Source organism: Thalassophryne amazonica, chromosome 18 (genome assembly GCF_902500255.1).
Source record: "Thalassophryne amazonica chromosome 18, fThaAma1.1, whole genome shotgun sequence".
Lineage (NCBI taxonomy): Eukaryota > Metazoa > Chordata > Actinopteri > Batrachoidiformes > Batrachoididae > Thalassophryne > Thalassophryne amazonica.
In genome coordinates, this window is record NC_047120.1 from 16,580,803 (window position 1) to 16,652,891 (window position 72,089).

Genomic DNA, 72,089 nt, shown 5'->3' on the forward strand with positions numbered 1-72,089 from the left:
ATTGAAATTGATCAGTGTGATCATTTTATTTGAATCCATCGCCATACTGTAACTATTTTGCAAACCCATACACTTTGGTTTTCATCCTGGTTCCCAACATTTTCCAGCACTCCATGTCCATTTTTTAATGTTTGCCCCAGGTATGACCTGCACTGTCTGAGTGGTAAAGGTGTACACTGTGACCTCTTTAAGCAACTCAAAGGTGCAGTTTCACAATGTAAAAACTGCTTTTTCCTCTTTTATTCAAGTATGTACTCTGTGAAATTTTAATTGTTCCAATTGTGAATAGTTTTATGTGTCAAACAGCATCTTCAGAGTATTTCTTGAGATTGAAGTCAGAGGATGTGGAAACAGCAAAAGCACAGCAAGTTCTCAACATGTTAAGCTGAACCTGTGGATGCGTCAGAGGCCTCAGCGTCTGCGTGTGACAATAACCAGACGTTTCCTTCTGCGCCCTTCACTGGTGCAAAAGGATTAGCACCTTCTCTTTTCTCTCACTGTCTTGGCAATGTTCGTCTCAGCCATCATCCTGTCTTTACTTCTCTAGCTTTAAATGTATCTCCTTGGTCTTCTACTGTTTCTCATGTTCAGTGCTCAAACTGGCTCACACCTACATAAATGGTGCTTAAAAGTGGTAAAAAATATAGCCAACAAGTAGTCTGCAACAGTTTATTACTGTAGCTGAGTGTGTTTGAGTTGTTGATTTTATGGGATTGAAATGTTAATTTTAACACAAATCTTTATTTCTTAAAAAATAAAATATGAATAAAGTCAGTACACACAGCAGATCTCACTCTGTCACATCAACCCCCCTGCACGTCCTTCCTCAACACATCCACTAACCTCCAGTTTGACTTCGATCTTCTCCATGAGTGTGACAGCTCCATCCTCAGCATCCTTCTCCATATATGCCCTGCATCACTCTTCTGCACAGGCTCAAATCATCCTAATCTCACCTCTGTCATTTGACCCTAAACTGTCCTGCCTGTGCTGTCTATTTAACAGGCACAGTAATCGTCCTGTTCATCACCAATACCCCCACCCCCATTGCCAACAAAAACCTCCAGGTCCATCTTCTGTTTATTTATTCATTTATTTTTTTGTCAGAACAACAACCTTCAAGCCATACAACATTACAACATCCAGTGCATCTGGAAACTATTCACAGCACTTCACTTTTTCCGCATTTTGTTATCTTACAGCCTTATTGCAAAAGGGATTATTTTTGTTCCCTTATAATCCTACACACAATACCCCATAATGACAATGTGATTTGCTTTTTTTTTTATTTTTTTTTTTTAGATTTTTTCAAATTTTGTTAAAAAAATAGCAAATCACATGTACATAAGTGCATCCTGTTTCCACTAATCATCCTTGAGATGTTTTGACTTCTTAACTGGAGTCCACCTGGGGTAAATTCAGTTGAATGGACATAATTTGGAAAGACACACACCTGTCTACATATAAGGTCCCACAGTTGATGATGCATGTCAAAGCACAAACCAAGCATGAAGTCAAATTAATTGTCTGTAGACCTCTGAGACAGGATTGTCTCAAGGCGCAAATGTGGGAAGGAAACATTTCTGCTGCTTTGAAGGTCTCAATGAGCACAGTGGACTCCATCATCCATAAATGGATGAAGTTTGGATCCACCAGCACTCTTCCTAGAGCTGGCTGCCAATCTAAACTGAGTGATCGCAGACAAGGGCTGTAATCAGGGAGGTGACCAAGAATCCAGTGGTCACTCTGTCAGAGCTCCAGCATTCCTCTGTGGAGAGAGGAGAACCTTCCAGAAGGACAATCATCTCTGCAGCAATCCACCAATCAGGCCTGTATGATAGAGTGGCCAGACGGAAGACACTCCTTAGTAAAAGGCACATGGCAGTACACCTGGAGTTTGCCAAAAGACACCTGAAGGACTCTCAGACCATGAGAAACAAAATTCTCTGGTCTGATGAGACAAAGATAGAACTCTTTGGCGTGAATGTCAGGAGTCATGTTTGGAGGAAACCAGGCATCATCCCTACAGTTAAGCATGGTGGTGGCAGCATCATGCTGTGGGGATGTTTTTCAGCAGAAGGAACTGGGAGACGAGTCAGGATTAAGGGAAAGATGAATGCAGCAATGTACAGAGACATCCTGAATGAAAACCTGCTCCAGAGCGCTCTTGACCTCAGACTGGGGCAACGGTTCATCTTTCAGCAGGACAGTGACCCTAAGCACACAGCCAAGATATCAAAGGAGTGGCTTCAGGACAACTCTGTGAATGTCCTTGAGTGGACCAGCCAGATCCCAGAACTGAATCCGACTGAACATCTCTGGAGAGATCTGAAAATGGCTGTGCACGGACGCTCCCCATCCTACCTGATGGAGCTTGAGAGGTGCTGCAAAGAGTAAATTGCCCAAACATAGGTGCACCAAGCTTGCACCAAGACTTGAGGCTGTAATTGCTGCCAAAGTTGCATCAAGAAAGTATTGCGCAAAGGGTGTGAATACTTACGGACATGCAAATTTCTTTTTCATGTTGTCATTACTGGGTATTGTGAGCAGACGTTTGAGGGAAAATTGAATGAATGTAGTCCGTATTGGAATAAGGCTGTAACATAACAAAATGTGGAAAAAGTGAAGCGCTGTGAATACTTTCCAAATGCACAGTACTTGCCTGAACTACTTTGTTAGCCTCTCCATCACACTCTCCATAACGTTGGACAGTGAACCTTAAACTCAGACACATTCTACACATCTTCTCATTATAAATGAAGTATTCTTCATCCCTCTCTGTAATTCTCACATGTACTCTTATCTTGTTCCTACTGGCATTCATTCCCCTTCTCTCCAGAGCACATCTGAAATTGTCCATTGAGACTGCCTAATCATGTCAACCTATCCATCATCGCTGGAAACAAGACAGGGGTCAAAGCCTATCCTAAAATGCTCAAAGAAATTCACCCATGCTCCTTTCTATTCATAATGATGTCCATTTTCTTGAGCCGCTTGGGTGGGTAGGGAGATTTCCCATGGGATAAAAAAGCTTTTCAACCTACCATCCCTGGTTCTCAAGACCAGGCACCTAAGTGGCTTTACTCTACTTTATTCTGCTCTTCTATTCTACTCTTCTTTTTTAAGATATACCTTAGTATACACTACTCGGGTTCTACCTTAGAATTGGAATGTATTATAGAAGACATATCTTACTGAATTTTCATAGATCAGTGACAGAACATCACAGAGACTTTATTCAACCACTTCCTGAAGCTATAGAGTGTTACCTCTAGTTTCAGTCCCTGTTCTAGATGATCTTTGCATCACAGCCAAGCCTAGAGAATGGAGAAGGTATTATTTGTCTGCTTGTCACTTCAACAGGCCCATTCAGACCATGTCATTGCTCTCTTCAGGATTCAGATGAATTCATACTACCACTAAATTCTCATAAATGCTACAAAAAAGTCCTGTCAGCTTGAAAACAGCTTTATTGTTTATTTATGCGTACAGACAAAGCATACCATAATTAAAAAAAAAAAAACATGTGGATAGGCTATTTTGTTTTTAGACCCCCCACCCCCCCACCCCCCAAATGGAACACATGGGCATTTTTTTGTGAGGGGTCTTTATACCCTGTGTCATCCAATGATGTTTTTTGTGTGTGGGTGGGGGGTGGGGGGGGGTGTTAGCCAAGGGTGTCCACAACCTGTATGTCAGAACAGATCTCACAATCTGCTATTAGCAGTTACAAATTCAGAGACTTGTCCAAGTTTACATTTGGTCCCTTAAAAACCTTAAAATTGGGCCGTGACATGCAATCTTATCATAGATGTTTGCATCATTAGTGTAATTACCCCAGAATTTAAAACTTTATTTAATTTCTACTCCAATATGGCTGTAGTAGATAAAAACGTCAAAAATGTTGTGTCCAAATATATATGCGTTCTGGATAACTAGCTACACAATGCATTGTGTACAATGCATTGTCTAGTGGGCACACTGTGCTAAAGGCAGGACTTCCCAGTATTACCAGTTAATTTGTCATTTATTTCTTGGAACTATTCATTGAAAGTTTGGAACAGGAACTGCACAGAACTGGGCCACAGGGCCACAGGCGTGGCACCTGTCGCTGCCAGCACTGAACAACTGCACCGCTCCTATTGTGCTTTACCACTACACTTCCTGTTTATGAAAACAATAATCTCGCCCTTCAGAATGTTCAGCCGAGCTTCTATTATTCTGTATAACATGTGGAATATCAAATATCCACACTGTTTACTTTTTAATCACTATTATTTGAGCTTTATAGATCACGCTCCACATCTGAACATGTTACCTGATTTTTAGAACCACGGCCATAAACTGTAAACAACAACACTGGAGGCAAAAGCTTGAAAGACAAACAGTCTGTGCTGGTAAACCATACCGGAACCCAGGTCTTTTATTGGAGCTTCTGGGAACCTGACTTTCAAAAGACTCGGCTCTTGTCCAGACCTGTGATCCTTGGTGTTTTGTTCTTCACCGACGGGGTCTTCCTGCTTCACACAGACCCCCACTCGGCCAAGACAAAACCTTCGTCCATGAGGTGGACAGCTTGACCTTCTAACGTCAGAGGTCTCCAACTCGAGTGACCTGGAATCCTACATTCATTGATTAATAAGATAGAGGGACAGGTGGAGGACAGAGTGGACACACCCTGGCTTCCTCACAAACCACATACACAGACTTTTTTCAAACCATGAAATTTTACCCCATCATCAATTAGATATTTTCCCACTGCCAGTCCACTTCATTTTTCTGTCTATACTTTAATTTCTGTCTCTGAATGGTCTTTAAGCAGCTCTTACACTTGGCAGAGTTTGGAGCCAAGTCCCACCAAGCAGCGTGTTCCACTGACCATCCGCTCATCAACACACTGCTCAGCAGAAGATGTGAAAAAGTGCAGCTAGTGCGGAAATGAACATGTCACAAATTGTCAGAAGCTCTGCTGGACCCCTATATTCGGGACCCTAATGCATGGTCGACACATCTCGGCATCTAATTTTCGTCCTGCAAATGGAAAAAAATATCCAAAGATATCAAGAACTGAGGTTGGAGTGTGCACCAACTTCTCCTTGGGGATCCACTATTTGGTTGACTGGGAAGGATATGGTCCAGTGGAGTGCTCCTGGATTCCATCTGGTTTTGTTTTGGACACTGACCTCATTAGGGACTTCCACGTCTCACAGCCTGATGCTCCTCGGCCATTGGAGGCCGGCCTTTAAAAAGTGGAGTGTGTTCATGTTTGGTTTTTGTGTTGCTTGTTTTTTGGTTTGCGTTCATGTGCATCATATCCTCTTGTCTTGTGTCTGGGTTTTGGGTCTGGGTAGTTTTTCCTTCTGTTTGCCACACTTCTTTCCTGAATGTTCTCACACACTTTTTCCTCCTCACCACCTGTTATTTAAGCCCTCTGTTTTTCCCTGATATCTTGCAGTTTGTCGTACCTTTGTGTCATTGCTACCAGCCTTCTCTTTGTTCTTGCCTGTTGTTATTGCCATGCCGTGTTTTTTTAACCTTTTGCCTGTTTTTTGACCTCGAGATTGTCGTTTGATTTGGATACTGCTGCTGATTTTGGCCTGCCTTTCTCTGTACCAACCTCTGTCTGTTTTTGAAGTAAACCCCTTTTTTCTTATTCTATGCCTCTGTGTCAATTCAACATTTGTGTTCTGCCTTTTTGGGCCAAAGTTCTGAAAATATTTTATTCTACAGATACCCAAAATTCTTAGCTTGTGGCCATTTCTCAGCTCTTTTTGTTTTTCAAGCTTTTGACAAATATGTAGCATGTTTGCAGTCAGATTTTGACATCTTCTGCTGTTGTAGGGTGGAGCCTCCTCCCAAAATCCAACAATTGAAAGTATATCAGCTATTTTGAAATCTGAACTTTTTTTACTTGTTTGTCCTGTGGTTCCACACAGTTAAGTGAAATGACTGTTGACTGACTCTGTGTGATTTGGCACTATATAAAGGAAAATAAATTGAAATAAATTGAAATACAGATTAATTGCTGACCTCCAAATTATAATTGAAATACTGCGGGTAAAATAAGTTTTGAACATGTCATTTTTCTCGGTAAATATATTTCAAAAAGGTGCTATTGACATGAAGTTTTCAGCAGATGCCAGGAACAACCCAAGTAATCCACACATACAAAGAAATCAAACCACAGATGTCCACAAATTAAGTTATGTGTAATAATGTGAAATGACACAGGAGAAAATATTCAACACATGAAGAAAGAGAGGTGCAAAGAGACATGGAAAGCCAAGACACCAGCTGAAATCTATCAGTATTTAGAAAGAAATCCTGCCCTTTGTCAGTGCAAATTAATATCAAGTAGTTCAGTTCCACCTAATGGGCCTATAAAAGGGGGTCCTCATTACCGAGGTGTCACGCAAGATACATCTCATGATGGGTAAAAGCAAAGAGCTAGCTCAAGATTTTACCAACCTTATTGTTGCAAAACATACTGATGGCATTGGTTACAGAAGGATTTCTAAACTTCTGAATGTTCCATTGAACACTATTGGGGCCACAAACTGGAAGTGGAAAGAACATCATTTCACCATAAACCAGCCATGACCAGGCACTCCTCATACATTTTCTGATGAGGCCCGAAAAAAATTATGAGACTGTCCAAGATCCAGAGACCACTTCAGTAAGACCTGGAATTAGCAGGTACAATTGTTTCAAAGAAAACAATAAGTAATGCACTCAACCATCATGGCCTGTATTCACGCTCACCACGCAATACAGGCATTACTCAAGAAAAAGCATGTTGTAGTTTGTTTAAAGTTTGCTGCACAACATTTAGACAAGCCTGTGAAGTACTGGGAGAATATAGCCTGGTCAGATGAAACCATAATTGAACTCTTTGCATGCCATAATACACACCATAAATGGTACTGCACTTCACCACAAAGCACCACACCAACAGTGAAGTTTGGAGGTTGAACATGATGGTGTAATGCTGTTTTTCAGCCTCCAGCACTGGAGAACCTATTGTGGTTAGAACAATTAATAAGAGTCATGTCCTCAGCAGCTACACAAAATATTCTAGGAATATTAAAATAAAGTTATTTCTTCTGAAAATATCACATGACAAAGCTAATAAACAGTACAGAATATTTTTTATATATATATATATACGAGGTCTGTGATAAAAGTAACGGACCTTATTATTTTTTTCAAAAAACCATATGGATTTGAATCACGTGTGATTACATCAGACATGCTTGAACCCTCGTGGGCATGCGAGAGTTTTTTCACGCCTGTCGGTTACGTCATTCGCCTGTGGGCAGTCTTTGAGTGAGGAGTCGCCCACCCTCTCGTCGTTTATTCATTGTTTAGGAATGGCTCAGAGACTGCTGCATTGTTTGATAAAAATTTGTTCAAAAACTGTAAGGCACAACTGAGTGGACACCATTCGATAAATTCAGCTGGTTTTCGGTAAAATTTTAACGGCTGATGAGAGATTTTGGTCTGTAGTGTTGCTTTAAGGACGGCCCACGGCGCCTGACGGCGATCTGCGCTTCGAGGCGTCAGCGTCTCGCCGTTTCAAGTTGAAAACTTCCACATTTCAGACTCTGTTGACCCAGTAAGTCGTCAGAGAACAGAGAACTTTCAGAAGAAGTCGGCATGAGGAGTTTATTCGGACATTCCATTGTTAACTGACATTTTGTAATGAAAGAACGTGCGGGCAGAGTCGCATGTCGGGTCGGACCCGACCGCGGGGGGTCGCGACAGGAAAAACACTTCCGTTGGAAACCTTAACGGGCAAGTTGGAACATGCCCAAGCTGTTAAACAATTTCTCAGTTACTCACTTGTTGAAAGCCATCAAAAGCCGCCTGAATTTTACAAATGGTTTTCAACACGGAGGTGTTTTTCCTGTCGTGGCACACACAAATTCGTCGAGTCGTCACGGAAACAACTCGGCGAATTTGCGCGCATGTCTTTCATTACAAAATGTCCTTAAACAGTGGCATGTCCGCATAAAGTCCTCATGCCGGCCTCTTCTGAATCTTCTCTGTTCTCTCACGACGTCCTGGGTGAATTAAGCCTTAAATTAGGATGTTTTCAGGTCGAAACAGGCCAACGACGGCGCCTGGAAGCGCTGCGCGACGTCCAGCTCCGTGGGAAGTCCTTACACCGACAGAAACACCCCATAATCTCTCATCAGCCGTTAAACTTTTCACCGAAAACCACCTTAATTTCTCAAATAGTGTCCACTCGGATATTCCTCACAGGTCCAGAAAAAAGGTTGATAAAGCAACGTGCGCCGTCCGTAGCGGCTATTCAGACAAAGAGATTCCGACGGGCGGGGTGGAGCACTCCTCACTCAAGGCCTGCCCACAGGCGAATGACGTCACCGACACACGTGAAAAAACTCACGCATGCGCACGAGGGTTCAAGCATGTCTGACGTAAAAACATATGAATCAAATCCATTTATTTTTTTAAAAAAATAAAAAGGACCACTTTTTTCATCACAGACCTCGTATAGTATATCAATCAATCAATCAACTTTTTTTTTATATAGCGCCAAATCACAACAAACAGTTGCCCCAAGGCGCTTTATATTGTAAGGCAAGGCCATACAATAATTATGAAAAACCCCAACGGTCAAAACGACCCCCTGTGAGCAAGCACTTGGCTACAGTGGGAAGGAAAAACGCCCTTTTAACAGGAAGAAACCTCCAGCAGAACCAGGCTCAGGGAGGGGCAGTCTTCTGCTGAGACTGGTTGGGGCTGAGGGAAAGAACCAGGAAAAAGACATGCTGTGGAGGGGGGCAGAGATCGATCACTAATGATTAAATGTGGAGTGATGCATACAGAGCAAGAAGAGAAAGAAACAGTGCACCATGGGAACCCCCCCACAGTCTACGTCTAAAGCAGCATAACCAAGGGATAGTCCAGGGTCACCTGATCCAGCCCTAACTATAAGCCTTAGCGAAAAGGAAAGTTTAAGCCTAATCTTAAAAGTAGAGAGGGTATCTGTCTCCCTGATCTGAATTGGGAGCTGGTTCCACAGGAGAGGAGCCTGAAAGCTGAAGGCTCTGCCTCCCATTCTACTCTTACAAACCCTAGGAACTACAAGTAAGCCTGCAGTCTGAGAGCGAAGCGCTCTAATGGGGTAATATGGTACTACGAGGTCCCTAAGATAAGATGGGACCTGATTATTCAAAACCTTATAAGTAAGAAGAAGAATTTTAAATTCTATTCTAGAATTAACAGGAAGCCAATGAAGAGAGGCCAACACGGGTGAGATATGCTCTCTCCTGCTAGTCCCCGTCAGTACTCTAGCTGCAGCATTTTGAATTAACTGAAGGCTTTTTAGGGAACTTTTAGGACAACCTGATAATAATGAATTACAATAGTCCAGCCTAGAGGAAATAAATGCATGAATTAGTTTTTTCAGCATCACTCTGAGACAAGACCTTTCTGATTTTAGAGATATTGCGTAAATGCAAAAAGGCAGTCCTACATATTTGTTTAATATGCGCTTTGAATGACATATCCTGATCAAAAATGACTCCAAGATTTCTCACAGTATCACTAGAGGTCAGGGAAATGCCATCCAGAGTAAAGATCTGGTTAGACACCATGCTTCTAAGATTTGTGGGGCCAAGTACAATAACTTCAGTTTTATCTGAGTTTAAAAGCAGGAAATTAGAGGTCATCCATGTCTTATGTCTGTAAGACAATCCTGCAGTTTAGCTAATTGGTGTGTGTCCTCTGGCTTCATGGATAGATAAAGCTGGGTATCATCTGCGTAACAATGAAAATTTAAGCAATACCGTCTAATAATACTGCCTAAGGGAAGCATGTATAAAGTGAATAAAATTGGTCCTAGCACAGAACCTTGTGGAACTCCATAATTAACTTTAGTCTGTGAAGAAGATTCCCCATTTACATGAACAAACTGTAATCTATTAGACAAATATGATTCAAACCACCGCAGCGCAGTGCCTTTAATACCTATGACATGCTCTAATCTCTGTAATAAAATTTTATGGTCAACAGTATCAAAAGCAGCACTGAGGTCCAACAGAACAAGCACAGAGATAAGTCCACTGTCCGAAGCCATAAGAAGATCATTTGTAACCTTCACTAATGCTGTTTCTGTACTATGATGAATTCTAAAACCTGACTGAACCTCTTCAAATAGACCATTCCTCTGCAGGTGATCAGTTAGCTGTTTTACAACTACCCTCTCAAGAATCTTTCAGAGAAAAGGAAGGTTGGAGATTGGCCTATAATTAGCTAAGATAGCTGGGTCAAGTGATGGCTTTTTAAGTAATGGTTTAATTACTGCCACCTTAAAAGCCTGTGGTACATAGCCAACTAACAAAGATAAGTTGATCATATTTAAGATTGAAGCATTAAATAATGGTAGGACTTCCTTGAGCAGCCTGGCAGGAATGGGGTCTAATAAACATGTTGATGGTTTGGATGAAGTAACTAATGAAAATAACTCAGAGAGAACAATCGGAGAGAAAGAGTCTAACCAAATACCGGCATCACTGAAAGCAGCCAAAGATAACGATACATCTTTGGGATGGTTATGAGTAATTTTTTCTCTAATAGTCAAAATTTTGTTAGCAAAGAAAGTCATGAAGTCATTACTAGTTAAAGTTAATGGAATACTCAGCTCAATAGAGCTCTGACTCTTTGTCAGCCTGGCTACAGTGCTGAAAAGAAACCTGGGGTTGTTCTTATTTTCTTCAATTAGTGATGAGTAGAAAGATGTCCTAGCTTTACGGAGGGCTTTTTATAGAGCAACAAACTCTTTTTCCAGGCTAAGTGAAGATCTTCTAAATTAGTGAGACGCCATTTCCTCTCCAACTTACGGGTTATCTGCTTTAAGCTACGAGTTTGTGAGTTATACCACGGAGTCAGACACTTCTGATTTAAAGCTCTCTTTTTCAGAGGAGCTACAGCATCCAAAGTTGTCTTCAATGAGGATGTAAAACTATAGACGAGATACTCTAACTCCCTTACAGAGTTTAGGTAGCTACTCTGCTCTGTGTTGGTATATGACATTAGAGAACATAAAGAAGGAATCATATCCTTAAACCTAGTTACAGCGCTTTCTGAAAGACTTCTAGTGTAATGAAACTTATTCCCCACTGCAGGGTAGTCCATCAGGGTAAATGTAAATGTTATTAAAAAATGATCAGACAGAAGGGAGTTTTCAGGGAGTACTGTTAAGTCTTCTATTTCCATACCATAAGTCAAAACAAGATCTAAGATATGATTAAAGTGGTGGGTGGACTCATTTACTTTTTGAGCAAAGCCAATAGAGTCTAATAATAGATTAAATGCAGTGTTGAGGCTGTCATTCTCAGCATCTGTGTGGATGTTAAAATTGCCCACTATAAGTATCTTATCTGAGCTAAGCACTAAGTCAGACAGAAGGTCTGAAAATTCACAGAGAAACTCACAGTAACGACCAGGTGGACGATAGATAATAACAAATAAAACTGGTTTTGGGACTTCCAATTTGGATGGAAAAGACTAAGAGACAAGCTTTCAAATGAATTGAAGCTCTGTCTAGGTTTTTGATTAATTAATAAGCTGGAATGGAAGATTGCTGCTAATCCTCCGCCCCGGCCCGTACTACGAGCATTCTGACAGTTAGTGTGACTCGGGGGTGTTGACTCATTTAAACTAACATATTCATCCTGCTGTAACCAGGTTTCTCTACAGCTGTAACCAGGTTTCTCTACCGTCTCTACAGGGATGGGGTAATGAGGGGATGGCAGGGGGAGAGAAGCTGCAGAGAGGTGTATAAGACCACAGCTCTGCCTCCTGGTCCCAACGCTAGACAGTCACAGTTTGGAGGATCCAAGAAAATTGGCCAGATTTCTAGAAATGAGAGCTGCTCCATCTAAAGTGGGATGGATGCCGTCTCTCCTAACAAGACCAGGTTTTCCCCAGAAGCTTTGCCAATTATCTATGAAGCCCACCTCATTTTTTGGACACCACTCAGACAGCCAGCAATTCAAGGAGAACATGCGGCTAAACATGTCACTCCCAGTCTGATTTGGGAGGGGCCCAGAGAAAACAACAGAGTCCGACATTGTTTTTGCAGAGTTACACACCGATTTAATGTTAATTTTAGTGACCTCCGATTGGCGTAACCGAGTGTCATTACTGCCGACGTGAATTACAATCTTACCAAATTTACGCTTAGCCTTAGCCAGCAATTTCAAATTTCCTTCAATGTCGCCTGCTCTGGCCCCCGGAAGACAATTGACAATGGTTGCTGGTGTCGCTAACTTCACATTTCTCAAAACAGAGTCGCCAATAACCAGAGTTTGATCCTCGGCGAGTGTATCGTCGAGTGGGGAAAAAACGGTTAGAGATGTGAACGGGTTGACGGTGTACACGGGGCTTCTGTTTAGGGCTACGCTTCCTCCTCACAGTCACCCAGTCAGCCTGCTTTCCCGACTGCCCGGGATCTGCCAGGGGGGAACTAACGGCGGCTAAGCTACCTTGGTCCGCACCGACTACAGGGGCCTGGCTAGCTGTAGAATTTTCCACGGTGCGGAGCCGAGTCTCCAATTCGCCCAGCCTGGCCTCCAAAGCTACGAATAAGCTGCACTTATTACAAGTACCGTTACTGCTAAAGGAGGCCGAGGAATAACTAAACATTTCACAACCAGAGCAGAAAAGTGCGGGAGAGACAGGAGAAGCCGCCATGCTTAAATCGGCTAAGAGCTAGTAGCTACGCAACCTAGCGGATTCCTAAAAACACGCAAAGTGAATAATGTGTAAATAATTTAGAGGTGATTCAGCAGAAGGAGTGCTTTAGTTAAGGCACCAGACAGGCCATGAAGCAGCACAAGTAACGCACGGCAACAGCGAACGCACGACAACGGTGCAAAAATAAAATAAAAATCCACTAGACAGGCTGTGGAGCAGCACAGATAACACACGACAACAGTGGTAAAAAATAAAATAAAAATCCACTGGACAGGCTGTGGAGCAGCACAGGTAACGCACGACAACAGTGCTAAAATAAAATAAAAATCCACTAGACAGGCTGTGGAGCAGCACAGGTAACACACGACAACAGTGCTAAAATAAAATAAAAATCCACTAGACAGGCTGTGGAGCAGCACAGGTAACACACGACAACAGTGCTAAATAAAATAAAAATCCACTAGACAGGCTGTGGAGCAGCACAGGTAACACACGACAACAGTGCTAAAATAAAATAAAAATCCACTGGACAGGCTGTGGAGCAGCACAGGTAACACACGACAACAGTGCTAAAATAAAATAAAAATCCACTAGACAGGCTGTGGAGGCAGCACAGGTAACACACGACAACAGTGCTAAAATAAAATAAAAATCCACTAGACAGGCTGTGGAGCAGCACAGGTAACACACGACAACAGTGCTAAAATAAAATAAAAATCCACTGGACAGGCTGTGGAGCAGCACAGGTAACACACGACAACAGTGCTAAAATAAATAAAAATCCACTAGACAGGCTGTGGAGCAGCACAGGTAACACACGACAACAGTGCTAAAATAAAATAAAAATCCACTAGACAGGCTGTGGAGCAGCACAGGTAACACACGACAACAGTGCTAAAATAAAATAAAAATCCACTAGACAGGCTGTGGAGCAGCACAGGTAACACACGACAACAGTGCTAAAATAAATAAAAATCCACTGGACAGGCTGTGGAGCAGCACAGGTAATGCACGACAACAGTGCTAAAATAAAATAAAAATCCACTAGACAGGCTGTGGAGCAGCACAGGTAACACACGACAACAGTGCTAAAATAAAATAAAAATCCACTGGACAGGCTGTGGAGCAGCACAGGTAACACACGACAACAGTGCTAAAATAAAATAAAAATCCACTGGACAGGCTGTGGAGCAGCACAGGTAATGCACGACAACAGTGCTAAAATAAAATAAAAATCCACTGGACAGGCTGTGGAGCAGCACAGGTAACGCACGACAACAGTGCTAAAATAAAATAAAAATCCACTAGACAGGCTGTGGAGCAGCACAGGTAATGCACGACAACAGTGGTAAAAAATAAAATAAAAATCCACTAGACAGGCTGTGGAGCAGCAGAGGTAACGCACGACAACAGTGGTAAAAAAGAAAATAAAAATCCACTAGACAGGCTGTGGAGCAGCACAGGTAACACACAACAACAGTGCTAAAATAAAATAAAAATCCACTGGACAGGCTGTGGAGCAGCACAGGTAACACACGACAACAGTGGTAAAAATAAAATAAAAATCCACTAGACAGGCTGTGGAGCAGCACAGGTAACACACGACAACAGTGCTAAAATAAAATAAAAATCCACTGGACAGGCTGTGGAGCAGCACAGGTAACGCACGACAACAGTGCTAAAAATAAAATAAAAATCCACTGGACAGGCTGTGGAGCAGCACAGGTAACACACGACAACAGTGGTAAAAAATAAAATAAAAATCCACTAGACAGGCTGTGGAGCAGCACAGGTAACACACGACAACAGTGGTAAAAAATAAAATAAAAAATCCACTGGACAGGCTGTGGAGCAGCACAGGTAACACACGACAACAGTGGTAAAAAATAAAATAAAAATCCACTAGACAGGCTGTGGAGCAGCACAGGTAACGCACGACAACAGTGGTAAAAAATAAAATAAAAATCCACTAGACAGGCTGTGGAGCAGCACAGGTAACGCACGACAACAGTGGTAAAATAAAATAAAAATCCACTGGACAGGCTGTGGAGCAGCACAGGTAACACACGACAACAGTGGTAAAAAATAAAATAAAAATCCACTGGACAGGCTGTGGAGCAGCACAGGTAACACACGACAACAGTGGTAAAAAATAAAATAAAAATCCACTGGACAGGCTGTGGAGCAGCACAGGTAACACACGACAACAGTGGTAAAAATAAAATAAAAATCCACTGGACAGGCTGTGGAGCAGCACAGGTAACACACGACAACAGTGGTAAAATAAAATAAAAATCCACTGGACAGGCTGTGGAGCAGCACAGGTAACACACGACAACAGTGGTAAAATAAAATAAAAATCCACTGGACAGGCTGTGGAGCAGCACAGGTAACACACGACAACAGTGGTAAAAATAAAATAAAAATCCACTGGACAGGCTGTGGAGCAGCACAGGTAACACACGACAACAGTGGTAAAAAATAAAATAAAAATCCACTGGACAGGCTGTGGAGCAGCACAGGTAACACACGACAACAGTGCTAAAATAAAATAAAAATCCACTGGACAGGCTGTGGAGCAGCACAGGTAACACACGACAACAGTGCTAAAATAAAATAAAAATCCACTGGACAGGCTGTGGAGCAGCACAGGTAACACACGACAACAGTGGTAAAATAAAATAAAAATCCACTGGACAGGCTGTGGAGCAGCACAGGTAACGCACGACAACAGTGCTAAAAAATAAAATAAAATCCACTGGACAGGCTGTGGAGCAGCACAGGTAACACACGACAACAGTGGTAAAAAATAAAATAAAAATCCACTAGACAGGCTGTGGAGCAGCACAGGTAACACACGACAACAGTGCTAAAAAATAAAATAAAAATCCACTGGACAGGCTGTGGAGCAGCACAGGTAACACACGACAACAGTGGTAAAAAATAAAATAAAAATCCACTAGACAGGCTGTGGAGCAGCACAGGTAACACACGACAACAGTGCTAAAATAAAATAAAAATCCACTGGACAGGCTGTGGAGCAGCACAGGTAACACACGACAACAGTGCTAAAATAAAATAAAATCCACTGGACAGGCTGTGGAGCAGCACAGGTAACACACGACAACAGTGGTAAAAATAAAATAAAATCCACTAGACAGGCTGTGGAGCAGCACAGGTAACACACGACAACAGTGCTAAAATAAAATAAAAATCCACTGGACAGGCTGTGGAGCAGCACAGGTAACGCACGACAACAGTGCTAAAAATAAAATAAAAATCCACTGGACAGGCTGTGGAGCAGCACAGGTAACGCACGACAACAGTGGTAAAAAATAAAATAAAAATCCACTAGACAGGCTGTGGAGCAGCACAGGTAACACACGACAACAGTGGTAAAAATAAAATAAAAATCCACTAGACAGGCTGTGGAGCAGCACAGGTAACACACGACAACAGTGGTAAAAAATAAAATAAAAATCCACTAGACAGGCTGTGGAGCAGCACAGGTAACACACGACAACAGTGGTAAAAAATAAAATAAAAATCCACTAGACAGGCTGTGGAGCAGCACAGGTAACGCACGACAACAGTGGTAAAAAATAAAATAAAAATCCACTAGACAGGCTGTGGAGCAGCACAGGTAACGCACGACAACAGTGGTAAAAAATAAAATAAAAATCCACTAGACAGGCTGTGGAGCAGCACAGGTAACGCACGACAACAGTGGTAAAATAAAATAAAAATCCACTGGACAGGCTGTGGAGCAGCACAGGTAACACACGACAACAGTGGTAAAATAAAATAAAAATCCACTGGACAGGCTGTGGAGCAGCACAGGTAACACACGACAACAGTGGTAAAATAAAATAAAAATCCACTGGACAGGCTGTGGAGCAGCACAGGTAACGCACGACAACAGTGGTAAAATAAATAAAAATCCACTAGACAGGCTGTGGAGCAGCACAGGTAACACACGACAACAGTGGTAAAATAAAATAAAAATCCACTGGACAGGCTGTGGAGCAGCCACAGGTAACACACGACAACAGTGGTAAAATAAATAAAAATCCACTGGACAGGCTGTGGAGCAGCACAGGTAACACACGACAACAGTGGTAAAATAAAATAAAAATCCACTGGACAGGCTGTGGAGCCGCACAGGTAACACACGACAACAGTGGTAAAATAAAATAAAAATCCACTGGACAGGCTGTGGAGCAGCACAGGTAACACACGACAACAGTGGTAAAATAAAATAAAATCCACTGGACAGGCTGTGGAGCAGCACAGGTAACACACGACAACAGTGGTAAAATAAAATAAAAATCCACTGGACAGGCTGTGGAGCAGCACAGGTAACACACGACAACAGTGGTAAAAAAATAAAATAAAAAATCCACTAGACAGGCTGTGGAGCAGCACAGGTAACGCACGACAACAGTGGTAAAAAATAAAATAAAAATCCACTAGACAGGCTGTGGAGCAGCACAGGTAACGCACGACAACAGTGGTAAAAAAAAAATAAAAACCCACTAGACAGGCTGTGGAGCAGCACAGGTAACGCACGACAACAGTGGTAAAAAATAAAATAAAAATCCACTAGACAGGCTGTGGAGCAGCACAGGTAACGCATGACAACAGTGCTAAAATAAAATAAAAATCCACTGGACAGGCTGTGGAGCAGCACAGGTAACCACGACAACAGTGGTAAAATAAAAAAAAATCCACTAGACAGGCTGTGGAGCAGCACAGGTAACACACGACAACAGTGGTAAAATAAAATAAAAATCCACTAGACAGGCTGTGGAGCAGCACAGGTAACACACGACAACAGTGCTAAAATAAAATAAAAATCCACTGGACAGGCTGTGGAGCAGCACAGGTAACACACGACAACAGTGGTAAAATAAAATAAAAATCCACTGGACAGGCTGTGGAGCAGCACAGGTAACACACGACAACAGTGCTAAAATAAAATAAAAATCCACTGGACAGGCTGTGGAGCAGCACAGGTAACACACGACAACAGTGCTAAAATAAAATAAAAATCCACTGGACAGGCTGTGGAGCAGCACAGGTAACACACGACAACAGTGCTAAAATAAAATAAAAATCCACTGGACAGGCTGTGGAGCAGCACAGGTAACACACGACAACAGTGGTAAAATAAAATAAAAATCCACTGGACAGGCTGTGGAGCAGCACAGGTAACACACGACAACAGTGGTAAAATAAAATAAAAATCCACTGGACAGGCTGTGGAGCAGCACAGGTAACACACGACAACAGTGCTAAAATAAAATAAAAATCCACTGGACAGGCTGTGGAGCAGCACAGGTAACACACGACAACAGTGGTAAAATAAAATAAAAATCCACTGGACAGGCTGTGGAGCAGCACAGGTAACACACGACAACAGTGCTAAAATAAAATAAAAATCCACTGGACAGGCTGTGGAGCAGCACAGGTAACACACGACAACAGTGGTAAAATAAAATAAAAATCCACTGGACAGGCTGTGGAGCAGCACAGGTAACGCACGACAACAGTGCTAAAAAATAAAATAAAAATAAAAACGAAGCGTTAGCAAGCTAGTTAGCTTGCCAACGCTGATGAAAGTTAGCTGATAAAAGTGCTCCGTCGCGATGTTTCGACCGTTAGAGGTCTTCTTTAGGCGTTGGAGCACGGTGAAAAAGTAAAAAAAAAGTAAAAAAGTCTTGAAAAAGACTGTTAGTTCAAAGTCCAAAGCAGCAGGTAGCAGTCTCTCAAAAAACACATTGTCACATTGTATTATTTGATTCATGTCCACTGTAATTTGATAATCATTTCGGATAAAGGATATGTCAAGGTTATGGCTATATTTTGCAACCAGTGCAAGCACTAGACCTGGATGTGACCCAGCACATCTACGTCAATGTCTAACCTTGACTTTTGCTGTTGAGGCAGATGATAACATGGTAGTGGGCGGCTGGGGTGCACTTGAAATAGAACTCGATGTGGTAAGTGAATACCACAGCCAAGGCATTGGGATTAACAACATTATTGCATCTAACATGGAAGCTGCGATCATATTTTTTTCTATATGTTTACTTGTCTGTGAGACTGTTAGAAGGACTACCCAAAGGTCACCAGTTGACTTCCTGTATGATGATAAACTGCATTAGGAACTGTAGGCGGTCCTTAAGTTGCACATATCTTCTTTTGTTTTTTGTTTTTTGTTTTTTTTTTTTGGTGGGGGGGGGTGGTAGTGGTGGGATTGGTGCTGCAGCCACCCATAAACATCTCACCAAGCTCAAGAGAATAGTGATGTGTCTCTGCACTCTGAGAGTAACTCTGCTTGGCAAATGAAATCATTTGAACACATCATACTCACACACCTGAAAGAACTTACCTCCCCCCTCATGGACAGTCACCAGTTTGCTTACCGGACTAATAGATCTGTTGAAGATGCAATAAACCTAGTCATTTATTACATCATGCAACACCTGGAGTCCACCCACACTTACACCCGGCTTTTAACACAATCAACCTGGTCAACTTCTTCAATAAACTCATGGACATGGATATTGGCACTATCTCTCCCACTGGATCCATAACTTCCTGTCACAAAGGACACAGAGAGTCAGGATGGCTAGCCTCTTGTCCCAACCTCTGACCCTCAGCACAGGTGCCCCTCAGGGTTGTGTTCTTTCCCCTTGGCTTTTCTCCATCTACACAAACTACCTCACATCCACCCATAGTACAGTTTCCATTTTTAGATATGCAGATGACACTACAATAATTGGACTCATCACTAACAATAATGAACATTATTACCATGAACAGGTCACCCAAGCAGTCACTTGGTGCCAATACAATAACTTACAGCTTAACAAAACAAAAACCCAGGAGCTCATAGCCAACTTCTCACGCTCACCCTCTCACAAATTCCCATTTCCATTTCTACCCAGCCATCTCTATCACTGAGTCATTCAAATTCCTAGGTACACACACTGGTAACATACTCAAATCGAAACTGCATTTGGACCAAATCTATTAAAAACCTAATAAAAGATTATTTTTTCTTAGACAACTCAAAAAATTCAGAGTTAGGCATAACATCCTGCTTCAGTTTTACACCGCCATCATTCATAGCATTCTCACCTCATCCATAATCGTCTGGTATGGAAATCTGGACTCCTACAGTAGTGTTCAGAATAATAGTAGTGCTATGTGACTAAAAAGATTAATCCAGGTGTTGAGTATATTTCTTATTGTTACATGGGAAACAAGGTATCAGTAGATTCAGTAGATTCTCACAAATCCAACAAGACCAAGCATTCATGATATGCACACTCTTAAGGCTATGAAATTGGGCTATTAGTTAAAAAAAAGTAGAAAAGGGGGTGTTCACAATAATAGTAGCATCTGCTGCTGAGGCTACAAACTCAAAACTATTATGTTCAAACTGCTTTTTTAGCAATCCTGTGAATCACTAAACTAGTATTTAGTTGTATAACCACAGCTTTTCATGATTTCTTCACATCTGCGAGGCATTAATTTTGTTGGTTTGGAACCAAGATTTTGCTCATTTACTAGTGTGCTTGGGGTCATTGTCTTGTTGAAACACCCATTTCAAGGGCATGTCCTCTTCAGCATAAGGCAACATGACCTCTTCAAGTATTTTGACATATCCAAACTGATCATGATACCTGGTATGCGATATATTGGCCCAACACCATAGTAGGAGAAACATGCCCATATCATGATGCTTGCACCACCATGCTTCACTGTCTTCACTGTGAACTGTGGCTTGAATTCAGAGTTTGGGGGTCGTCTCACAAACTGTCTGCGGCCCTTGGACCCAAAAAGAACAATTTTACTCTCATCAGTCCACAAAATATTCCTCCATTTCTCTTTAGGCCAGTTGATGTGTTCTTTGGCAAATTGTAACCTCTTCTGCACGTCTTTTATTTAACAGATGGACTTTGTGGGGGATTCTTGCAAATAAATTAGCTTCACACTGGCGTCTTCTAACTGTCACAGCACTTACAGGTAACTCCAGACTGTCTTTGATCATCCTGGAGCTGATCAATGGGTGAGCCTTTGCCATTCTAGTTATTCTTCGATCCATTTTGATGGTTGTTTTCCATTTTCTTCCACGCGTCTGTTTTTTTTTTTTTTTTTTTTGTCCATTTTAAAGCATTGGAGATCATTGTAGATGAACAGCCTATCATTTTTTGCACCTCCGTATAAGTTTTTCCCTCTCCAATCAACTTTTTAATCAAACTACGCTGTTCTTCTGAACAATGTCTTGAGTGTTCCATTTTCCTCAGGCTTTCAAAGAGAAAAGCATGTTCAACAGGTGCTGGCTTCATCCTTACATAGGGACCACCTGATTCACACCTGTTTGTTCCACAAAATTGACAAACTCACTGACTGAATGCCACACTACTATTAAACTACTAGTAAACGAGCAAAATCTTGGTTCCAAACCAACAAAATTAATGTCTTGCAGATGTGACGAAATCATGAAAAACTGTGGTTGTACAACTAAATACTAGTTTAGTGATTCACAGGATTGCTTAAAAAGCAGTTTGAACATAATAGTTTTGAGTTTGTAGCATCAACAGCAGATGCTACTATTATTGTGAACACCCCCTTTTCTACTTTTTTACTAATAGCCCAATTTCATAGTCTTAAGAGTGTGCATATCATGAATGCTTGGTCTTGTTGGATTTGTGAGAATCTACTGAATCTACTGGTACCTTGTTTCCCATGTAACAATAAGAAATATACTCAACACCTGGATTAATCTTTTTAGTCACATAGCACTACTATTATTCTGAACCCTACTGTATTCATGCAAAAAACTACAACGTATAATAGACAAATCATCTAAAATTACAGGCCTCACCTTCCCTTCCATTGACACACTGTACCATAGACGCATCACACAACGGCAGTAAAAATCACCTCTGACCCCTCACACCCTGCATATCACCTGTTCACGCTGTTGCCTTCTGGAAGACGCTACAGGTCCCTGCCAACGAAATCAGATTCAAAAACAGCTTCTTTCCAACAGCTGTATGGACACTAAAACAAGTCATTAACTGATGTTTCTATGCGTATTTTTCTATTTATTGTTTGTTTGTTTGTTGTGAGCATTTCATGCTGTACTGGGAACAAATTCCACCAACTTGTTGTGTGGTCATTAATAAATGAATCTTGAATCTAGAATCTTGATCTTGAAATAAAACAAGGAACCTACAGACAGCACAGAGGCTTGTTTCTAAAGGGTGGCGATTGGAACAGTGTTGAGGTTTGTGCACACCCACCTCTGGATACAAGATCTTTGTTCTGGTCACTTCAGTGGTGGTGACATCCAGGGAGTGATAGTTACTGTGGCAGACCAGCTCCTTCTGATTGTCTTTGATATCGCCCCTGTCATCAAACATTATGAGGCTCTTTGCATGTCTTGTCTGTTGTCGCAGTACACAATCGACTACGGTAAGTGATATCTCTGTAAGGGCCAGGTTTTTTTTTGTTTTTTTTTTACTTACAGCTTCACTCTGTGATTGAAAACTCCTCCACAGCTGACACTCCTCAGGTGATTTCAATGTAGACATAGCAACTGACAGAACTGGTCACAAAGACTCATAATAAACCCCTGGGGGAGGTGTGTGTGGATCGGGAGGTCTGGGCAGCTTTGCTTGAGCTGCTGCCCCCGCGACCCGACTCCGGATAAAGCGGAAGAAAATGGATGGATGGATGGATAGATATATTTGTGGGTTTATATACTATTTGTTATTTTTTGTTTTCTTTGCTATTTGTTTTGGTATGATGTAATTATTTTACTTAAATGGTCATATTCTTAGTTTGGTATACTTTTACTCTGTTATTTGTCTAAATGTGCATATCGAACTGGGTTGAACTGTTTTTATTATTTAGAACAAAAGAGATTCAAGTTACAATATAAATTATAATGTCTCCCATTATCACCCGGGTTATGGGCAGGGGGCTGGACCTCTCTTGAATGCTCACGGGGACCGACAAGGGAAGAATTTTGCAAAATAAGGTCTGCCTTTGCAGTGGTGGGCACAGTTCAGCTAATCCAATTGCAGTTAATTATCGAAGCTAATGTTTTGCTAGCGGATTAGCTTTTCATATAAGTTTTAAAACCATAATCAGACCAATTATCTTCCGATAAATTTCCGATAAACGGTCAAAAACATTTGTAAACCCTAAAATCAAACACTTTAGTCCATCTGTTATGTGTTTAATTATGGCAGACTGGCTGTCGCTGGCTGATGACATCATCATTAAGCGCAAAACGTGATTGGCTGGTCGACACAGGGAGCATTGTGGGTAGTGTAGTTCAGGTTCACTTTGGACGTCACAGTGTTGTCCCTTGCAAATCTACCACAAAACCCATCACACATCATGCAAAAAGAATTATTTAAATATCTAAAGGACACTGGATTACTTCATCTCATCTAAACAAATGACTATGGCTGCCAAGAGTTAAAGGTTTGTAAAAACTGTAAAAATCATGGCTGGCGATCACTCACAAGCCCGGTAGGTGGCGGTAAATGCACCTTAAGCTGGTGCCATCCACCAATGGATCCGAAAGAAGAAGAAGAAGAAGCGTTATCATCCGCTCGACACAAAAACAACACAGACTAATTATAAAATTATTTTATTTCTTTGTGGCTGACAGTATTGCCAAGACCTGGTGGGAGAGAGTAGCTCTCATGGCACCACTGTGTACAGAGGGACGTTTCTTCACCGTTTAAACTGTTTTGGATCTCAGGATGATTATTTTTTCAGATGAATCCCACTGAAACTAACAGGTAAGAATTTATATTTACTACATGTATTTTACTCTGCCAATCAATGCATTAATGGACATATTTCAGTTTTTTAAGCTGCAGGGTTCAAAGCGTGTGAAAAAAGCAGCAGTTTTTAGCTCGTAAATGATGGTGTATCGAATACCGAGATAAACTGTGACTTGTAATACTGTGTTTTACTGCTTTTGAAAGATGTTGACAGTGTATTTTTTTTTTATTCATTCATTCTTCTTACATTCTTGTGTGTTTGTGAGCCTTGAATTTACCCAGCAGCCCCTGCGGCGCTTAAAGTGAAACTGGTTTATCAGAAGCCGACAGTGTCATCTGATGTGGCCGCATCCGAATCAATACTAATAGTTATCGGTTATCTGTAATGAAGATCAGTTTTATAGCAGTTTATTGCTCAATCGTTATAAAAGATAACTTTTTAGTTATCTGATTAATGGTTATCGAAGCTAAATGTTTGGTTAGCTGTGCCCACCACTGCGTCTTTTGCACACCCTTGTTGTGTTTGATACAAATTGTTTTAGTCCTTGGATCTCCTGCGAGTATTCTTCAGAATTCTACAGAACCCAGGCCTGTTTTTCACTGTGACTTTAAATAAATTTAAATTGAGATATAGTTTGACTTTGTACTTTGTAAGGGACAGTACAGTAAGAACCGGTTGAGACAAACACCTCCACGGATCTGACAACCATGGTGTAAAATACTTCTTGACTTTAAGAAAAGATGAAGTACAAGGTGCTGGATCATACTTCCAGCATCTAGACCAGTACTGCTGGATATGAAACTCCAAAAGTAGTGGTACAGTTAATTGGATGAAGCATGTTCTTGTGGAAAGGCACTGGAAACTCCTGCAGGAGTAAATGATCTATAGAAGTTTCCAGGATGCGGCGTCCTACCACAGACTTGTCTATGGAGTCAGGCGGAATCCTGCAGCCTGCCATCTGCTTGGTGTCCCAGACGAAATCATGCTGGACCTCAACATCAGACTGTTTCACAGGACTTTACACACAATCGTGTGGACACAACAAATGAACTGAAAGGAATGAGGGCATTCTTTCCCCCCAACACCCTGAGAGCTGCCATAGACTGCATTGTGTCTACTGATGACAGAGTCTGATCCTGCTGCCAGAATGTTGGATATTTCCAGTGCTGGTGGTTGATCTGCCAGTCAGCTGCAAACTGTCACAACTCAGTGAGATTGCAAACGTTGTGAAACAGCTGCAGGAATCTGTGTTATTGGGTCATCCCAAAAGACAGGAAGAAATTACTTGTTGTCCCTTTTTGGACAGGAAGTGGAGATTTCCTAGATTGCAACAACTACAGGGGTGTTACACTGCTCTCAGTGCTGTGTATGGGCAAGGGTGATTCTCAATGGGACTATGTGTCAGCTGGTTCCTGGTCAGTGACCAAAGCAGTCTGGTTACAAACTCAACAACTCATCTGACAACCACATCTGAGGTTTTCAAGTACTCAGTTAACACAAGTATGAATACTGGTAGTGCAGCAGATAATTGAAACAATCGTGCAAATGGTGATACAAGCACCAAAGTTGGTACAAATACTCCTTAGACATTACTCTTTTGAAAAAACTGACGGGCCACTTGAATTTTCAATAGGCAGCCAGATAGGGATCAATTGAAGAATTACACAGGGGTCAAAATTAAAAATGCTCAAATCATTTTGGAAACTACACCACATTATTTGTCTGATTGTAAAGATTCCAAAAAGGTATAGTTTGGACTATCTATGACTGAATGATCAGGAGTTATGGAGTAAAAACAGCAAAAATGGTGACAAAGGTCAGTGTCAGTTTGTACAGGGATCACGTTGAAGTTCCTTCAATTTTGGTAAAAAGTGATACAAATTACTGGTTGAGCTAATAGGATTAATAAATGGAATAGTTTTGAGTGTGTTGAATGTTTGGTCTCCAAAGTAAAGGTCAAACAAGGTCAACGTCCATTGGATTCTATGACATGTCACATATGTTACCCTGTAACATGATAACTAAGCATGACACATGGTCCAAACTATTCCTTTTTAAAACCCTGTTACCTCAACTAATAATTTACATCATTTTTTACCAAAATTGGAGCAACTTTAACTTTTGACCCCTATACAAACTGACACTGACCTTTGTCACCATTTTTGCTGTTTTTACCCCATAACTCCTGATCATTCAGTCATAGGTAGTCCAAACTATATATTTTTGTAATCTTGATGCTCAGACAAATAATGTGGTGTAGTTTTCAAAATGATTTGAGCAGTTTTAATTTTGACCCCTGTGTAATTATTCAGTTGACCCCTACCTGGACGCCTATTGAAAATTCAAGTGGCCGGTCGGTTTGTTCAAAAGAGTAATGTCTAAGTAGTATTTGTGCCAACTTTGGTGCTTGTATCACCATTTGCATGATTTTGCTCTAAATATTCTCTTCGCCGCTGCACTATGGCAACACTATGCTGATTTTTGCAAAGTGATTGATGAGTTTTATCACGCCGTTGTGTGGGACATCCTGAGAATCAGTGGGATCACCTACAAGTTGGTCAACCTCATAGCCAGTCTATAACACAAAGCACTGAGTGTGACTCAGAGTGAATGCAGCGTCTCTGTGTTCATCCCAGTAAAGTCAGGAAAGTGTTCTAGCTCCACCATGGACTGATTACTGGCCTTGAAGTTGAAACAGGTGCTGCAGTCATGGCATCCATTGATTGTACAACGATCCCAGCATCAAAGAATGTAACTGAGGTAGTGGGTTTGCAGTCATGCTGGATCAAGAGTAAGATCCAGGATTTCAGCATATCTGTTCAAGGGAAAATACTGAACTTAGTAAAAGCTTGACTGTTCTTGGCAGTGACAATGTCTCCTGGAGCTCTGCATGTTTAAGAGATGTCTGAGGAAAGCTTATGGATTCATGAAGTCACTAGACAGAGGTGATGCTTACATCTTTCCAGGCGAATGAAGGTCCATATGTTAAGGGTTGTGGTACTTTAATCCTTATTGATGGTCTAAGCGACACGGTCTTCAGTGCACGGTGCATGGTTGGATTTAGGGCATGTTCAAGTCCTTCTTAATACATAAAGAGGGCGTAAACTGAATGCAAATTTCAATTTTCAAAATTCAGATCTACCTTTTTAGTCAATCTTCAGCAACATACTCCATCACAAGTCTCTTCACTTCTCTGGGTTTTAGTGGCACGCTGGACTGAGACTGCTGCTTTGTCTTATCCACACCCGCTAAAGCATTAGCTTGGCACTGCTTGAGATGTGTCTTTAAATTACAAGCGCTATTTCACAATGTAGAGAGTTATCTCTGTTTTGGTCATAGATTGTAGTTGACTCTTCTGTCCATGTCCTTGTCTCTGACGACCTGAAAATAATGGGAGTATGTCCATGTTGTAAATGTAGTGTCCTTTGCCAAATTCAACACCCGCTCCAACAACAGGAAATGACTCTATTACTCGTGGAATTTTTTTCTTTTGCAGCATTGATTTTAAAAATCTAAACACCACTAAATTTTGGGTTAAAGGTGTGCTGTAACACAACTACTAAAATATGTAACATGTATAATGTTACTGAAAATGTATTAGTGCCTTACATTACTGTGTTACAGCAAAACGGACCAAACCTAGCTGACCTAATTAAACCTTACGTACCGGCCCGGGCTTTGTGTTCTAAGGGTGCAGGACTACTTTGTGTCCCAAGGGTGAATAAGAAGTCTGTGGCTCAGAGAGCTTTCTCTTATTGTGCCCCTGTTCTATGGAATGATCTCTCTGCATCAATAAAACAGTCAGATTCTGTGGAGACTTTCAAGTCCAGACTTAAGACACACTTATTTTCCCTTTCGTATTGCTAGCATACTGGTACAGTTTTGTTTTATGCTTTTTACTCTTTTAATTCATTTTATTAGTAATTGGAGTGGGCCGCGGCCTCAACTTTACCTAAATTCTGGGTCTTTTAGTGAAGCTTAGGACTAGTGACTGGCGATCACCTTAGTATTTCCTGTTTTTCTTGTTGTTTAATGCTGATAAATTATACTGTATTTCTTGTCTTTCTGATGCCTGATTCTGTTTTTTCCTGTATATTCGTTTTGTGAATTGTTCTGTAATTTATGTTTGTATCATGGCCCAAGCAGAGGGTTACCCCTTTGCGTCTGGTCTGCTTGAGGTTTCTTCCTCAGAGGCAGTTTTTCCTTACCACTGTTGCTCTGGGGGTTAGTAAGGTTAGACCTTACTTGTGTGAAGCACCTTGAGGCAACTCTGTTGTGATTTGGCGCTATATAAATGAAAATACAAATGGAATATATTACTGTAATTCACTACTTTTCTAACACGTTACTCCCAACACTGTAACACACACACACACACACACACCCTCAGGGTGCTACAATGGAAGGTACTCAACCTCACACCCGGAGCAACATGGGGTTTAAGGACCTTGATCAAGGTCCCTTAGTAATTATCCAGTCTAATGGATAATAATGGGGGTGGGGTGGGGTGGGGGGGTAATGGTCTAGTGGTTAGAAAGCTGTTGGGCTTGAGACCAGTGGATCCTTGGTTCAAATCCCAGCCTGACCAAAAAGTCATTGAGGGCCCTTGGGCAAGGTCCTTAATCCCCTAGTTGTTCCTTGTGTGGCAGCACCCTGACATTGGGGAAAATGTGAGGCATTATTGTAAAGCGCTTTAGGCATCTGATGTTTATAAAGTCATTCGGTTTTTGTAATGACAAGATGACAAGTTGCCATACAACCGACAAGAGACAAAAGGCCAAAGACAACTTCTGGTCTTGTCACTTTGATTAATGCCAAGTTGTCATAATCAAGACAACCCAAAAAATGTCAGCGTCTCATTATAAAAACCAAATTACACTTAATGACAGCAGTTATAAATGTTTAAGACACTGGCATAATTTTTATGACACAGTCATGACTTTGTCATGTAGCAGCTATGACAGTGTTGTGTCACTATTATAACGAATACCTTTAAGTAAAGTGTTACTGAGTCATTCTGCTAGTTTGTACGATGCCTTGCCGCTGAGCAGCCACCGTAAAACCTGGGGTCCTCCCGGTCTCTGGGACTGACGCAGAGTGACACTCTTGCTACATCATGATGAAGATGGTGTTGTGTGGGCCGCTGAAGAGGAGGTACTGCTGGCCCACCACCACCAGAGGGTGCCCTGCTTGGAGTGCGGGCTCCAAGCACGAGAGGGCACCAGACCCAGAGGAAGTGACAGCTGTCACTCATCACACCAGCTGTCACTCATCTACACCAGTACTTAAGCCGGACTGCAACTCCACCTCCCCGCCGAGAAATCGACTACCGAGAGGTAACTTCTCTGCTGACTCATATCGTTGAGTAATTTCTGAACTTCTGTTGCAGCCGGTATCCTGTGGTGTTCGCCCTTATCTGGGGAATTGGCGTGTGGCGTGACGACGACGACTGCGCTACAGATAAGTGGTTACACAAGGAGCTGCACGAGTGTGTGATTCGGAGGTGGAGGTCCTCCTCCTGACTGTGTACAGACTGTAGACCACTGAGTGTAAGGACTTACACTCATTCATCTTGTCTCTGCTTTTTGCCAGCAGTACCAGGTTCGACAGCCGAAGACAGAGGTCACCTGGGGACTCGGGACTTGGCGGCTCCGGTGTTCTTCAGACCGTTGGTGGTGGAGGCCGTGTGGGACGTGGTCTCTCTCTCGTCGGGGTCTTCTATCTTCGAGCCTGCCCACACGTCACCTGGTGTTAATTGACTTTGCAATTTCTGTATATTTAGTTGTGTATTGTCACAACATTAAATTGTTACCTTTTGGCTTACTCATTGTCCGTTCATTTGCGCCCCCTGTTGTGGGTCCGTGCTACGACACCTTCCCAACAGGATTTCTCGGCCAATCGTCATGGATTCCGAGGGGCGTCAGCTCGAGCGTGAACGGCCAATGGAAGAGCCGGGGGCGCAGGCATCAGCGGGAGGCATGTTGAGTGAGCTGCAGCAGATCTTAACCGCCTTCACGGCTCGGTTGGATTTAGTGACCGAGCAGAATGTCCTCCTTAATCGGAGAGTGGAGGCTCTCGCCGCCAGGGTGGAAGCGCACGATCAGGGCGCTGCTGCAGCTCCTCCTCTGGCTGGTCCTGGGCCTGAATCAGACGTACCACTGGTCGTTCAACGAACCCCCCCACCATCCCCTGAAGCATACATAAGCCCTCCGGAACCGTACGGGGGCTGTGTCGAGACGTGCGCGGACTTCCTCATGCAGTGTTCGCTCGTCTTTTCACAGCGCCCTGTCATGTACGCATCAGACGCTAGCCGGGTAGCTTATGTTATTAATCTGCTTCGAGGAGAGGCACGCGCATGGGCTACGGCACTTTGGGAGCAGAACTCACGGCTCCTAACGTCTTATACTGGGTTTGTACGGGAGTTCAAACAAGTGTTTGATCATCCCAACAGAGGCGAGACCGCTTCAAACGTGCTGCTGTCGATGAGACAGGGGCGCCGTAGCGCAGCCGAGTATGCAGTCGACTTCCGCATCACGGCAGCAAGGTCCGGCTGGAATAACGTTGCGCTCCGCGCCGCCTTTGTAAATGGACTGTCACCGGTCCTCAAGGAGCACCTACTGGCCAAGGAGGAACCGCGGGATTTTGACGGGCTTGTCGATTTGGTTATACGCTTAGACAACCGTTTGAATGAGCATCGTCGGGAGCAGGCCGGGGGGCGTGACCGGGCACGAGCCGTCCCTCCCCCTTCCGGTTCCGACAAGGTGACGTCGTCCCCACGCTTCACTGCCAGAGAGCCCCGTGTGGCTACAGCTCCCCCTGCTGAGGAGGCTATGGACACGAGCAGGGCCAAAGTAAGATTAAATGTCAGACAAAGGAGACTGGCCCGCGGGGAGTGTTTTGTCTGCGGCTCTTGTGAGCACATGCAGAGGGACTGCCCTGAACGGTCAAACTACAACGCCCGTCCTTAGAAACTGGGCTAAGGGTGGGCCATAACACACACGCGGAAAGACCCCGCAGATCGGCACGAATCCCAGTAACAATCCTTTGTGAGGAGTTAACCCTTCACGCCCCAGCACTGATAGACACGGGGTCAGAAGGGAATCTGCTGGACAGCAGATGGGCAAAGGAAGTAGGGCTCCCTCTGGTGGCTCTGCCGGCACCAGTGCAGGTGCGAGCACTAGATGGCACCCTGCTTCCATTAATCACACATCAGACACAACCAGTGACCTTGGTTGTGTCTGGGAATCACAGGGAGGAGATAGTGTTCCATGTAACACCATCTACCTCCCGAGTGATCCTGGGTTTTCCATGGATGGTGAAGCACAATCCCCGGGTCGATTGGCCGTCCGGGGTTGTGACGCAGTGGAGCGAAACCTGCCACCGGGAGTGTTTAGGATCCTCGGTTCCCCCCGGCACTACAGCTAATGAGGAGGTCAAAGTCCCCCCCAATCTATCGGCGGTGCCAGAGGAGTACCATGATCTTGCTGACGTTTTCAGCAAAGATCTGGCACTCACTCTTCCTCCGCACCGACCGTATGATTGTGCCATCGATTTAGTCCCGGGCGTTGAGTACCCGTCCAGTAGGTTGTACAACCTCTCACGTCCGGAACGCGAATCAATGGAGACCTACATCCGGGACTCCTTAGCTGCCGGGCTGATCCGGAACTCCACCTCCCCGATGGGTGCTGGTTTCTTTTTTGTGGGCAAGAAGGACGGCGGACTCCGTCCATGCATTGATTACAGAGGGCTGAACGAGATCACGGTTCGCAACCGATACCCGTTACCTCTGTTGGATTCAGTGTTCACGCCCCTGCATGGAGCCCAAATCTTTACGAAATTGGATCTTAGAAATGCGTACCACCTGGTTCGGATCCGGAAGGGAGACGAATGGAAGACGGCATTCAACACCCCGTTAGGTCATTTCGAGTACCTGGTCATGCCGTTCGGCCTCACTAATGCCCCCGCGACGTTCCAAGCTTTGGTAAATGACGTCTTGCGGGACTTCCTGCATCGGTTCGTCTTCGTATATCTGGACGATATACTCATCTTTTCCCCGGACCCTGAGACCCATGTCCAGCATGTACGTCAGGTCCTACAGCGGTTGTTGGAGAACCGGCTGTTTGTGAAGGGCGAGAAGTGCGAGTTCCACCACACTTCTTTGTCCTTCCTGGGGTTCATCATCTCCTCCAACTCCGTCGCCCCTAAGGTTGCGGCGGTGAGAGATTGGCCCCAACCAACAAGCCGCAGGAAACTACAGCAGTTCCTCGGCTTTGCAAATTTTTACAGGAGGTTCATCAAAGGTTACAGTCAGGTAGTTAGCCCCCTGACTGCCCTGACCTCCACCAAGGTCCCCTTCACCTGGTCGGATCGGTGCAAAGCCGCGTTCCAGGAGTTGAAACGCCGGTTCTCGACTGCACCAGTTCTGGTGCAGCCTGATCCTGATCGCCAGTACGTAGTAGAAGTGGACGCCTCTGACTCAGGGATAGGAGCCGTGCTGTCCCAGAGCGTGGAGGCTGATAAAGTTCTCCATCCTTGTGCCTTTTATTCCCGCAGGTTGACCCCAGCTGAACGGAACTATGACGTTGGCAACCGGGAACTTCTTGCGGTGAAGGAGGCTCTTGAAGAGTGGAGACATCTGCTGGAGGGGGCGTCGTTGCCCTTCACGGTTTTCACTGACCATCGGAACCTGGAGTACATCCGGACCGCCAAGCGGCTGAACCCCAGGCAAGCCCGCTGGTCTCTGTTCTTCGGGCGCTTTGACTTCCGGATTACATATCGCCCCGGGACCAAGAACCAAAAATCAGATGCATTGTCCCGGGTGCACGAAGAAGAAGCCAAAGCGGGGCTGTCGAACCCCACCGAGACCATCATCCCCGAGTCCACTGTCGTGGCCACCCTTACCTGGGACGTGGAGAAGACCGTCCGGGAGGCCCTGACCAGGAGCCCGGATCCGGGGACTGGCCCCAAGGACAGACTGTACGTCCCACCAGAGGCAAGAGCTGCCGTATTGGACTTCTGTCACGGGTCCAAGCTCTCCTGTCATCCCGGAGTGCGTAGGACCGTGGCAGTAGTCCAGCAGCGCTTCTGGTGGGCGTCCCTGGAAACCGACGTCCGGGACTACATCCAGGCCTGTACCATCTGCGCCAGGGGCAAGGCAGACCATCGGAGGACGACGGGCCTCCTCCAACCCCTGCCAGTGCCTCATCGCCCCTGGTCTCACATCGGCCTGGATTTCATCACGGGCCTCCCGCCGTCCCAGGGCAACACCGTAATCCTCACGATAGTGGACCGGTTCTCCAAGGCGGCCCACTTCGTGGCCCTCCCGAAGCTCCCGACGGCCCAGGAGACAGCAGACCTCCTGGTTCACCACGTCTTGCGGCTGCATGGGATACCTTCGGACATCGTCTCAGATCGTGGTCCCCAGTTCTCTTCACAGGTGTGGAAGAGTTTCTGCAAGGAGCTGGGGGCCACCGTGAGTCTCTCGTCCGGGTACCACCCCCAGACCAACGGCCAGGCAGAGCGGGCCAACCAGGAGTTGGAGCAGGCCCTTCGGTGTGTCACCTCCGCACATCCGGCGGCCTGGAGTCACCATCTGGCCTGGATCGAGTATGCCCACAACAGCCAAGTTTCGTCTGCTACCGGCCTCTCCCCTTTTGAGGTGTGTTTGGGGTACCAGCCCCCATTGTTCCCGCTGGTGGAGGGAGAGGTCGGTGTGCCCTCGGTCCAGGCCCACCTCAGGAGATGTCGCCGGGTGTGGCGGACCGCCCGCTCTGCCCTGTTGAAGGCCCGGACGAGGGCCAAGTCCCATGCGGACCGCCGACGGTCCCCGGCCCCCACGTACCAGCCCGGGCAGGAGGTGTGGCTGTCGACAAAGGATATCCCCCTCTGTGTGGACTCAACCAAGTTGAAGGACAGATACATCGGCCCATTCCCTATCCTCAAGATCATCAACCCGGCCGCAGTGAAGCTCCGTCTCCCGGCTTCGCTGCGGATCCACCCTGTCTTCCACGTGTCCCGTCTCAAACCGCACCACACCTCGCCCCTCTGTACACCTGGACCCACGCCGCCTCCTGCCCGGCTCATCGACGGGGAACCTGCTTGGACGGTCCGCAGGCTCCTGGACGTCCGTGGTAAGGGCCGGGGGTTCCAATATCTGGTGGACTGGGAGGGGTATGGACCTGAAGAACGCTCCTGGGTGAAGAGGAGCTTCATCCTGGACCCGGCCCTCCTGGCCGATTTCTACAGACGTCACCCGGACAAGCCCGGTCGGGCGCCAGGGGGCGCCCGTTGAGGGGGGGGTCCTGTTGTGTGGGCCGCTGAAGAGGAGGTACTGCTGGCCCACCACCACCAGAGGGCGCCCTGCTTGGAGTGCGGGCTCCAAGCACGAGAGGGCGCCAGACCCAGAGGAAGTGACAGCTGTCACTCATCACACCAGCTGTCACTCATCTACACCAGTACTTAAGCCGGACTGCAACTCCACCTCCCCGCCGAGAAATCGACTACCGAGAGGTAACTTCTCTGCTGACTCATATCGTTGAGTAATTTCTGAACTTCTGTTGCAGCCGGTATCCTGTGGTGTTCGCCCTTATCTGGGGAATTGGCGTGTGGCGTGACGACGACGACTGCGCTACAGATAAGTGGTTACACAAGGAGCTGCACGAGTGTGTGATTCGGAGGTGGAGGTCCTCCTCCTGACTGTGTACAGACTGTAGACCACTGAGTGTAAGGACTTACACTCATTCATCTTGTCTCTGCTTTTTGCCAGCAGTACCAGGTTCGACAGCCGAAGACAGAGGTCACCTGGGGACTCGGGACTTGGCGGCTCCGGTGTTCTTCAGACCGTTGGTGGTGGAGGCCGTGTGGGACGCGGTCTCTCTCTCGTCGGGGTCTTCTATCTTCGAGCCTGCCCACACGTCACCTGGTGTTAATTGACTTTGCAATTTCTGTATATTTAGTTGTGTATTGTCACAACATTAAATTGTTACCTTTTGGCTTACTCATTGTCCGTTCATTTGCACCCCCTGTTGTGGGTCCGTGCTACGACACCTTCCCAACAGATGGGTTCTTCTTTCATGGATGAGACTGTGAAACCCTGGACACGTGTGCGTGACACGAGTTAGTGAAGCACAATCAAGTGAATCCAAACGCGAACCATCCAACGTTTCTGTGAAACATCCCTGAATCAACACAAGCAAAGTCTCTACATATCTTGTTGTCAAGCAGACCGTGTGACAGGGTTTGCCCGTTCCTGGAGCATACAGTGGCTCGATAGCTCGCAGCAGCAGAGTCTGGTTTTAAAAGGTGTGAGCGAAACTGGCTGGAGAATAATTACTGAAATGGAAACCAGCTGCCAGTCAGAACTCTGGTGATGATTCTCTGCAGGAAACGGCCGGACCAGTACAGGGAGCAGGTGGGACAGTAACACTTAACATTTTTTTAGGATTTCATGCAAAAAACAAACAAACAAACAAACAAACAACAACAAAAAATGAAAAAATCAACGAGAGGGTGGGCGACTCCTCACTCAAAGACTGCCCACAGGCGAATGACGTAACCGACAGGCGTGAAAAAACTCTTGCATGCCCACGAGGGTTCAAGCATGTCTGATGTAATCACACGTGATTCAAATCCATATGGTTTTTGAAAAAAATAATAAGGTCCATTACTTTTATCACAGACCTCGTATATATATATATATATATATATATATATATATATATATATATATATATATATATATATATATATATATATATATATATAAAATTTCTACTTCATTTTCTTATTTTATTGTATTGTTACAAGTATTATTATTATTGCTTATCCTTGCACATGCTGTTTGATGCATATTTTTTTCTACTCGCACTCATCTTGTGTGTTTATTAAGAGCTGACGTAACATGTGAATTTCTCCATAATGAGATCAATAAAGTCTTATCTAATCTTAGAAAATGCCGTCCTTTTAACCTTAACATGACTATGATTTTTGAATTATTAATGTGTCTATTTACAGAGAGCTTTTTTTTTTTTTTTCAAATAAAGGTTTCTGTTCCAGAACATGAAGAAATGTGAAGTTTCTATTTTGGTTTTTGGTCATTGAACAGTTTCAAAGACTTGTTAAATCATCCCAGTGCCATCAAACACTCATTAATAATCTCCTAACTCATTAAATATCATTTAATTTGGGTGAATCCTGAGAAACACGAACAGTTTCCCAGTGAAACCATCTCAGTTTGTTCAACAAATTCCAGTTCTGATCCTCCCAGTATTTACCAGATGAAATGATTTGTAGAATGTAGCATGTGAGTGATGTCACTGTAATGTACGTGTAACGAGATTTTTGTGCTTTTGTTGTGACGTACATCAGGGTGTCCGTGCTTCTTTCTTTGGGTCAGTACAAACAGACCTCTGCTGCTTCTTCCCACAGAAAAACAGCGCGTTAGGAAGCCTTTCCAGTGTCATCATCATTACCAGGTTAAATTGTTTTGTTAATTCAATTTGGCTTCACTTGTTCTTTTTATAGAACATGACACACACGCCACAAACAACAACAGTCGAGTAATGTTCCGCAAATTGAATCAGAATCGAGACTTTCCCACACAGCTCGAATGTGGAGAAAAAAACATGTAAGGTCGAGCGTACGGACTCAGTGTCAGGTCCACTGCAGCATGACAATTACATGTTCACATTATTCTGCCTGTTTGATCAGATTGGCTTGATTTAACATGTTCAGTGCGTTACAGTCTGCGGACACCAAAGGGAACCACTGTGTCTGGTTTGATCAGGTGGTTTGTATAAATAGGATTGTGTGCAAAGACACAAGGTTGTCAGAATCTGCATTTGAGTTACTATGTGTTCTGTTTTATTTATTTTTATTGTATTCTGTTTGCTTGTTTTTCTGCTTGGGTTTTCTCTGTCCTGCTCTTTCTTGTGTCTCTCTTGGCTCTTGGTGGTGGGCGATCTTCCCTGTCTGGCCACACCTGGATTCTGGGAGCTTCTCCACACACCTGTTCTTGATTTGCAGTTAACCCTCTGGGGTCCAAGGCCATTTTTTTTTTTTTTTTTTGGACAGTTCACTCGCCTGGCATAAATGTTTCATTATTGCTGTAACAGCCTACCTGCATCCCACAATCAAGTTTTATGTCTCTCTTCTTTTTTTTTCAGGACAACCTGTGCTTTCAGAATATATATGCTTTTGTTGTGTTTTATAAGTGTAATAAAGGTTTACAAACAAAAATAAGAAAGAACAAAGTAAAGCAGAAAATAATTTTCCACACACATTTATTCAATACACACAGCAAACTATAATAAACAACTGTTTTCACAATTTATAAAGGTAATTTGAGGTCTTGTGTGAAAGACTGTACACAAAAAAGGTGCAAACAATAAACACAAATGCACATTTTGAACAATATATACAAAATGGTCTATGCCTTTTTTTTGTCTTCATGGTAAAAGCAACAGAGTTATCCAGTAACATTCACATACAAACTAGTGGAGCAATCCTGATAGTTACACACTCTGTGTTTGAGCACGTGAGATTGTCATCAGAGGCTCTCTGTCTGCTTTCAGTGATCGCTGTGTGTAATGGCGCAGGGCGCATTTGGAGCCCAATAGTATATAGTCATTGGAGCACCCAGGGGGCTATTCAAACGGGCCAACTAGTAACATATCACTCCTGAAAACAATCTTTGGCTTTTCATGTGAGGTAAATCTGCCCTACGATTGGATTTTGGAAAACCATGTGACAGTGAACCAATTCCGATTGGACACTCACATTGCGCACATCATCACACAGCTTCTATGAGGAGCACAAAGATGGCTGATGGCTGGCTCAAAAGTCCGCGGAGTTAACTTTACAGCAAAAAAAAAGTAAGTTTCTATCTCATATCATTAAAACGTTATTTATAATTTAGTAAAGCTTGGTCTTAGCCATCGTATATGACGGCGTCAGCCCCAGAGGGTTAATCATCTTGGTGCTTTATAAGACTCACAGTGTGCCTTTATCTCTCACCAGATCGATGCGCCTTGTGCCTTCCTTCCAGCTGTTCTTGATTGCTTTATCATGTTTTTTGATTGCCTGCCTGTGTACCGTGACCATGCCTCAGCCTGATGTTTCGTGTACTGTTGCTCATCTTGGACTTCCTGCCTGTATACCGACTCCCGCTAACGTTTCAAGTAAACGCCTTAAAACTATAGAGCTGTGTTTCTGCGTTCTGCATTTGTGTCCGCCCTGCTTTGCCAGTCATTCCTGATAAAGATGCTTGTTGTAATGTTGGTAAATAGAACAAACTTCATCTTGTACAAGGTCTTTGAAACTTTTAATCGAAAGCATTAAAGGTGGTTAGGATCTGTGAAGAACCCGCGGAGCTCTTGCATATACTAGGTTTCAGAAACCGGCCCCTGGTGGCCAAATTTGGAATTGACATCTGTTGAATTTGCCCAAAGCGTTACTAAGGTAACCGTTTGTACATCTTTCACCTTGAAATACAAACATTATCATACTTACAAGCGTCAGTCCAGAGATACCTGGATGCACAACAGGGAAGCTAGTCTTCTTCAGCGTTAGTCGATACTACAAAAGTCTGTATTGTTAATAAGGAATTTTGTCAGGATATAGTAAGTCCCTTCGGCTGCTCCCTTGTTTTGCACTTGGGGTCGCCACAGCAAATCCAAGGTGGATCTGCATGTTGAATTGGCACAAGTTTTACGCCAGATGCCCTTCCTGACGCAACTCCACATTACATGGAGAAATGTGGCAGGGGTGGGATTTGAACCTGGAACCTTCTGAACTGAAACCAAGCGCATTAACCACTTGGCCACCACCCCTGCTCGAATTTTGTCAGGATATATTGACACCAAAAGAAATAGCCAGAGTGGTGTGTTGAACATTCAGGCACCTCAGTGTTGAGGCATGTGCGCAAGGCACTACAACGCCACACATAAACTGTGTTCCTGCTTGCACGAACCGTTGCAGCAGCATCGTGCACGTCTGCCCGTCGGCACAATGTTTTCGTAGTTCGCTCATACGAACTGTTCCACTGTGAGTCGCCCTGAATTGTACTTACTTGAACTGTGTGTGAAGGGGCCCTTAAAGGCCGAGGACCCAGAGACATAAATGTTACCGTAGAGATACATGAATCTCTCTACACCTTCACCACATACAGACACACATCTTTTGGCCAAGTCCAGGAAATCCATGAAAAACCTGGATCTTACTTAATCCTTATTTACCCAATTTACCCAACAGCCAGTCCATGCAAGCAGTGAACGCAAAACCTCAAGATGTCACAGAGTCTATCAAACGCGCCGCAAAAATCAACACACTCTGAACAGAAGCACTGCCAGTATTCACCCTTACGATGAATATGATTGCAGCAATTGATTAAAAAATATGTATCTACTAGCACGTTGCCCATGAGGATCCACAGGCTCCAGATTTGGTAGTGTTTATAAAATAGGTAGCTGACATTTTTCAAGGGTGGTAATAAATTATGCAAAGTTTCAGTAATGATTTTGAATGGCATGTGAGTCCAGAATGTAATTATCAATGTCCAATGTTCATTGTTTTACGTAATATCTGCAATTTCTCCAAAAATATTAGTCCTATCAACTTTCTGTTTTTGCAGAATTCATCCTTGACCCAAAATGCATAAGCATACGAAACAGCAAATGTAAGCTTTCCCCAGTTTATCTGTGGTCGAAGGCATACACACGCAACACGCACACACACAGAGGCCACTTGGTTATTAATATATAGATGAATGGAAGCAATTGAAGATTTCCTTTCCAGCAACTGATCAGTTATTCTTTATTAAAGAAGAATGGAAATCTTCTTCTTCTTTGTCTTTCGTCTGTTCCCGTTAGGGGTCGCCGCAGCAGATCAATCATTTCCATCTCACCCTGTCCTCTGTATCTTCCTCTCTCACACCAACCACCTGCATGTCCCCCCTCAGCACATCCATGAACCTCCTCTTTGGTCTCCCTCTTCTCCTCCTGCCTGGTGGCTCCATCCTCAGCATCCTTCTCCCTATATACCCTGGGTCCCTCCTCTGCACATGTCCAAACCATCTCAATCTCGCCTCTCTGACTTTGTCTCCAAACGTCCCACCTGAGCTGTCCCTCTGATATGTTCATTCCTAATCTTGAAGAAGAGTCGAAATGACTGTATTAAAGTGCTGCACTAAATAAAATGGCTGTTAATGGCGTTTTCTTTTTAAAAGCATATAAAAATATAGAAATTTGCTTTACTTCTTCTGACATTAATTTGTCATTTACAACAACCGTTAATCTTTGGCTTATGCTAAACTATGTGTACCAAATTATGATCTAAGATCATTTTTAAAATGAGCTGTACAGTAACATCATGATGGCTTTAGTGCCTTTTGCCCAGCAGACTAAGTCAACAGTTAGCAGAGAAAAAAAGAACTCCAGCACTTCACATACAGTACCATCCATTTTTCTTTTGTCCGAGAGCTTGTGGCTTTGTTAACATCGTGATATTATTGCACAGGATGCAAGATACACAAAGGCATTGTCAGTGATTAAATAGACACCACAGAAGCTCAGGATAAGGCTGCGTTACTCTGCGTGCCAACTAGCTACAGAAACACAGAGAGGGATTATCTCTTCAGAGTGAGGGTGGGGTTTGGGGTTATTCACTGGTCAGTGTGGTTAATCACATGGACCAAACCAGAGAGCGAGCAGAAAACAACAGGTGTTGGTGCCAGTGACTGTTTTAGACCGTTAAGTGTGACAACAGAAGAAGGTTCCGTTCAGCTTCCTTTCCTTTGGGATTTGGCATCAAAATTGGAAAATAAAACAATTGACATGAGTCTATCATTTTAAATTTGAATGTGTTTCTAATATTTCTGTGAAACAAATAAAAAATAATTTAGTTTTAGTTTTTGTCACTAAAGCAGGATTCCAGTGTTAGTATTTTGCATTAGACATGGTGATACACTGGACCTCAGTTTACTTGTCATTACAATCATTTTCACACCCAGCGGACACCTTGATCTAAAGTCAAGACCAGAGTGTTCATGTTTTTTTATACGGAGCAATTAAACCAAATTTGCACTATGTGTGAAGGGGCCCATCCATCATATATAGTGCAAATTTGGTCAAATTGCGCATGAAGTGTGCATGAAGTAGGAATCATATGCAAAATGTGTAAAATTAGAGCTGCCTCTAACGCCTCGTACACCTGTTGCTATGCACACCAGCAGCTGAAAGACAGAGTGTTCCCTGTGAGAGCCCATCAAACCCTTTCGTGGCAGGTGTCGGCCAAATTCTAGGTGACACGCACAAACATCTAACACCGCTCGCTTGGCACTTATAAAATGTGTGCCCATTCGCACTGTTAACACGACAACAGTCAGCAGACAATAACTGTCGAGCTGGATGTGAAATTTGTTTAAGTACCCCATGAGTGTGGCTTTGCACAAAGATACCATGACACGTTGGTGTGTGCACTGAACTGACAGGAGGTGTGGCCGCCGACAGGACCAGCTGTGGAGATTTGTGGTTCTGGACGTCACGGCTGGGGAACACGTACTGTATTTGGATGGACATGAACTAACAACTGTCCACTGTGATGCGCATGTGTCTGCTTGCTGTCATCACGTGGATATACATAAAAATGTATATCGCTGTTGCAATTGGCTGCAGTGCACACACGACGCGCACATTGACAGGCAACCCCAGGTGATACGGACCGCCAGATTATAACACACAGCGGGTGGTCTGAATGTCACGTCACCCACGTGAGCTCTGTTCCACATGACGTGGTGTCTGTCCTGCAATGCGCCGTCCACAAGACATGCGTGTCGAACAGCGCGGGGCCGGCTGGACACACCGGACCAGTAGATGTGGACACTGCTTCATCATTCATGACTGTACATCTGTGACCGTGGGTCATCTACAGAGAATCAGACAGTTCATACTTGTATGGTCCACTTGATGAGAGGGATTCAATAAAATGCGATGTTTTTATATGGTGTGTGGTTTTATTTTTTATTTTTTAAATATGTCAATGTCTTTCTTGATTTCAGGCATTTTCCTGCACCTTTCCCAGGACAGTGATGGTAGCTCAGTGGTAACGTTTCTGACTAGCAATCAGAGGTTTTGGAAAGTGCGAGGTCAAATCCCGTGCGTGACATGTATTTTTTTTTTTTTTTTTAATTTTCACAGCAGCTGAGTGATGTGGTTACACATCACACTGCTGCTTGCACTGTACTCCCGCATGCACAAAACCATCACAGCATGTATTTTTTTTCTTCTGCTCGCACTGTGTTCCCACGTGCATGAACTGTTGCAGCTGCATCTTGCATGCCTGCCCGTCAGCGCAATGTTTTCGTTGTTCGCACATATGAGCTGTTCCGCTGTGAGTTGTACTTATTCGCACTATGTGTGAAAGAGCCCTTAGATACAGCTTTCATAGGTGGGTTCACAACACACACTTTCTTCCTGTAAACAGTCAGTTGATCATCAGTTGTTAAACTGAAACAAAACATGAGTTGAATTTTTTTATATAAAATAAAAGTAAAATTTAATGGAAAAATAGAAAACTTTAATAATGCTGGTTTGTAACAGATTTTTTATATCTGTTTTTTTCATCCATGGGTTTTGTAGGTGGTGTGCATCAAGAGGGGACTGGCTATGGGACAGTCCCAGAACAAGGGGCCTGTCTGCTCTTCATGGGATTTCCAAGAACAACGTGTGGTGTTGCAGGAAGAAGGTGCTCAAGGGCTTCACTGCAGGGAGCCTTGGTGGTTGCTAATTTAAATGTGTATTTGGAAGCAGTGCATACAAATCCATTTCCTGACCAGCAAACCTCTCAGTGAGACCACCAATGAAATATCAGTGTACCGTGGTCAAGTACACACAGTTCGTCAAGGCAATGATAAATGACAAACTGTTTTAATTCATGTTACACCCATAACACACCTGCACAATCCCTTCTTACTTTGTGGGCGGATCACATGCTGTTAAAAGTATAGTAAGACACGCCTTCAATGCACTTGCACTATGCACTTGTGCTATAGGCCCATCAAGATGTTTGTGTACATGTTACCATGCCAGGAAACTCAGCTGCTTCAATAGGAAGTCAAAATATGCAATACTTAGCTGTCATCTGTCAGTGATCACTGAGTGAAAAAACATTAAAAACGGGATCTTAATTAAGGAACAGCTATGGTTAGAATATCACACGACAGTCATCATAGACATGGATGACTGGGATCTCAATGAGTTCTTTTTCTGGAAAATAAGGATTATACAACACTTGTGTGAGAAAAAAACACCCAAAGATTTGATGTACTAATTTGTATAAATGTGGTCTTTTCTGAAATTAACACAGTGTTATCTTTGTCTCTTCCCAACAATACAAACAGTTTATCAGTAGCTCGATTTAGCCACTGGCAGAGGAAGGGGATGGATTTGTAGAAATACTACATTTACTCTCTACCAACTCACTTTTCAAAGTTGATAAAAGTATTTATGAATCCCAGCAGTGCATTACGTGCTCCATCAGCTTTCTTTGTCTCTGCATAACACCACAGACGTGACACTGGACACATAGACTGGAACAGGGGGATGCAAACAACCAACCATGTGAGCTCTGAGCCCAAGGTCTCCTGTGAGGCTAAGATTTGAAAAAAAAAAAAACCTAAACAAGAACAAACTTCAGTAGATACTGTACATGCAAGTTGAAGATGTTTTGTGGAATTCCCACACAAATGCTATTCACATTCTGTCAAAGCCCAGTGAGATACCAACCCCAAGGATCCTCCAAAGAGACCTGGTGCAAAAGACATCCCGTTGTCGGGTGATTCTTTAACTACGGGCACTATTGGCCTTGTAAATGTAATTTCCACCACACCATTGCCTTACAATATTAAGCGCCTTGGGGCAACTGTTTGTTGTGATTTGGTGCTATATACATGTGCTCTGATGTCACTGTTTATCTCCATAGAAACTACCCAAACAATCTTTCATACAAACTGTTTAAAGGGACATTACAGTGTTGTGGTGGAAATTACGGCAATAGTGTGGGACAACTACATTTTGTTTAAAAAAATCACAACAGTTGTATGACACTGAATACCCCAATTATGTTTTGATTATTTTACTGATATTTTATTCAGAGATATTTTAAAACATTAGAAAAAACGTTTTTTTTACCATTCATTTTTATCATTTAAGATCAAAAGTCTGGGTGTGGGACAAGCGCAAAACGGCAATATTTGCATATAATGATGCTGAAAAAAGGTGAAAAAGTCATCAAAGACTACTAGAACAAATTTCTTAACACACTTTCATTGTAAAGATAACTATAAAAGTGTGAAATTTCCCCTTTTTTCTGTTTTTCATACAATATGATCAAAGGACATAATAAGTGCCCGTAGTCTAAGAATCACCCTGTCACTTTAGGTCACTGGTTAGCATCCAAATCTCACAACTGGCAGGAAGTAAGACAGGAAGAAGTACCAGGACCCTCAAGACTTGGAACTTCATTCTGATGGAACATTATCACATCACCAAACACCTGTGTCCAGCCACCTCCTAACTTCATAAGGTCTTCCCAATCGTCTCAATCTTAAAGGCCAAGGGCCTCAGTCGATACTGTACATGCAATTTGAAGGTTTTGTCTGTGTGTTTGTTGGCCAACTCCTCTGAGGTCCTTTGGCAGATTTCTAACAAACTTGGTATCTGGATGAAGATCAATCCTGGAATTATCTTTTAAAGGGATGTTTTGGACAAAGGGCTACGTCAATGGTGGCCAAGATCAGAATGTTGAGTTTTCACTCCAGTTTCCACTTAACTCTTCAAATGTATACAGGCGTGCTCTGGCTCAGACAAGGTTGAAATTGCCAAATGCCTATCATTGGGGTTAATGGTCAACACTTTCATTTTGACATTGATTTGCAACAAACTTTCCCCCCACACATAGGTGGATTCTGGAACTGCTCAGGCAACATTAAGTCTGCAAAACATCAAGGTTATGTTGATCTGTCTGTTTGTTGTTCTGCTCCTCCCAGGGCCTTTGGCTGATTTCTACTAAAACTGGTATATGGATGACGATCAACCCCAGAATTGACCACAAAAGGTCTTAAATTTTCACAAGGAGGTCAAGGTCATTGGGGTCAAACATCAAAATGTTGATTTTTCACTTTGATTTCCATGTACCTCTGAAAGAAAATTGGCAAAATAATCAACATTAAATAGTCCATTTTAGCAATCGCTAAAATCGACCCCATGAAGTCAGATGGGATGAGTTCATCCGTGAAATCACCTGCTGGAGTCAGTGGCTGTAAAGAAATCCTGCACCGTCTTGACCCTTTCTGGAATACTTTGGACACCACTGGAATAACGGGATTCAGAAAATGGATGGATGGGCAATACTGTCTAGACCAGATCCCTCCAGGAACAGGGTTGGAGACCCCTGGTCTGGTCGAACTCTAACTCACTCACTCATCTTCAATCACTTACTCCAATTAAGGGTCATGGGGGGGGGGGGGGGGGGCTATTCCAGAAGTCATAGGGCATGAGGCGGGGTTCACCCTGAACAGGACACCAGTCTGTTGCAGGACCATATATAGACAAACAAACACAGTCGCACACACACGAACACCTACTGACAATTTAAAGTTCACAATCCACCCAACCTGCATGTCTTTGGATGTGGGAGGAAGCCGGAGCACCCGCAAAGAACCCACACAAATACGGGGAGAACATGCAAACTTCACACAGAAAGGCCACAGGTGGGGGAATCGATCCCCTGACCTTCTCGCTGTGTCAGTGTGTCAAATGACAACACCATAAAAATAAAAAAAATTAACAAAACATTAAAATGGCAAGGAAGAACATCTCTTGATTGATTCCCGGACGTGGAGATGACTGAACAGGGTCAGTCTTGACTGTTTCTTACAGATGCAGCACATGGTTGCTGCGGAAAGCTTCTGCCGGTCAGGATCTTGCTCTCTCTCCTTCCTCATTCTCCTTTTCTCTTCTGTGTTGTATGTTTGCATTTTTTTTTCAAACACTTCCACTCATTGCTCGCCAGCTAGCTGACTTGTTCCCTCATGCTTTCTTTCCAGGTCTTGCAGTCAGTCGAGTAGCTCTTGATGTTGTGGTCCAAGATGTCCTTGTGGACATCCAGGAAGTCCAGGATTAGTGTTTCTTCTTCTTCTTCTTCTTGACCATTTTTCTCCACACACCCGAGAGTAGAACATCTCTTTGGGAAGTTGACCATCATCCATCCTAACAAAGTGGCCCACCCACCAAAGCCAGTTCTTGATGATCACCTACTCAGTGTTCTGTAGCTTGGCTTCAGCCAGGATACTGATGTTGGTATGGTACTCTTCCCACCTGAGGTGGAGGATACTACATTGATGTACAAGCCAACATTGGTGGAATTGCTCGAGGGTCATCAGGTGGCTGCAGTAGGTGGTCCATCTCAGATCAGCATAATGACAGCTTTGTACACAAGGAGTTATGTCTTATGTTGAAGATCTCTGTTGTTGAAGACACGGTTGCGCATACATGAGTCTCGTCATCGATGTCAGCATTTAATGACATATGGGTGTCCAGGTATGGAAAGTGGGTCACGTTCTCCAGGATCTGTCTGTGGAGTTTCACAGCAGAGAGCTTTGGATTGACCATGTTGGGTAGAGGATGGTCCAGGACCTGTGTGTTTCACAGGTTGATGTGAAGACCAAGCTTAGTGTAGGCTTTGTCAAAGCGTTCAAGGATTTTTTTTGAAGACCTTCATCCATAAAGGATGGGACGCTACTGTCATTAGCAGACTGGAAGTCCAGGAGCAAAGCAATGGAGATTTTCTTCTTGGCTCTCATTCGGCTCAGGTTGAAGAACTTCCCATCCATTTTATACATGATGCCAATTAATGGTGGCACCTTGCCCTTGATCAGGTGGAGGATTGTTTCCATGAGGATGATGAAGACTGTAGGCATGATGACTCTGCCCTGATTTACTCCTGATTGAACATTGAAGACTTCAGTTTTTGTGCTATTGGTATGTGTTCCAGAGACAGAGAGCTAAACGGATTATCTGGTTCAGAAAGTAAGACCTGTTTAACTGAAACACACTCACCTGTCACTAATTCCCTAAACAATATTGACTAAAATGAAAATTCATTTTCATATACCATAAAAGTTACACCTCGGAACCAGCGAGAATTATATAAACTCAGGAATAGTGATAATTTAACACAATGCACAAGCAAAAATAAGACATGGAATTCAGATTAGTGTTAGCATTCTGTCCATTCACACGTCCAGTGTCATTTGACATTTTCACATGAGACAACTGTTTATTTATACTATAGAGAAGTACTTTCACGGGTGTAACAGTACCTACACAAGTATTATTAATAGCTAAACTGGGCAGGAGTGGAGCATTGCAATGAGTTCAAGGATTAGAATCATTCTGTATTCTTAATTTAGTCCCAACAACAACAGGGAGGTGATGGTCTAGTGATTAGTGTTGGGCTTCAGACCAGAGGATCCTTGGTTCAAATCCCAGCCTGACCGGAGAATCACTAAGGGCCCTTGGACAATGTCCTTAATCCTTTAGTTGTTCCCGGCTTGTCATGTGCTGCCTCACGTGGCAGCACCCTGACATCAGTGTGTGAGTGTGAACTTGTGAATGTGAGGCATCATTGTAAAGCGCTTTAAGCTTTCAATGCAGATGAAAAATGCTACATAAATGCCGTTAATTTACCGTTAAACAACAACCATACATGTGACAACGGATCCTGTTTTGCTGATGAACATCTATTAATCCCATGAAGGTGTGATTTGTTTCCTTTCTTGGAAAACGTCATTCCATCACAATTGAGAGGATTAAAAACATTTGATCTGTTTTGTTGAATGAAAATTCTCTCTTAAATGGTGATGAGAAATGCAAAACTAAGGCTATAATTTTCTCAAGGTTGTCTGGGTGTCTTGATGGCTTCCCTCACTCATCTCCTTCTTGCACTCGTAGCCTTCTGGAAAACCATACAACTTTATATTTCTTCATACCTGATGTAAATAAAGCTGAAGACATATTCAGTGTCTTGGAAATGTTCATGTTTTCAACACCTGATTTGTATGAAGGAGACTGGATGTAAAAGTGATGGTTTATGTGTTATATTAAAGGCTGCACTTACTTATTCACATCATCATTTTGGCTTTTTATATTTTGACTTAATTCATGATGTAGAGTTTACTTTTCACTGTGAGTTTAAATGGCTTTTATATATATATATATATATATATATAAACAGAATTTTATGTTTTTTTATTTTTTCTTCTCAAAATTTGAAACATGTAAAAGCTCACATTCACACACACACACACACATATATATATATATATATATATATATATATATATATATATATATATATATATATATATATATATATACACACGAGGGCTGTCAATAAAGTAACGGTCCTTTTTATTTTTTCATAAACTATATGGATTTCATTCATATGTTTTTACGTCAGACATAAAAAATCACCAGTGTTAAATTAACACTGGTGATTTTGCTGTGTAGGTGCACCAAGCTTGTAGCATCATATTCAAGAAGACTTGAGGCTGTAATTGCTGCCAAAGGTGCATCAACAAAATATTGAGCAAAGGGTGTGAATATTTATGTATATGTGAATTCTTAGTTTTGTTTTGGGGTTTTTTATTTTTGTCGTTGTTGTTTTTATAAATTTGCAACAAAAAAATCATGTTGTCATTATGGGGTTTTGTGAGTAAAATCTTGAGGGGACACCACTTATTATAGCCTAATGTTCACCAAAGGCATGGTAAGCCTAGATAAGCCTAGTTTTGATATTCCTTTATTTAAAAGCCTTTCTGGAGGGAGCGTGGCTCCACGTACCATCTGTGAGTGTGACAGGCATGATACATCAGTGACACGGGGCAGGTGCACATGTGAATAATTATGTAAATGAATGTCTGTGCACTTGTGTCACAGTGAAGTGAGGCCGCCTTAGATACACCAGGAAAGATGATGCAAAAGGCTGACAATGGATTGAACAGAACCCACACAATAAGACAGTCACTGTGGTGAAGGAACAAAGAAGGCAGCCTCATTTACTTTTTGTTAATATAATTTTAAGCAGGTGTGATGTTTGAGGCACAAACAGCCATTACACACACCCAACATGCAGACTGGTCATCCAAAAACTACTCAGGCTAAAGAGGTGGAACTGAAGCACCCTGCACATGTCCTTAGAATGACAAAGATGGGACAAACTGTTGTGGTCTGTCCCCTGTCTCTGTCTAGTGTCCTTAAGTTAGTTGTTATTATGGCCTGTTCACTGTCTGTGCCTTATCTGTTCGTTGTGTTGTTGTGCATGTTTTAGCCATTTTTTAGTTCCACTTTAGGTTTTAGCTTTTGTTCCTTGGTTTTGGGACATTGTTACTTGTGTGTGTGTGTGTGTGTGTGTGTGTGTGTGTGTGTGTGTGTGTGTGTGTGTGTGTGTGTGTGTGTGTGTGTGTGTGCGTGTGTGTGCGTGTGTGTGCGTGTGTGTGTGTGTGTGTGTGTGTGTGTCAGCATGTCTGTCACCAGTTCTCCCTCACAGCTGTCTCACATTCCCAACTATACCACTTGTCACTCATCTACTCATCTCTGTGTCACTATTTAAGTTTGTCAGTGTGGTCCTCAGTTGCTGGGTTTTTCTGGTTCATCGCATTCCTGTTTGGTTAGTTTTTCTGTGTTTGTTCATATCTGCTTGCCCTGGTGTTGCTGCTGGCTCTCATAATGTGCTCCTGTCTGTTTGGACTGCTCAATACCTTTGGACTCATCAGCATGTGGTAAAGAAACCATTAACTTTTTTCCCTACACCCATCTGGACTATGTTTGCATTTTTGGGTTCAATCCTGCCACACCCTTAACACACAGATGGCCTGGAGACATTCATCTCCACTGGAGAAGGCCTGCATATGCTGCTGACTCTGGCCACAAGAGACAACTGCATTGACCTTTATGAAGCCATCCTATACCTAGTTGTACAAAGCTTAGAGGAACACTGGGTACATGAGCAAGAGCTGGATGATGCTACCAGTTCTGCGTCCATGTACCTAGCTCACCTTTTCTCCTTTTTCTTTTTGGCCACTTCAGATGGCATGTGCTGTATATTATGAATGATATTCAAGTTTTGTGAGACCTGTGTTCACATTTTGGGAGATATTTTTTTTCAGTATTCATGTTTTGCAATTAATGGTTTGTGGATAATTAACGATTTGCAGCTGATTCACATTTTGGAGGTTAACAGCCTACCCACACATGCATCACGGTGGCGTGTTGAGCAGTGATGTTCTTCATGTCACGATATCTGTTCTGCAGCTGTGAGTAGAGATAGCACAACTGCAACATGGTGGCTGACCGACATGTGGGACAAATGAGCTTGATCTTTCAGTCAGGCTGTCGGACAGACCATGACGAAGTTGCGATCACGTGTCACGTGACGTCACTTGCATTGACAGTCTGCATGTTGTTTCATTCAGCATTTGTATGAAATACACTTACTGTCTATATTGGTCCTGCCTAGGTCTTTGCGTAGCCACCATGAGTTTCCTGTCACTGTAAAAACGTCCACTCTGAGTGATAGCGAATGGCAGTCATTCAGGCTGCTACATCACGGACGGACCATGTGGAAGTTGCGATCATGTCACATGATGTGTCTGTCCAGTTTTCACTCACATTGACAGTCAGCATGTTGTTTCATTCAGCATTTGTATGAAACAGACTTATTGTCTATGTTGGTCCTGCCTAGGTCTCTGCGTACTGACCACGAGTCTCCTGTCACTGTAAAACGCCCACTCTGATTGATGGCAGCTTGTTGCTTTGTCTCTGTCACTTGTTGCTAATGTAACTTAAGACAATAATCCAAGTAACAGCAGCGCAGAACCTGAAAATGAATCCACGCCTTTTGACACAGTTCAATTATTTCATAACATTTTAATGAATTACAGTGACCGTTAGCTTCTTTTGGCGTATATTAAACAGGTGTGCCTATTTTTCTGGTCACTTAGTGTGCCTTAAATAAAAAGACTTGATTTACAGCTGGAAAACAATGTGAAACAGTTACGGGAAGTACATATTGAATCAAGACTTTGTTCCAACTTTAGATCTCCTGTTGTTCCTTGATCACATGAGCTATGATAGGAAGAACCAGGTGTTCGTTTTCACCATTACAGGACCGAGGTGATTAATGCTGACATGTCCTGGCTTTTTATGGATGTTAATGGTGATGTACGTGTGTGTAATAGGTGTGTGCTTCCCACGTCAGGGGATGTGATTGAGCCTGCTGGTTCTGTTGCCTGGGTCCTTAGTCACAGACTCATCGTTTGCACCTCTCACCACTCCATAGCAACCCGAGGCGTGCGGACTCAGGTAAACACAGTTTCAGCATTCTCCCATGTAGTGCTCAGAACATTTACTCATGTCCCCGGTACAGCTGCAGTATTTGGTCTTTTCCTAATGTATTAATGTGGTGGCGGAATCTCAGGGGGAGTGAAGACGTGACAAAGAGCAAAGAGCAGCAGACACATCTCAACTCTAACTTAGGGGTTAAGGTCAAGGTCAGCGGCATATACGAGGGTTGGCTGACAAGTTCTACCTCCAAAGTGATTATTACAACAAGAAGCAAGATATCAAAGTGAAACTGGTGTGGGAATAATCTTTATTTATTGACTATTGCTACACCAAACAGTTTGGGCCTACAATTTCAGGCATGTGCAGAATCTAGTCAGTGGCTTAAATTTACGAGATACTACCTCACCAGCTGTACAGTCCAGATCTCCCACCATTGGACATTGTCATTTTTCCCAAGTTGAAACACCGGAAGTGTCACCATTACACTAATGTGGCAGAGGTGCAAGCAACTATGTGTCGCTGGTGCCTACACCAGGAGTAACTGTGTTTAAAGGGAAAGTGACTATGTGGAAGACGTAGGACACTGTCCGATGGAGAACATTCCAAACTTTAAGCAGGTATGCAGTTCATGTGAATCTTGCTAGTTAAAGCACAGGAAGAAAAAGGTTTTAGCCAACCCGCACACTTCAAGACATGAGTCTATCCCAGGGCCACACGCACAGCTACGGTCAATTTAAAGTTTCCAGTTCATGCACCCTGCATGTCTTTGGATGTGGAAGGAAGCAGCACGGGAACAACCTCCACACAGGAAGGCCTAGGTGGGAAGTGATGTCAGCATCTTCTTGCTGTGAGGCAACAGTGTTAACCACGAAGCCACCTTGTCACCCGGCAATGATATTATTGTCTTAATTTTGCTGTGACCAGTTCAGTGAGCACTACTGTTTTGGTGTCAGTTTCCCAAAAAGGTTCAGGTTCTTCATTGTTCCGTTCCTTAATGAACTCTTATATGCATCATCCTATGGTCAGTGTGAGCTCAAAACAGATTTCTAGTGATGTATATAACTGTGGACCTGTCAGACCGATGGATGACCATCACTATTCCTTGTCACTTGGAACACCCTTTGACATTCAAGACAAGAGGATGAACAGGAAGTTGACCTTGATTTTATAGTGTAGGAGTTTCTGCTTCTAAGAGTCATGGCCAACACTTTGTTGACATTTTAGGTCTTGAGAATAGGTGAAACAAAGGCCTTCGTTCTATTTTCGTGATGGTCATCATTTGTTCTCACAGGAACATATTTACAGTGCATCCAGAAAGTATTCACAGTGTGTCACTTTTTCCACATGTGCACTGACACTTCCCATCCAATCTGATGGAACTTCAGAGATGCTGCAAAGAAGAATGGGTAAATGTCCAAAGATAGGTGCACCAAACTTGTGGCATCATATTCAAGAAGACTTGAGGTTATAATTGCTGCCGAAGGTGCATCAACAAAGTATTGAGCAAAGGCTGTGAATACTTATGTACACGTGATTTCTTAGTTTTTTATTTTTAAAAAAATTGCAAAAAAAAAAAAACTTTTTCATGTTGTCATTATGGGGTGTTGTGTGTATAATTTTGATGGGAAAAAATTACTTGACTCCATTTTGGAATAAGGCTGTAACATAACAGACTGGAAAAAGTGAAGCGCTTTGAATACATTCCAGATGTACAGTCCCGAGACAACTGAATAATTCAAAATGACATGATTTCCCAAAATTATGGACTCATTTCCTCATGATCTTGGGACAAAGAAACTTTGTGTTCTTGACATAACGGAAAAATTTTCCCGTGATCTTGAGAAAATGATTTCCCTGAGATGAAAGAATAGATTACAGTATTTTCTTGGGACCTCAAGAAAACAATGCTTTCTTTCCAAAAAATAATATCATCATTTCCAGTGGTGGGGACTGTTCAGCTAATCTGATAACAGATAATTATCAAACTTATGTTTTTGCTAGCAGATTAGCTTTTCAGATAAGTTTTAAAACCATCATCAGACCAATTATCTTCTGTTAAATTCAGTCCAATAACATTTTTTTGCTGGTAAAGTGAGCAAAGTTTAACGGTCAAAAATGTTTGTAAACCCTAAAATCAAACATTTTAGTCTGTCTGTTATGTGTTTGTAGCAGACTGGCTGCCTGTCGCTTGCTGATGACGTCATCATTAAGCGCAAAACGTGATTGGGCAGTCGACGCAGGGAGCATTGTGGGTAATGGTACTTCAGGTTTATTTTGGACATTACAGTGAGTGTTATCGTCCGCTCGATGCAAAAATAAAACTGACTAATTTTAACATTATTTTATGTTATTTCTTTGTGGCTGATGGTATAATTTAATCGCCAAGACTCGGTGGGGGAGAGGAAGTCTCATGGCACAGCTGTGTACAGAGGGACTTTTCTTCACCATTTAGACACTGTTTTGTATTTTAAAAAAGGATGCTTTATGTGGATTATTTCTTCAGATGGATCCCACTGAAACTAACAGGTAAGAATTTATATTTACTAATGTATCTTTTACTCTGCCAGTCAATGAATTAATGAATGTATTTTGATTGTTTAATCCTCTGGGGCCGACGGCGTCATATACAATGGCTAAGACCAAGCTTTACTAAATTAGAACTAACTTTTTAATGATATGAGATAGAAACTTACTTTTTATGCGGAAAAGTTAACTCGCAATGTGAGTGTCCAATCGGAATTGGTTCACCGTCACATGGTTTTCCAAAATCCAATCATAGGGCAGATTTACCTCCCGTGAAAAGCCAAAGATCGTTTTTCAGGAGTGATATGTTACCAGTTGACCCCTTTGAATAGCCCCCTTGGTGCTCCAATACATACTATTGGACTCCAGTGCCCCCTGCACCATTATGCACAGCGATCAGTGAAAGCAGATGGAGCAGACAGAGAGCCTCTGATGACAATCAAACAAAGAGTGTGTAACTATCAGGATTGCTCCACTAGTTTGCATGTGAATGTTACTGGATAACTCTGTTGCTTTCTCGTTGTAAAGCACTGTTTACCATATCAATGGAGTGAGGGGGAGGGCCGCTCCTCAGACTGTAAGGAGCCAAAGTGGGCCAAAGTGTGAATAAAAGCTGCTTTAGGAGCAGCACAGAACACTCCAAAACACAGTAGAAGTAGAGGTTTGTGATGTAACCTTTGTGTAATAGCAGACAGAAATTGCTTTGAGATGAGACAAACAAAATGCATAGACCATTTTGTATATATTGTTCAAAATGTCCATTTGTGTTTATTGTTTGAACCTTTTTGTTGTACAGTCTTTCACACAAGACCTCAAATTACCTTTAGAAAGTGTCAAAACGGTTGTTTATTATAGTTTGCTGTGTGTTTTGAATAAATGTGTGTGGAAAATTATTAACCGCTTTACCTTTTCCTTTCTTATTTCTAAGTGTAAACCTTTATTACACTTATAAAACACAACAAAAGCATATATATTAGGAAAGCACAGGTTGTCCTGAAAAAAGAGACATAAAACTTGATTGTGGGATGCAGGGAGAGCTGTTAACAGCAATAATAAAACATTTATGCCAGGCGAGTGAACTGTCCAAAAAATGCCCTCGGACCCCAAAGGGTTAAGCCGCAGGGTTCAAAGTGTGTGAAAAAAATGCAGCAGCTTTTTAGTTTGTACTGATGACAGTGCTTGTTTTTTGTTTGTTTGTTTGTTTTTTTAATTCATTCATTTTTCATGTGTTCTTATGTGTTTGTGATCCTTGAATTTACCCAGCAGTGAAAAGTGTAAGTGAAACTGGTTTATCAGAAGCTGACAGTATAATCTGATGTGGCTGCATCTGAATCAATATTAAAAGTTATCGGTTATCTGTAACAAAGATACATTTTTTTTTAGCATTTTTTGGTTTAGTGTCATAAAAGATAACTTTTCAGTTATCAGATTAATGGTTATCGACCTTGAGAAAAACAACTTTGTTTTCCTGAGATGACATTTACATACAGCCGGAAGGATGTTTCGTCTATCTCACAGCTTTCAGGAATTACTGATACTTGCAATATAACCAACACGACAAATCTGTTCAGTCACGGCCTGACGTAAACTGAAATAGATTCATGTTGATTTAGATTTTCTAAAGCGGCCATCTGAGGAGTGATACTTCAGGTTTACACACATCAAGTAAACCTGCTGATGTTGTTTAATGTAGTCAGGTAATTGTGTGATAACACTGAGATGTGGACTAGCTGGGTTGTGATGACTAAAATTATTCTGTTATTTTAGGAAAGCAAATGTAATTTGAGATTATGACAAAATAATTGAAATATCTTGGCAAAACAATGGGGAAAAAACACCAAGGCCACTGTCAGCTCCCGTTCATGTCTCCCACTCAGACTTTAAATAGAAACAGTAATTGTGCTCATCTGTGCAGCCGTGGGCGTGTTGGTCTCACAATGAGGCGTGGTCATCCAGTCAGATCCATCGAGCAGAGGCAGAGTCACACTCCACCCGTTACCCACAGGCTCCGTCTTCTTTTTTCTTTGCACATTAACTGCTGTGTGTGTGCGTGGACAAAATAACTTAAAAATAGCTGGACAGATTTCTTTCAAACTTGGTGGGAATATTACATGGATAGATATCTAGAGGTGATTAGATTTTGGAGTGATGTGGTCAACTGTCAGAGGTCATGGTCAAAGAAAAAATGGTAGGAAAAACGCTGTTTGTTTTTTTTTTGGATAAGTAAAGTATGTTGGGTAGTTCATTGCTTTGGGTTTATTTGTTAAAATACTATTCAATATTTTCCATGTTTCCTTTATGTTATTTTCATTATCGTTTAGTATTTTTTCCAAAGTATGATTTTTTTTTACAGTTCCGCATAATAATTGTTAATTTATTTTTATAGTGCTTATATTTAATCTCTGCCTCTCTTAATTTACTCCTGATAAACGCTCTATAAAACATATTTTTCATCTTACACACCTTTTGCAGCCCTTTTGTTATCCATGGATAAGACTTATATTTATTATTTGCACTGCAATGTATAAATTTTTGTTGTATATATCGAGAAATATGTTTTCGAATTCAGCATATACTAAATTAGCATCATTCCCCATATAAATGGAATTCATTACTTAAGGTGATAATAGCTTCTTCAGATTGCAGACGTTTTCGATATTGTATTTTCTCATTACATTTTTATTTCAATTTAGATCAGTTACTATAAAATTTGGTAAGTGGTCACTAAATTGATCAATAAATCACTTATTGTTTTGGTATCAGTATCATTTGTAAGTATACGTATTATTAATGAGAGTAGCAGACTGAGAAGTTATTCTTGAAGGCCTAGTAATTTTTGGATATAGATTTAAGCTGTACAAGGTATTAATGAAATCCTCTGTCCCTTTATGCTGATATTGATTTAAAAGATCAATATTTATATCTCCACAGACAAATATTCACTGATTACCCATCTGTGAAAAATATTTCTCAATCCAATTTTGAAATTCTTCAATATTTGATCCCTGTGCTCTATAAATACAGCTAATAATCATATTTTTACCTTTCCCCATGCATATTTCAATTGTAATATGTATGGGCAATATAATCCCCATTGTGATTTAATCTCTTTGTGCAAAGTGCGTTGTATAGTTGAATGATGCACAGAGACACTATCTGCAGCAAGATCATGTTGTAGGTCTTTGGATCAGGTCTGTGGGTTGACTATGACTGTTCTCACCATCCTTCACTTCAGCTTATCTGAGATTTTTCTTGGCCTGCCACTTTGGGCCTTAACTAGTACTGTGCCTGTGGTCTTCCATTTCCTCACAGTGGAAACTGACAGCTGAAATCTCTGAGATAGATTTTTATATCCTTCCCTAAACCATGATGTTGAGCAATCTTTGTTTTCAGGTCGTTTGAGAGTTGTTTAGAGGCTATCATGTTGCCACTCATCAATAAAATGACAAGGATGCCCATATTTATGCACCTGCCCAATTTAGTTTAAATAATTATTGCACATTTTCTGTAAATACGAGAAACGTCATTTTACTTCTCAAATATCAGTGTGTTCATCTACTATACAACCAATGATTTATAAAGGAAAATCATGAAACTGTATATTGTCGTGTGTGTGTATCCATCCACCCTCTGATGCCTTTCATTTAATTTAGATTTTGTACAGTCACTGGCGTTTTTACTTTTGCCGTTCAGCTATAAGTAAAGAAAACTACAGAAAAGTTCATGTCATCTTTCCCTGTTTGAGTGAGTTATATCAGTGACATAAGAGTGTGTGCAGTTTATATAGTAAAGGAGAACTCTGACATTGTGCAATTTAGCATCTCATTGTTTCAGGATCATTTGTTTTCACTCAGAACAAAAAAAGTAGAATTTCATCAGCGTATTATTGATTGTGTAAGACTCACATCAACCAGTAAGTCGCTCGATCGTCTTGAACAGTTTATTAAAATTACTGATCTAAACGTGTGCATGTTTACGTCTGCAGGGAAACTGTCGGTGCTACCAGACACATCTAAAGACATTTTCATAGGTATTTGGATGGTTCTGATTTTGCTTCTGTACAACCATGAAAAAGGAGCTGAAAAGAAACAAATCCTACAAAGAAACAAATCCTACAAAGAAACAAATCCTACAAAGAAACAAATCCTACTACAAATGTAGTAGATATTTCTGATGTTCAAATTTAATTCAAGGAGTTTCACTAAAATATCACATCAACTGTTCAGAGATTTCAAGCATTTTTATTCACAGTCCATCCAGAGAGATCATAAGTAACTGGACAGATGTTTGAACTCTTGCTGTTGAAAGTCCCTGTGATGACATGTGATCAGGCGGCGGATGAAGCGTTTTGGCGTTGCTTTTCATTTGAAATCCTATCTCTCAACTCATTTGCTGGCTTCCATTCTTCTGAAATGTGATCTTGAGGAACCGCTCGCACTGGGATTCTGCCAAGATGGAGAGCAACAACAACAACAAGCTGACAGTGGGCTTGTTCTGGTGAACACACACACAGACACACACAGTGTTCATGCCTGTCATGCTCGGCCCGGCTTGGGCTTTAGGTCTGGACTCTCGGCTTAATTTCCTCTATGTTTTCTGTTTTCATAAGTGTATACTTTATCATGTTAGTCTCAGTTTGGTTCTTTTTCTTGCATTGTTTTGTTTACTATTTAGTCACTGGTTTAATTCTTTATCTTATCATGTTGTTTTACATTCATTCATTCTATAGCTGGTTATTGTATTTGTTCACTCATGGTCCTTCAAGTTACGTTAGTCTTAGATTTGTTCTGTTAATCACATTTGTTGTATTATGCTTCATCACAGGTTTTTGTTAAATGGTAAATGGACTGCATTTATATAGCGCTTTTTTCCTCACATTAAGACAGACGTGCGGAGGAGTTCGGCGCGTCGTGGTGCAGCCGCTCGGCGCAAAGAAACGCCGTGATGAAGCCTCACAGGACATGTTGGGGCTTGTCCAGCTCAAGCTCAATTTCTCGGATATTCACACAACAGAAAAGCAACCGGAATCCGTCTGAAAGCCGTCCTGAGACACCAACACCGAGGTGGTTTTGTGCTGCGTCAAGAGCGGCACGGTGGCGCGTCCCTCGGCTTCTTTTTCCATGAAAAAAAACTCCTGTAACGGTGGAATGTGCCGAAAAAGTGTTGATGTCCACGTCTTTTCACAATTCCTGTGCTAGTCAGATGACATACCGGATCAAGACAGCGTCCAGCTTAGAAATGAACGGCACATTTCACTGTTACAGGAGTTTTTGTCATGGAAAGAGGAACAAAGGCGGAGGAATTCCACGCATCGCGGCGGAGCTGCATGGCGAAAAGAAACGGCGTGATGAAGCCTCACAGGACATGTTCTGACATGTTCAGCTCATGCACAATCACAATCGGATATTCACACGACTGGAAAGCAACCGGAATCCGTCTGAAATCCACCTTTAATCCGTCCTGTGAGACCAACACCGAGGTGGTTTTGTCCCGCGTAATGAACGGCTCCGTGGCGCGTCCCTCGGCTTCTTTTTCCATGAAAAAAAAAACTCCTGTAATGGTGGAATGTGCTGGAAAAAGTGCTGATGTCCACGTCTTCTGCCTTTTTGTGAACGTCAGACGAGGTCCTGGATCAACAAAGCTTTCACGTTGGAAATGATCTGGTTGTTTGTGCGGGGTGTCAGCCTGTCCATCGGCACTGGGAGCGCGCTGCACTCTCAGGAGTTGTGGGCCGTCCTTAAAGGGGCAGTAACCCTCTTTAATCTGTTTAATCCCCATAAAATCGTCCCTAATTATCGCCATATTAATTTTTCAAACGGTGTCCACCTGGAGGTCTCTCACAGTTTCTGGAAAAAAATTGATGCAGCAAAGATCCAAATCGTTCAGACATTTATTCGCAATGAAAAATAGACGAGAGGGGTGGACCACACCTCACTCAAAGCCTGCTCACAGGCGAATGAAGCAACCGACAGACATGAAAAAACTCACGCATGCACACGAGGGTTCAAGCTTGTCTGACGCAATCACACGTGATTCAAATCCATATGGTTTTTGAAAAAAATAATAAGGTCGGATACTTTTCTAACAGACCTCGTACACATTTGTGAGCATCTTTTATTTTGTTTATTTTTTTATCAGGCTATTCATAGTGTTCCCCTCATGTCAATGCAGGTGTTGTTACACAACTGTTGAAGTTGTGTTGTTGCTCATATCTTTGGCTCTTAAGAATCCCGTCTCTTCTGATAAAAGCCCAGTTATCATTACTCTTTTATTACACTGAAATCCACATTTATTGCTAAATTGGTTACAATCAGCTTTAATTCAAAGGGTTTAAAACAAAACTTTATTGGTGCTACTGACAAGAAGGCGCATTCAATCTGTCAATCTTTTCCGTGTCCAGGCCGGGTGCCTGTAATTAAGTAATTACATCCACTCTTATGCACGTTTGTGTGGCACGAACAAATCAGTGATAACACCGCTTCTGCTGAGAGCCTACACAGAAACGCTGCTTCTGTTAGCTCACCTCTGCTTCCTACCCGTGTTTGGTTCTACGGCTACAAAAGGTACCTGTGCTCTGGTTCTGTGGTTGCTATTGTGTTACACTTTAGTGAATTACATGTAAACTATCTCACTTTCTCAAATGGTTCAGTGGTTTTCCTACGATCAGGTGAAGGAGATGGAGTGAGCTCGCCACCCCGGCAGTGTAAGCAGATATGGGATTTCTCGTAAGCGGATTTGAGCAAAACGAGGCATCAGAGACTGAACACGATTCTTGACCATCGTGACCTGAGCTCACCTTATGACCCTGACGTGCTTCACTTGTGTCATGGGAGCCTAGTGCTTCCACACAAATTCAAATATTGCTTTTGGTTTCAACTTCCATCCAAGTATTAAAGGAGGTTTTTTTTTGTTCATCTGTTTATGTGTTTGTTGTTTTTGTCTTTTTGAAAGTAGGAAATTTAACTGTTACATGTTGGTGTTGTTGATGTTAATTACCATGATAATGTACACTGACATAATGCCCAACACCGATGTCTCAGAAGAGTTTATACATTTTGATTCAATTTTACCGACAATCCCTCAGCTAGCACAGTTTTTCGTAACCTGCGCTCAAACTCGCAGTCGCCGGGATGGGACGCAGGTGCTCCAACACCGAGGCTAAAACCCATAGCCTCTAGCGTCTGTTCCTAGAGCCTCTGTTGGCCTTGGGGAGTGAAGTTTCTTTAACCTCTTCTGCACAGCACCAACTGCTCGTCTCCATTACACTGACTCATGCTATACCATGTTTCTGGGCCACAGTGTACGGACTATAATTCCCACTTGTGGACATGCTTTGAATTAAACAATATGTACTGTTCCCCACAACAAAGTGAAGAATGTAGATCTAATGGTATCAAATGTTGCAATGGACAGATGGATGTACAAATGGATTCAGTCGAAGTTTGGCAGGGTACTGCCAGCTCAGTGTCCAAGATTAAATCTGGTCAGACTTCAAGATTAGACTTTTTCTCAGGAATTTGCATCAATTTTGGCTGGAGGACTTGCAGACATGGACACAACTCACGATCCAAAAAGGTTGTGGGAGTTCTTCTGCAACCAAACTCTATTGGAGCCATTGGTGTCCATAGTTGGAGGTGTTTCATATCTGAGGACACCCTAAATATTAACTAGAGGAGTCACACAAAGAATGGCTTGATGTAAATCTTAGGTTGTAGAGGGAGCTGAGAAAACGGGCTGTGATGGGCACTTTGTTCCTCTAAACCAGGGGTGGCCAAGTTCGGTCCTCGAGAGCCACCTTCCTGACACTCTTAGTTGTCTCCTTGCTCCAACACACCTGAATCCAATGAAAGACTCGTTAGCAGACTTTTAATAAGCCTTTCATTGGATTCAGGTGTGTTGGAGCAGAGAGACAACTGAGAGTGTCAGGAAGGTGGCTCTCGAGGACCGAACTTGGCCACCCCTGCTCTAATCCTACATCTCATCCCACTGCAGTTATGACAGAGGATGCTTCAGTCCTGACAGATGCCTCTGCCGTACTCTCATGTTGGGTCAGGTACTTTGAGCAGTTGTATAAGGCTGATCCTCCTGGTGTGATGTTTGACATCTCTGGCACCAGGGTTCCCGTAGCTTATTCTCCAGTTGTTGTGAACCACCAAATCTAGGTGAGACTGTAAAAGTCATGAGACAGCTGAGGGCAGTAAAGCTCCAGTGATCTATGGCATTGGAGCTGAGACCCTCCACACAATTGGAGATGCTGTTCTCTTGGCACTGCAACCAATCTTTGTTTCAATCTGGGAGACAGGTATCATCCCTACAGACTGGAGGAAATGTCTTGTTTGGAAAGGAAATGATGATCCTGTGAATTGTAAGAAATATAAGGATATCACACTGCTCTCTTTGCCAGGGGAGGTGCTTGCAAGAGTTATTCTTAATAGAATTCTGTTTCAGCTACTTGCTGCTCAGCAACCTGAACAGTCTGGCTTCATGCCCCAGAAGTCAATCATTGACCATATTCTCAAAGAAAACAAGTGTGAATGCCGACAATGATTTTTGCAGCCTATGTTGATTTTCACAAGGTTATGAATTCAGCTGATCAGCCTGCTGTCTGGAAGATCCTGAGAATATATTGGAGAATATGGTTGGTAAGGTTAGACCTTATTTATGTGAAGCACCTTGAGGCAGCTTTGTTGTGATTTGGCGCTATATAAAGGAAATAAATTGAATAAATTGAAATTCTCAAGAAGGTATGGACATCATAGCCAGCCTATACACATACTTTGAGTACTGTATGGAGTGGAGGCAGACTCTGTTTTTCCCAGTGAAAATTGGCATTCCTCAGGGATATGTTCTGGCTCCTTTACTTTTCAATGCTTGTATAGACTGGGTGTTGGGTATGGGTGTGGAAACCAGTGAGTTGAGTGCTTTTGTTGGTGAGGAGGTTTACTAATAACTTCCTGGACTCAGTCATCAGAAGTGTATGTGTTGAAAGTATTGAACTTGTCTCAAGGTAACACTAAATATTTTAACATTTGTCTATGGTTCTCTTTTGGTTACATTGTATGCTAACATTCTAAGTGTTGTGGGCGTGCCCTGTTCCTGTTTGTGCTGTCTGGGTGTTTCTTGTCCCTTTTAATTTATCATGTCTGTCTTGGTATTTGGTTGTTCCCCGGTTTCGTGTCTGTATGTGTGTGTGTGTGCATGCCTCCCTGCATGTATGGGTGTCAGGGTGCACGCCATCTGTAAGGTGTGTATGCAGTGCTGCTCCCCTGCATGTGGGCGCACACCCTGCATTTAGTGTATGTGTGGGTGCGTGCTCTGAGCCTGCGGTGTGTGCATGCCCCCCCCCTTCGGTCCGTGTGGGAATGCGTGTGTTACGTGTCCCAATTTTCTGGTTGAGTCGTGTGTGTGTGTGTGTGTGTGCGCGCACCCCCTTCGGTCTGTGTATGAATGCGTGTGTTGTGTGTCCCCATTTCGTGGTTGAGTCCTGTGTGTGTGTGTGTGTGTGTGTGTGCGCGCGCGTGTGTGCGCGCGCGTGTGCATGCATGGAATTGTCCATTGTCATGTCCACTGTGCTTGTGTCCGCATGTCATGTCATCTGTCTGTGTCCCCGTTGTGTCCTTACGTTTGTCCTCCTCCCTGGTCCTCTTGTGATTGGTCATTATACTCATGCCTAGAACAAAAAAACTTGAATTATTCTCTTAACTATGTATCGGGACCATTCTGCACTGGTTTTGGTCACTGCCTCTGAAATTCAAGACAATGCAATACCATGTTTTATATATGCAATATTACTCTTTAAACATCATACAAAAATGAACAGTAAAATGTAGATTTTTACAATTGCAGTCATTTCTTCAAGTAAAAAGTCAATCTTTGCCATGTGAAAGTCAAAGGCGGGGGGTAAAAATGTTGGAAATGCACTTCTAATAAACGATAACATATTGCTTTGTGAATTTTAAAAAGACTTTCACCATCACCAGTCATAAATAAAACAAGCATGCAAAGACAGAACTATTCAGAATGGGCATTTTTAGCACTCTGGTGGACATCTTTGCCACACCCCTTCAGAAGATCAGTTTCACTGGTGTCCACCCCTAATTATTGTGTACCAAATGTTTTCTTCATAATCTGAACAATACTTTTCCTTTTCCTTCTTCCCATCACATTTGTGCACGAAATCCAGGTGTGACCAGCTGTTGCACATTTTGGAACAGAATTCATCAGTGTACTGAAAACTGAAGTGGAATCAACAGACAACAGGTCAGATAAAAGAGTCATGATTTGTTCACCAAAGGTGAGTAATCCTTTGTTTACATCTCTCAGCCGTTCCCCATGATGTATAACCCCATCACTTTTTACTGAGTCTTGAAGGAATCAAATTAGACAATGTACCCAACCAGAAATCTCATTCTGTCGTATCATTTGAATGATCATCAGCATCAAAGTCGTAAGAATGTAACGTCATGCTAACTGATATTGATAGATAGAATGAGTGTTGTTCATATTATGCATCCTAAATATCTACTGCACACAGGCTTTACATGAAAAACATCATGAAAATAGGCTATATATTTTGTATATACCTACCAGAAAGACTCTGAAGTCAAGTTAAAGTTGATCATTTTAAAACATCAAGATAATGTCCAGAATATTATAATAGTCTTTGGTGCAGTAGACTTGGTGCAGGTCCCCATTATGGTAGATAGTAGAGGTGAGATGATTACAAATCCTATTGATGGAAACGGAGGGGCAGAGCCTAGCCCCACACAGTAAAATCACCAGTGTTAGTTTTACACTGGTGATTTTACTGTGCAGGCATTGGACAGAGACCAACAGGTGGTGGTGAAGTGAAGGAAGAGACGTCTTGTCAGTGATCTGTAAGCAGCAAGAGGTGAATGAGAATATTGACATTATAAGGAATGTGCACTGATCCTATTGGTTGAGAGCTGATGACTAATGGGGAATGCCTTCATCATTTATAGATTAAAGCTGTTGGTAATTAACCACAATCCACTGGCTGTTGTTCTTTTTAACAAAACCTATGCATGCCCCCTCCTTTTAGATGTTTATTTTAAATTCTTTCCATTTTAAAATATGACTCCTTGTCTTGTTTTTTGTTTTTATTTTATCTTTTTAACCTGTAGCCCTTTGAGGTCATTGATGTGTAGCGGGATGAAGGTCCCGGGTCCTGATTGAAAAGACGTTCCCGCTAGCTTGGCTAATGGGGGCTAGCTTGGCTAATGGGGAATTCCTCTTTGGCTGACCTGGTAGAGGAATGGTCTTTAGTCCGAGCCATCCGGGGTTCGATCCCACCGCCGTCCTGGCCACAAAGGTCCTACGGTCACAATTGGCGTTGTCGGCAGGATGTGGGTAGTCACAGAACATGCTTAAATGTACATGTGACTTTGGGATGAAGTCAAAAATGGTGGGGAGATATGTAGCGGGATGAAGGTCCCGGGTCCTGATTGAAAAGACGTTCCCGCTGTTGTGAAAGTGTAGGAACACGGACCCACAACAGGGGGCGCAAATGAACGGACAATGGAGGAGTCAAATAACACTGCTTTTACTGTTGTGAAACAGGCACAACAAACACAACAGATTACAATCTCGAGATTGAGTCCAATTACAGCGGTGTCGTGTGGGCAGGCTCGACGATAGGAGACGTCTGTCCAAGTCGAACCGGAACGAACCCGATTTCCTCTGCCACCGAACCCCGGGAATACTGGAGCCACCAAGTCCCGAACTCCCAGGTGGCCACTGCCTCCGCTCGTCGGATCCGGTACTGCTGGCGAGGAACAGAAACAGTCAGGTGTGAGGTGGAAATACCACCTCCACCTCAAATCACAAAACAACACTGAAGTGTAGGAATATGTGTACTTATCCAAACATGTCCAAAAGGGTCTTCAGTGTCCTAAGCACAAGCAACAAAGTATTACGTCTCTGAATGAAACAACTGGCTGATTTCGTTACCTCTTTGATTGAGCGATATCTCGGCAATGAGGTGGAGATGCCATCCAGCTGATATACCCCTCCGCTGATGGATGACAGCTGTCTCAGTTGATTGGTGACAGCTGTCACCCTGGCTGCTCCTGTCAGGCGGCAGCGCCCTCTGGTGCCTGGAGTGCGGGCTCCAGGCAGGGCGCCCTCTGGTGGTGGTGGGCCAGCAGTACCTCCTCTTCAGCGGCCCACACAACAGGACCCCCCCCCCTCAACGGGCGCCTCCTGGCACCCGACCGGGCTTGTCCGGGTGGCGGCGGTAAAAGTCGGCCAGGAGGGCCGGGTCCAGGATGAAGCTCTTCTTCACCCAGGAACGTTCTTCGGGGCCGTACCCCTCCCAGTCCACCAGGTATTGAAAACCCCGGCCCATCCGTCGGACATCCAAAAGTCGGCGCACCGTCCAAGCCGGCTCGCCATCGATGATCCGGGCAGGAGGTGGTGCCGGACTGGGAGTACAGAGGGGCGAGGTGTGATATGGTTTGAGCTTTGAGACGTGGAACACGGGATGGATCCGCAGTGAGGCCGGAAGCTGGAGCCTCACTGCGTCGGGATTGATGACTTTGAGGATCTTGTAGGGTCCTATGTATCGTTCCTTCAGTTTCGGGGAGGCCACTTGTAGGGGGATGTCCTTTGTGGACAACCACACCTCCTGCCCGGGGCGATACGTTGGGGCCGGGGTCCGCCGCCGGTCTGCATGGGTCTTCGCCCTCATCCGGGCCTTCAACAAAGCAGAGCGGGCGGCACGCCACACCCGACGGCACTTCCGCAGGTGGGCCTGGACCGAGGGCACACCGACCTCTCCCTTAACCACCGGAAACAATGGGGGCTGATACCCCAAACACACCTCAAAAGGGGAGAGGCCAGTGGCTGACGACACTTGACTGTTGTGGGCGTACTCGATCCAGGCCAGATGAGTACTCCAGACTGCCGGGTGCGCGGCTGTCACACAACGTAAGGTCTGCTCCATCTCTTGATTGGCCCGTTCTGCTTGTCCGTTGGTCTGGGGGTGATACCCAGACGAGAGACTGACCGTGGCCCCCAGTTCCCGGCAAAAGCTCCTCCAAACGTGCGAGGAGAACTGGGGACCGCGATCGGAGACGATGTCTGATGGTATCCCATGCAGACGGACGACGTGGTGGACTAGGAGGTCCGCTGTCTCCTGGGCCGTTGGTAGCTTCGGGAGGGCCACGAAGTGGGCCGCCTTGGAGAATCGGTCCACTATCGTGAGGATGACGGTGTTTCCCTGGGACGGCGGGAGACCCGTGACAAAATCCAGGCCGATGTGGGACCAGGGGCGATGAGGGACGGGCAGCGGCTGTAGCAAACCCGAGGTCTTGCGGTGATCGGCCTTGCCCCTGGCGCAGGTGGTACAGGCCTGGATGTAACCCCGGACGTCGGCCTCTAGGGACGCCCACCAGAAGCGCTGCTGGACGACTGCCACGGTCCTACGCACCCCAGGATGGCAGGAGAGCCTAGAACCGTGACAGAAGTCCAGGACGGCAGCCCTAGCCTCTGGTGGGACGTAGAGTTTGTTCTTCGGTCCGGTTCCGGGGTCCGGGTCTCGTGTCAGGGCCTCCCGGACGGTCTTCTCCACGTCCCAGGTGAGGGCGGCCACGATAGCGGACTCCGGGATGATGGGATCCGGGGGATCCGACGACTCCGTTTTGACCTCATCTTCATGTACCCGGGACAAAGCATCCGATCTTTGATTCTTGGTCCCGGGACGGTAGGTGATCCGGAAGTCAAAACGGCCGAAGAACAGTGACCAGTGGGCTTGCCTGGGATTCAGTCGCTTGGCGGTCCTGATATACTCCAGGTTCCGGTGGTCAGTGAAAACCGTGAATGGCACGGACGTTCCCTCCAACAGATGTCTCCACTCCTCAAGAGCCTCTTTCACCGCAAGGAGCTCTCGATTGCCGACGTCATAGTTCCATTCGGCTGGGGTCAACCTGCGGGAAAAATAGGCACACGGGTGAAGGACCTTATCGGTCTTCCCGCTCTGGGACAGCACGGCTCCTATCCCTGAGTCCGAGGCGTCCACTTCAACCACTAACTGGCGACTAGGATCGGGCTGCACCAAAACAGGTGCAGACGAGAAGCGCCGTTTCAACTCCTTGAACGCGGCTTCGCAACGATCCGACCAGGTGAAGGGGACTTTTGGTGAGGTCAGGGCTGTCAGGGGGCTAACTACCTGGCTATAGCCCTTAATGAACCTCCTGTAGAAATTAGCAAAGCCTAGGAACTGTTGCAACTTCCTACGGCTTGTGGGTTGGGGCCAGTCTCTCACCGCCGTAACCTTGGCCGGATCAGGAGCGACGGAGTTGGAAGAGATAATGAACCCCAAGAAGGACAAAGAAGTGCGGTGAAACTCACACTTCTCACCCTTCACAAACAGCCGGTTCTCCAACAACCGCTGCAGGACCTGACGTACATGCTGGACATGGGTCTCAGGGTCCGGAGAAAAGATGAGTATATCGTCTAGATATACGAAGACGAACCGGTGCAGGAAATCCCGCAAGACATCATTAACCAACGCTTGGAATGTCGCGGGAGCGTTTGTGAGACCGAACGGCATGACCAGGTACTCAAAGTGACCTAAGGGGGTGTTAAATGCCGTCTTCCACTCGTCTCCCTTCCGGATCTGAACCAGGTGGTACGCGTTTCTAAGATCGAGCTTGGTGAAAATTTGGGCTCCATGCAGGGGTGTGAACACTGAATCCAACAGGGGCAACGGGTATCGGTTGCGAACCGTGATCTCGTTCAGCCCCCTATAATCAATGCATGGACGAAGTCCGCCGTCTTTTTTACCCACAAAAAAGAAACCTGCGCCCATCGGGGAGGTGGAATTCCGGATCAACCCGGCAGCTAACGAGTCCCGGATGTAGGTCTCCATTGATTCGCGCTCAGGCCGTGAGAGGTTGTACAGCCTACTGGACGGGAACTCACTGCCCGGAACCAAATCAATGGCACAATCATACGGACGGTGGGGGGGAAGAGTGAGGGCCAGATCCTTGTTGAACATGTCGACAAGGTCGTGGTACTCCACCGGCACCGTCCCTAGATTGGGCGGGACTCTGACCTCCTCCTTAGCTTGGGAGCCGGGAGGAACCGAGGAACCTAGACACACCCGATGGCAGGTCTCGCTCCACTGAACCACTACCCCGGACGGCCAATCAATCCGGGGATTGTGCTTCAACATCCAGGGAAATCCTAAAACCACACGGGAGGTGGCCTGAGTCACAAAAAACTCGATCACCTCCCGGTGATTTCCTGACACCACCAGAGTTACAGGTGGTGTCTTATGCGTGATTGGAGGGAGTAGGGAGCCATCTAGTGCCCAAACCTGTACAGGCGAGGTAAGCGCCACCAGGGGGAGCCCTATCTCCCTGGCCCATCTGCTGTCCAACAGATTCCCCTCAGAGCCCGTGTCCACCAGTGCTGGGGCCTTCAGGGTTAAATCCTCATAAAGGATCGTGACTGGGAGTCGTGTGGCAATGTGGGTGTGTCCCACATGAATGTCTCGACCCACCCCTAGCCCAATCTCTAGGGGCGGGCGTTTAGTGTTTAACCGCTCGGGGCAGTCTCTCTCTTGGTGCTATCTCGAGCCACAAGCAAAACAAGCTCCGTGGGCCCGTCTCCTCTGTGCATCTGGTGCCCTAAATGTTGCCCTACTCGTGTCCATAGCTTCGTCAGCAGGGGGAGCTGTGGCCCCACGGAGCGCAGGGGCCGTGGAGCGTGGGGAAGGCGGAGCGCGGTCGGACCCGGAAGGGAGAGGGACGGCGCGTGCCCGGCCACGCCCTTCGTCTCGTTCCCGCCGACGTTCTTCTAACCGGTTGTCTAACCGTATGACAAGATCGATGAGCCCATCTAAATCCCGCGGTTCGTCCTTAGCCACCAGGTGCTCCTTAAGAACCAAAGACAGTCCGTTTACAAAGGCGGCGCGGAGGGCAGTGCTATTCCAGCCGAACCTCGCAGCCGCAATGCGGAAGTCGACTGCATAGGCAGCTGCGCTCCGACGCCCCTGTCTCATTGACAGTAGCACGGTTGAAGCGGTTTCTCCTCTATTGGGGTGATCGAACACGGTTCTGAGCTCCCTTACAAACCCATCATACGTCAGAAGGAGCCGTGAATTCTGCTCCCAGAGCGCTGTAGCCCAAGTGCGTGCCTCACCGCGAAGCAGGTTTATTACATAAGCTACTTTGCTAGCATCAGTCGCGTACATGACGGGACGCTGTGTGAAGACGAGCGAACACTGCATAAGGAAATCCGCGCACGTCTCCACACAGCCTCCGTACGGCTCTGGGGGGTTTATGTAAGCTTCAGGGGAAGGTGGGAGGGGTCGTTGAACGACCTGTGGAACATCGCTGTTACGCACAGGGTCGACGGGAGGGAGAGCCGCAGCGGCGCCCGGAGGGCGCGCTTCCACCTGTGCGGCGAGAGCCTCCACCCTGCGGTTCAGGAGGACGTTCTGCTCGGTCATCAAATCTAACTGAGTCGTGAAAGCGGTGAGGATCCGCTGCAACTCACCGATCACCCCTCCCGCGGACGCCTGCACGCCCTGTTCTTCCATTGGCCGTTCAACAGCCAGTTGACGCCCCTCGGGATCCATGACGATGGCCGAGATATCCTGTTGTGAAAGTGTAGGAACACGGACCCACAACAGGGGGCGCAAATGAACGGACAATGGAGGAGTCAAATAACACTGCTTTTACTGTTGTGAAACAGGCACAACAAACACAACAGATTACAATCTCGAGATTGAGTCCAATTACAGCTGTGTCGTGTGGGCAGGCTCGACGATAGGAGACGTCTGTCCAAGTCGAACCAGAACCAACCCGATTTCCTCTGCCACCGAACCCCGGGAATACTGGAGCCGCCAAGTCCCGAACTCCCAGGTGGCCACTGCCTCCGCTCGTCGGATCCGGTACTGCTGGCGAGGAACAGAAACAGTCAGGTGTGGGCGCGGCCGCACCCAGCAACACGTGAGGTGGAAATACCACCTCCACCTCAAATCACAAAACAACACTGAAGTGTAGGAATATGTGTACTTATCCAAACACGTCCAAAAGGGTCTTCAGTGTCCTAAGCACAAGCAACAAAGTATTACGTCTCTGAATGAAACAACTGGCTGAGTTCGTTACCTCTTTGATTGAGCGATATCTCGGCAATGAGGTGGAGATGCCATCCAGCTGATATACCCCTCCGCTGATGGATGACAGCTGTCTCAGTTGATTGGTGACAGCTGTCACCTTGGCTGCTCCTGTCAGGCGGCAGCGCCCTCTGGTGCCTGGAATGCGGGCTCCAGGCAGGGCGCCCTCTGGTGGTGGTGGGCCAGCAGTACCTCCTCTTCAGCGGCCCACACAACACCCGCTAGCTTGACTAATGGGGAATTCCTCTTTGGCTGACCTGGTAGAGGAATGGTCTTTAGTCCGAGCCGTCCGGGGTTCGATCCCACCGCCGTCCCGGCCACAAAGGTCCTACGGTCACAGATGTAAAGGGCACTATAAATAAAATGTATTATTTATTATTATTATTATTATTATTATTATTAAAGATCTGAGTATTCTGGTAACTTGTGCTGCACTGCAATTCCCATGGTGTTGCCACAAAAACCATTTTGAAGACATTTTTAGGGTGCTGCTCACTACCTACAATGCCAAGATTCTTTTTGCTTCATTGTGGAAGCAGGAGCTGAGATTTACAAGAAGCCAGGGGAATCCAGAGTCACCAACCTTTACAGTTCCTGGTGGGGGGAAATTTAATTATTTGATACACTAGTGTCATATTGCAGCTGTGTTGTGTGCTGCCCAGTTGAAAGTGTTGCCTGGTCCTCTGGAATCTTTTGACACTGGAAACAACTTAGTGGATTCTAAAATCGGATGTCGACCTTCTAACACTTATTGTCTCCCGTCAGTCGCACCCTTTTCTCTCATGCACAGCTGTTTCAAAAGAGAAACATGACAGCTGATTGCAGGGGTCGTGCATGTTGCTGAGTATAGTGTTGTGTGCAGTCACGAAGGATTGTGGGAAATCCCACAGCAAGAGGCAATGTGGCCAATTAGGAGGAGTTTATCTGTGAAACTGTCAGCTCTTAATATAATGACAAATTAAATTTTTTTTTCACTTTCTGTTTTGATTCTTATCATTTTCTATTCCAAGAAACGTACATGCTCGTGCACAAACAGACCCTGTACTGACTGCAGCCTTTAAATGTGAAAATTCAAAAACTCCTTCACATGTGCTTTAATAAATAAACTGTAATGTTTTTTTTTTTTTTAATTCCAAATCAGTTGGGATTTTACAAGGTGTACTAAATGGTGTCTTCCTTTTGATTTTTGGACTCAAGCACAATCTTACAAACAGGTTTCAAAACGTTCAGGAACAGTTTTTGGAAGCAGCATTAGCAATCTGTAGAACCATTGAGAAGTTTTGTCACCATCCCCAGCCACACGTACTATCTACAGTGTGTGTATTTGCCAGTCCGTTTATGAATGAATTACAGTTTTTCATGATAAATGATGAAATGGGAACTCTGCTGTTTTTAACCTGGGATCCATTTTTTGATGTTTTAGAGGTCGGGAAAAAAATAATTATTTTAATAGTCCTTATTAGGGTTGGGGTTAT